A 72,089-nucleotide genomic window follows, 5' to 3' on the forward strand; every position below is an offset into this window, starting at 1 on the left:
TGATAGCATTGTGGATAGCACAATCGCTTCACAGCTCCAGGGTCCCAGGTTCGATTCCGGTTTGGGTCACTGTCTGTGTGGAGTCTGCACATCCTCCCCGTGTGTGCGTGGGTTTCCTCCGGGTGCTCCGGTTTCCTCCCACAGTCCAAAGATGTGCAGGTTAGGTGGATTGGCCATGATAAATTGCCCTTAGTGTCCAAAATTGCCCTTAGTGTTGGGTGGGGTTAGTGGATTATGGGGATAGGGTGGAGGTGTTAACCTTGGGTAGGGTGCTCTTTCCAGGAGCCGGTGCAGACTCGATGGGCCGAATGGCCTCCTACTGCACTGTAAATTCTATGATTCTATGATTGATGGATAAATATTCATCAGCACACTGGGGATAACCTCCCTGATCTTTTTCGATAGAGTGCCATGGGATCTTTTACATTTATCCGAGCAATCACATGGGGCCTCAGTTTAACATCTGAAAGACTGCACCATGGCAGTACAGCACTCCCTCAGTAATGAACTGGAGTGTTAGCCTTGACTTTTGCCTTTAAGTCCTGGCTTAGGACTTAAAGCCAGAACTGTGCGATTCAAAGATGAGTCAGAGCCACAGCATACACCTAACTTAAGGAGGTAGAAGCCAGTAAGAATCAGTGTTGGATAGGCTGGTTATTCATAATTTTCATGGCCATGCTATGTGTTTGGTTGCTGGCAGTGATTGTTCAGGTCTGAATAATACAGTGATTAAAGGGCTGAATTTGCCGATACAGACAGAAAGGGATTAGGCCATGTACGGATTTCAACATGAGAGAAAAGTGTTATGTTGAGGCTTTCGAGAAACACCAATATAAGTGAGTTAGAACACGAGTGATAGATGTTTAGAACGTGGTGTAGGATAGAATATAAACTCCAGAGGTGCAGTATAGCTGAGGTTTATGGAGGGGAGGTTAGGATAGTATTGGAATAGTCATGGTCTTGATGCTGACCCGGATATCAGAGGCTGAATGTCCTTGACTGCTGAAGTGTTCCCCAACTGGAAGGGAACAGTCCTGCCTGTTGATAGTCGCACGATGCCCGTTTATTCGTTGTCGCAGTGTCTGCATGGTCTCGCCAATGTACCACGCTTCGGGACATTTCCTGCAGCGTATGAGGTAGACTACATTGGTCGAGTCGCACGAGTATGCGCCGCGTACCTGGTGGGTGGTGTTTCCACGTGTAATGGTGGTGTCCATGTCGATGATCTGGCATGTCTTGCAGAGTTACCCTGGCAGGGTTTTGTGGTTGTGGTTGCTGTTCTGAAGGCTGGGTAATTTGCTGCAAACAATGGTTTGTTTGAGGTTGCGCGGTTGTTTGAAGGCCAGTAGTGGGGGTGGGGATGACCTTGGCAAGATGTCCATCCTCGCTGATGATGTGTTGGAGGCTGCGAAGAAGATGTCGTAGTTTCTCCGCCCCAGGAAAGTACTGGACGACGAAGGGTACTCTGTCAGTGGTGTCCCGTGTTTGTCTTCTGAGGAGGTCGGTGCGGTTTTTTGCTGTGGCGCGGTGGAACTGTCGATCAATGAGTCGAGCGCCATATCCCGTTCGTACGAGGGCATCTTTCAGCATCTGTAGGTGTCTGTTGCGCTCCTCCTTGTCTGAGCAGATCCTGTGTATACGGAGGGCTTGTCCATAGGGGATGGCTTCTTTAATGTTTCGGGTGAAAGCTGGAGAAGTGGAGCATCGTGAGATTATCTGTGGGCTTGCGGTAAAGCGAGGTGCTGAGGTGACCGTCCTTGATGGAGACGAGTGTGTCCAAGAATGGAACTGAATTTGGAGAATAGTCCATGGTGAGTTTGATGGTGGGATGGAACTTATTGATGTCATCGTGTAGTCGTTTCAGTGATGTCTCGCCGTGGGTCCAAAGGAAAAAAATGTCATCGATGTATCTGGTGTATAGCATCGGTTGAAAGTCCTGTGTGGTGAGGAAGTCCTGTTCAAACTTGTGCATGAAGATGTTGGCATATTGAGGTGCAAATTTGGTCCCCATGGCTGTTCCGTGCGTCTGGATGAAGAATTTGTTGTCGATGGTGAAGACGTTGTGGTCTAGAATGAAACGGATGAGTTGCAGAATTGCGTCTGGAGATTGGCAGTTGTCGGTGTTGAGGACTGAGGCTGTTGCAGCAATGCCGTCGTCATGGGGAATGCTGGTGTAGAGTGCCGAGACATCCATTGTGACGAGGAATGTTCCTGGTTCAACTGGTCCATGGGTGCTGAGTTTCTGTAGGAAGTCCGTGGTGTCGCGACAGAAGCTGGGTGTACCTTGTACGATGGGTTTCAAGATGCCCTCGATGTGGCCAGAGAGGTTCTCACACAGGGTCCCATTGCCTGAAACGATAGGACGGCCTGGTGTGTTGGCCTTGTGTATTTTCGGGAGGCAGTAGAGATCTCCAATGCGGGGATTACGTGGGATGAGAGCACGTAGGGTGTTCTGAAGGTCTGGATCTAAGGTCTTGATCAGTCTGCTGAGTTGGCGGATGTGTTCCTTGGTTGGATCTGCGGGTAACTGCCTGTAGTGTTCCTGGTTGTCGAGTTGTCGGTATACTTCTTTGCAGTAGTGTGTTCTGTTCAGTATGACGGTGGCCCCTCCTTTGTCTGCTGGTTTGATGACGATGTTGCGGTTGGTCTTGAGAGTGCGGATGGCGTTGCGTTGTGCTTGGGTGACGTTTGAGGCTGCCTTGTGATTGCGAGTGATGAATCTGGCATTGACACGACTTCTGACGGCTTGAGCATACATGTCGAGTCTAGGGCAGCGGCCTTCCGGAGGGGTCCAATTTGACTCTTTCCTTTTCGGTTGCTGCACTGCAGATCTCGCGGTCTGCTGTTCCGGTTCATTGGTCGTGTCCCTGGGTTCGCTGTCGGCCTCTTGGGGTCTGTGGAAGAATTCCCGGAGCCTCATTCGCCTGATGAATTCCTCCGTATCTGCCGCGAGACTGATGGGGTCCATTTTGGTGGTGGTGCAGAAATTGAGCCCTCTGCTGAGGACTTCGATTTCGTCTGGTTGAAGGGTGTAGTCTGACAAGTTGACAATGGATTTCCCTGTATTGTTTTCGACTGTTGTACCGGGAGAAGCTTGATTGCTGCTGGTGGTGATGCCAAGTTTCTCAAGCTTCCTGTTCTTGGTGTGCATGTAGGTGGCATAGTATTGCTGTCTCATCTGTTTGGCGGTGTTCCGCAGCTGGTCTGCTGTGTCCTGAGCGCAAGTTGAGAATATGGCCTCTCTCTTGGTTTCCAGGTTGCGTCGACTGCTGTAGAGTTGGTGTACGAGGTGTTTGAGGAGTGTGACAGAGGTGCGGTGGCAGAGTCTTTCAGCGTAGTCTGTGTTGTAAGTCGACTTGAGTGGGTTTTTGATCTGTAGTCCTTTCGGGATCTTGTCTGCTTTTTTGCATCTTTGTAGAAACTGAATGTCAGTGGACAGAGCTGTGGATGAGGGTTGTATTCGCGTCTGAGTTGAGGCAGAGCATGAAATCGAATACATTCAGATGAGTAAGCTTTAGTAAGGGGCAAGATGTTGCCACCCATCAATGAATTTTCAGTCAAAGCCAAGTTGTTGTTTTTTTAAATAAATTTAGATTACCCAATTATGTTTTCCAATTAAGGGGCAATTTAGCGTGGCCAATCCACCTACTCTGCACATTTTTGGGTTGTGGGGGCGAAACCCACGCAGACACAGGGAGAATGTGCAAACTCCACACGGACAGTGACCCAGAGCCGGGATCGAACCTGGGACCTCAGCGCCGTGAGGCAGCTGTGCTAACCACTAGGCCACAGTGCTGCCCTAAAAGCCAAGTTGTTGACGCAACAATCGACAATAAGGTCACAACAAGTGAAGGGACATACATGAGGGAAGTGTGAAATCAGAGGTGTTTGATGTACTGGCAAAATCAAGGTCCAATGGGAGGATGGGGCTGATGGCCAGTGAAATAAGTGGGATGGGGAAGGTGGTGAGCAAGTTATATCCCAACTGCTGAAAAGATTGGCAGGTGAGGAGAATAGGTCAACCAGGTTTATTGCTTCGAAAAAGAAAGCAAAGTACTTCTCAATAATCCCTTTTGAAGATTGCTGAACAAAGTGCAGCGTGTAACTTATGAGCATGGATTTAGACTGGAATAATGGCAGGAGACTGAAGGGTAGAGGAATAGTGATGCACTTGGACATGGGTGTTGGGGTTAGGTGAAATTGGTGGGAAGGGGGGTGGGGATCGGTTGCAGGTTGCAAACCACACAAATTGGAAGAAATAAAAGTGTCACTGGGTCACTGAAGGAAACAGAAGAGAAGATGCTGTTTAGTTTGGGTTCCACAAAGGTCACTCAGCTCCTGACCTCATTACAGCCTTGTTAAAACATGGACAAAAGAGCTGAATGCCTGAGATGAGGTGAGAGTGACTGCCCTTGACATCATTGTAGCATTTGACCAAGTATGACATCAAGGAGCCCTAGCTATACCTGGAATCAATGAGAATCAGGGAAAACTCTCTGCTGGTTTGGGTCAAACCTGGCACAAAGGAAGATGGTTGTGGTAGTTGGAGGTCAATCATCTCAGCTCCAGGACATCACTGCAGGAGTTCCTCAGGGTAGTGTCCTCGGCTCAACCAAGTTCAGCTGCTTCATCAATGACCGCCCTTCTATCATAAGGTCAGAAGTGTGGATGTTTGCGGATGACTGCACAATGTTCAGAACCAGTCGCAACTCCTCAAATAATGAAGCAGTCTATGTCCAAATGCAGCAAGATCTGAACAATATCCAGGCTTGGGCTGACAAGTGGCAAGTTACATTCGTGCCACACAGTGCCAGGCAATGACTATCTCCAACAAGATAGGATCTAACCACCGCCCATTGACATTCAATGGCATTACCATCGCTGAATCCCCCACAATTAACATCCTGTGGGTTACCATTGATCAGTAACTGAACTGGACTAGCCACACTAATACTGTGGCTAACAGGGCAGGTCAAAGGCTAGGAATCCTACGGTGAGTAACTCACCTCCTGACCACCCCAGAGCCTATCCACCATCTACAAGGCAGGAGTGCAATAGAATGCTCTCCACTGGCCTGGATGAGTGCAGTTCCAACAACACACATGAACTCGACACCATCCAGGACAAAGCAGCAGGCTTGATTGCTTCCCCTTCCACAAACATTCAAACCCTCCATCACCTACTTTTAAAAACTCACCACTATTCTTAGAATTCCCCCTATACAAAAAGGGCCAATATTCTAAATGGTGAACAGGGATTCTCACTCCCTGACTCCGATGCAGGCTTCGGTGGGTGCTATTCAGGTCAAACTATATTTTCAAGTTATCCCCCGGTATAACCCATACCTTCACCGAAGATTTTATCTACTTACCACTTAGTAGCATCGATGTTTTGGGTCCTGCATTGCTAAGTAAGTAATGTAGACTTTAGGAATAACCACTTTTTCAGGTTAAGTTATTTTATTATTATATTTTTTCTTTTAAAAGCTGCAAACACTTTCTTTACAGAAAGGTAAAAAGATCTTGCTTCTGGATCCTGCTGTTTGGTTGAAGGGACCTTCAGGCCCACCTTGACAATCAATCTTCTTTAAAGTCTGGTCTTCTTGGGATGTATTCGTTGGTTAGCTCTGTTGCTGTATCTTGTCGATCCATGTACTGAGCTATAAGAGCTGGCTCTGCTAGCTATCTCTCAGCTGACTCTGACTCCTGTTTAAATTCTAGTCTTCCTTAGATGTATAGCTGTTTAAGCTCGGCTGCTTGTCATGTCTTTCCCATGACCGAGCTGTGAGAGCTGAAATATGCTTCTCTCCTCTCTCTGAGTTCTCCTCCCCTCCTGCCCTGTTGCTGGTCTGCTTCTGCTCCCTGGGTTTATATTCTCTTTCTACCAATTATTAATTTTTTAGAGCCTTATTGTAAATTAACTTATTTCACTTTGATTGTTAAAAAAGTATATTTGATGTAAACATTCTAATATAACTAAGTATTCATTTTGGGCATGGCCTCAGCCCTCAGATCTGATTACATTGTCTTTGTGATGTTCAAAGATGCTTTGGTTTCAATAGAGGTGTTACTTTTAATTTCTGTCAGTTGAATATTCCAATTTTCCAATTGTCCCCAGCTCATAACTTTGCCTTTGATTTTGACTTTAAATTATGTCTCTCATAGACAGGCTGTCTCCAATTTTCTTTTAATTGACTTGATGTTAGTCGAATTTCACACTTAGAATTGACACCAAATTCGACTGAACATCATCCATCCTTTCCAGCTGTTTACTAAGAGAGTTAATTTCAATGAAGGTGTGAAACCTTTGCTTTTAACTGTTTGCTAAAATTTTACTTGGTTATGACTTGAAAGACCTGCCTGTTTTAAACATTCGTCACTTAATTCAATTGAAACTCTCATCCATGCTTTTCCAGATACTTCCAAAGATAGTTATATTCAATGAAGGTGTGAGCCATTCTATTAGCTTATTACAAGAATCCTATGTGTTTGCTAAACCTGCTTGTGAGAAAGAATTTGCATTTTATAATCCTGCTCTTTGCAGCTGCTATTAACCTTTTGTGGGATCTTTCCCTGTATCCTCTCAGACCAGATATTGCCAGACTTCCATGTTTCAAATGACACATTTTTCTGTATTTTCAATTACACACCGATGAACTCTGGCAGCCATGTGTACCATCTACAAGAGACACATGCGGTAACTCACCAAGGCTCTTCAGACAACACCTTCCAAACCCACGACCATTACCATCTAGATTCTAGAAGGACAAAAGTAGCAGATAACTGGGAATCCCATCCCCTGGAGGTTCCCTCCAAATCACGCACCACCCTGACTGACATATATCGCCGTTCCTTCACTATCGCTGGGTCAAAATTCCCTCCCTAAACCTCAAGGACAGCAGCGTTTCAAGAAGGCAACTCACCATCACCTTCTGAAGGACAACTAGGGATGGGCAATAAATAACCACATCCCATGAATTAATTTTTTTTTAAATGTCCTGGTCTCATGAAGATGGATCAGAAATAATCACACTTAGTATGACAATGTTACAGTGAAATGTCACAATATCTAATTAACCAACTTTCAGCAACACAGTACAAACGGTCAATGAATCAATACTCTCACGAAACACTGGAGCATCCAGAAAGCAAGACTCACAAATTTTACAGAAACTGTCTGCGGGATTCGCCATTGGTGGGATCCTCTGCTTCATCGACAGGGCACTCACGCACGCAGGTTTCCCGATGGCGTGGGGTGGCCACAATGGGAAATCCCATTGGTTGGCTGCGGGAACCAAGAATCCTGCTGCTGGCGGGAGGGGGGGGGGCATTGGAAAAGGGTGCAGGCGGGACGGAGAATCCCGCCTTCACCTTTCATTTAATAGGCTTTGGTTATTGCAGAGGGTAAAAGTACAAATATCTGGTCTGCCCTGATTGTTTGCTGGGCACATGCACTAATCTCTCCCCAATAGGGAAAAAGAGTTCAAACCAGCATTCTTATGTCCCCGTTTATACTGTTTTCACCTTCCCCCTGAGCCGAGTCCCCTATAGTTTACTGGGAAAGGCAGGTAATGCTGAACACATAGAAATCACTGCATAGGCTGCAGTTCAATATTGTGTCCAGTTTTTAGTTTATTTCAGGAAGGATGGCAAGGCCATGAAGAGAGATTCACTAAGATGATTCTAGGAATGAGAGGCTTTATTTACAGCAAGAGGTTTTGAATCGAGTAGTAAAAGGGGGTATGACTAGTGGTATTTATTAAGCATGTCGAAATCTTCCCGGAAGGGAAAGCTGGTGAGCTTTTAAATGTGAGCCTATGCTTCTGTTTTGAGTCTTTTAGTGATTGAGCTCATTTCTTTTCGGTCTCCAAACGTTTTCGACAATTGGAACAAAAAAAAATAATAATTTGGAAAACTAAAATGCATCTAACTGCACTCACTCAGCACTAAATGTTGCAATTAGGGTTGTGTGCCCTGGGTAGCATTTTTAATTCAGCCTCTTATCTGTTACCATTGAAAAGAATCTCACAGGGATCCCAAGCCTGCTGCTTATTTTCTAAGTTTCGCAAAGTTTACCAAATAGTAGGGCTCCCAGAATTCCACATCCCCTCAAAGTAAATTTTAAATTAAATAAAATTTTAAATTTTAAATTAAGTAATCCTCGCCTGCATTCGCAGATGTCACAAATCTGTGTTTGAATTAGAATGGTCACGCTGACGCCAGAGTCCAGATTTTCGCAGACACCTGGAGATTAAAGGCTGATGGACTTGAGGTTGTTTTCGTTAGAGAGAAGAAGGTTAAGAGGTGACTTAATAGAGGCATACAAAATGATCAGAGGGTTAGATAGGGTGGACAGCGAGAGCCTTCTCCCGCGGATGGGGGTGGCTAGCACGAGGGGACATAGCCTTAAATTGAGGGGTAATAGATATAGGACAGAGGTCAGAGGTGGGTTTTTTACGCAAAGAGTGGTGAGGCCGTGGAATGCCCTACCTGCAACAGTAGTGAACTCGCCAACATTGAGGGCATTTAAAAATTTATTGGATAAGCATATGGATGATAAGGGCATAGTGTAGGTTAGATGGCCTTTAGTTTTTTTTTTCCATGTCGGTGCAACATCGAGGGCCGAAGGGCCTGTACTGCGCTGTATCGTTCTATGTTCTATGTTCTATGTTCTATTCCGCAACTTATCCAAAATGGCGCTGGAACACCGGATCAAAAGTCCCATCCCCAATTCCAGCAAATCTTATTTTTGCCGGGTTGGGGGGGGGGGGGGGGGGGGGGGGGGGGGAGACGAGATGGGGGGCCAGTTGTGACTCACACATGGAGGAAACTTGAACCCAGAAGAATCGTTTGAACTCAGTGCAGGATTGAGGTCTCTTTCCCTTGTGAGTGACTCAATGATTTTAAGAGTAGACATGAATGTGTGTGAAGATAGATAATGGCCCACATTTTCGCTCGCAGGTCATGTGTGCAGAGAGGGGACAATTCCCAGCCCTACAAACTTTAAAATTGGCTGTCTGTCTCTGTGCTCTGGCACTTTATTGAATTAAATTGGATAATAAATTGAAACAAAAAGTAGCTGTCCATCCTTCATGCTCTCACATTCCCCATGCCCTAACATGGACATCTTGTGCCACCTCATGCCTCCCACATACTCCCATGGTCCCTCATACACCCATTCTGCCTGTGTCCCTATGACCATTTGTTACCCCTAAGCCCATTTAGTGCTAACTCACACCAACCCATGTCTCCACTCTTTGCCATTGAACCCTCCATCCCATCTCACATGGTATATTTTGACAGTTCTTTGCCAACTTAGACAGTTACTTGACAGTTCCAATGAGTTAATGCACTTTTTCCACATAATCATGTTTACCTTTAATAATCCTAAAGGGTGCCTTGCTCCTCGCAAAAAGTGCCTTACCTCTCATAAAAGTGTCCTGGGACCATATCCAAAGGACTGTGGTGGATATGATGGGTGGGAATTTCCTTTTTTTTGTAAATTCTAAGTGCTGGCTCATGAGAGAAAAATGGCATTTAGTTCATTGGCTGCACAGCTGGCTTTTCTTGTTATTTTGTCCAGCACTTCGAAAACAGCATCCTTGAGGCATGCCCCAAGCCATTAAGCTGGTGGACAGGGCGTGAGAAAGTTGGCAACATCAGGTTTGCTTAGGGCACTCCGATCTGCGATTTTAAAAAAAATCTATCACCTCCCACATGCAAGGAATAACCCCCCCCCCCCCCCTCCTTCTACTTGCAAATGGAGGCTGTCACGGGACTGACTCCAGCATGCACCTGCCCTCTCCGGAACAAAAGATTCGAGCCACAGGGAAAATGGGTGCAATACCCGCACAGGAACCCCCACATAATACATAGGGAACAGTCCCCTCCCCCACCCCCTCGCATCAGGGAGCCCCTGCATGAAATTGAGGAACCCCCTATGAAGGCCCCCTGAGAACCGCACCAGGCACTGCCCCCGACACCCTGGTGGGTGAGCCAGGGGGGAATGTTGTGAGCATTGTCAGGATGCCAGGGGTCAGTGCCAGGGTATTGCTGAGACAGTGCTAAGGGAAGTGCCAGGCTTCCAGGAGGCAGTACGAGAGCTGAGTGCCAGGATGACAGGAGACTGTGCTGGGGGATGTGCCCGGACAGGGCCAGAGCTACCTGTGCAGGGTGTGAGGGGCATTTTGTGTGCATGTGGGGGGGAAGAGGAGGGGGGGGTTGTAAGGGCTGGTTTTGCTCAGTGGGCTAGACAGCTAGTTTGTGATGCAGAACAAGGCCAGCAGTGCGGGTTCAATTCCCATACCAGCTTACCAGAACAGGTGCGGGAATGTGGCGACTAGGGGATTTTCACAGTGGCTTCATACGTGTGACAATAAAAGGTTATTATTATTATTATTATAATAGAGGGACATCATTGGTATGGTGAGTATAAGCAGCATTGGGGGGATAGATGGGGGCATAATTTGGTATGGATGACATGGGGAGTGGGTAGGAGAGTCAGGTCTAAAGGGCCTAACTACTTTTATTACAACTGAGACTGAGTCCCAGAACATTGAGGTGGCCATTTTAACCGGCCCATGTCTGCACTTGGCAGCCCCTCTCACAGCATCCAAGCTGTGTTTTTCGTGACGGGGGAGGGCAGGGGAGGGAGCGGGGGTGGGGAGTCACGGGCCTGACCCCAGAATGCACCTGCCCTCTCTGAAACAAAACTCTGACCATTTGGAGTTGTTCTTCATGTGGCAGGAGCATTAAGCCGGGAATTATCCCAACTCTGCACACCCGTGTCGGGGACCAATTTTCAGTCTGTCGATTCAGATACATTGTACACTCTGCAGATGTACCTGCAAACTGCATTCAGCACTTGCGTCGAGTCAATTAATTAAGGAGCTGTGCTCAAAAGGGTGACTAATTGTCATGCATTCCATGCTTTTGTAAATTGTACTAAATGCATGGGGTGAAGGAACCACATGTCAATGTAGATTTAGAAAAAAATGATCTCAGATGCCATTTGGAATCAGAACACCAGAAGCTAGTATCAACCCATCAGGTATTACTTCAAATGCAGTTACTGTAAAGAAAAGTTGGAAGAGAGTGAAAACATAGTGAGAATCCAGCAACGTGCATTTACTTCTACAATTATTTGAACTCCTGGAGAATTGTCATTTTTTGTTAACAACACATTAAAAGAAAATGCAGTATAACTGGGAAGCAAAATGCTTGAATGCATAGCGTGGCAAGTTCTAGGAAGAAAAATAAGACCACTTAGCAGTACTAGTCACACAACATGCTTCCTTTAATAATTGAGACCATCAGGTCCATAACTTCCTGGTTCCCCAGCATTGCATTTAGAAGGTACCCAATGATGCGGTGGGGAATCCCTCTAGGATGTTCCCATATAAAGTGTTGTGTTATGTACTCTGGGATACACAGGCTGCAACTGGATGCAGCTTTAACCAAAAGATACTCCAGATGTTGAAGTTAGTTCAATCTGATTTATTGAACCACTAGCACAGTTAGCTCTATCAGTCCGACTCTCTGCTAACCTAAGTGTGGTTACTCTGTCTGACTGAACCAGACTAGCTCTTAGCCACGTGCTGGAGGTGTGATACTGTACATACGCCCTGACTCACTCTGTAGATGTTCATCAGTGGAAAGAGGCGGAGTGTGAGTGCCTCGTGCCATTTATAGTGAGGGAGAGTATCAAATTGAAGGAAAAAGCATACAAAGTGGCAAAGATTAGTGGGAGATGAGAAGACTAGGAAATCTTTAGGGGGCAACAGAAAGCTACTAAAAAAGGTATAAAGAAGAGCAAGATCGATTATGACAGTAAACTTGCTCAAAATATAAAAACAGATAGTAAAAGTTTCTACAAATATATAAAACAAAAAAAGAGTGGCTAAAGTAAATATTAGTCCTTTAGACGATGAGAAGGGAGATTTAATAATGGAAGATGAGGAAATGGCTGAGGAACTGAACAGGTTTTTTGGGTCGGTCTTCACAGTGGAAGACACAAATAACATGCCAGTGACTGATAGAAATGAGGTTATGACAGGTGAAGACCTTGAGATGATTGCTGTCACTAAGGAGGTAGTGATGGGCAAGCTAATGGGGCTAAAGGTAGACAAGTCTCCTGGCCCTGATGGAATGCATCCCAGAGTGCTAAAAAAGATGGCTAGGGAAATTGCAAATGCACGAGTGATAATTTACCAAAATTCACTAGACTCTGGGGTGGTCCCGGCAGATTAGAAATTGGCAAACGTGACACCACTGTTTAAAAAAGGAGGTAGGCAGAAAGCGGGTAATTATAGGCCAGTGAGCTTCACCTCGGTAGTAGGGAAGATGCTGGAATCTATCATCAAGGAAGAAATAGCGAGGCATCTGAATGGAAATTGTCCCATTGGGCAGACGCAGCATGGGTTCATAAAGGGCAGGTTGTGTCAAACTAATTTAGTGCAATTTTTTGAGGACATTACCAGTGCAGGAGATAATGGGGAGCCAATGGATGTGGTATATCTGGATTTCCAGAAAGCCTTTGACAAAGTTTGACAACCACACAAAAAGTTGCTGTATCAGACAAAGATGCATGTAATTAAGGGTAAAGTAGTAGCATGGATAGAGGATTGGTTAATTAATAGAAAGCAAAGAGTGGGGATTAATGGGTGTTTCTCTGGTTGGCAATCAGTAACTAGTGGTATCCCTATGCTGCAATTGTATAAGGTGTTAGTGAGGCCACACCTGGAGTATGTTTTGAGTTTTGGTCTCCTTACCTGAGAAAGGCCGTACTGGCGCTGGAGGGAGTGCAGAGGAGATTCACTAGGTTAATCCCAGAGCTGAAGGAGTTGGATTATGAGAGGTTAAATAGATTGGGACCGTACTCATTGGAATTTAGAAGGATGAGGGGGAATCTTATAGAAACATATAAAATTATGATGGGAAGAGATAGGATAGATGCGGGCACTGGGGAATTAAAGCAGAACTCGGGGGCATAGCCTCAAAATAAGGGGAAGTAGATTTAGGACTGAGTTTAGGAGGAACTTCTTCATCCAAAAGGTTGTGAATCCATGGAACTCCTTGCGCATGAAGCAGTTGAGGCTCCTTCATTAAATGTTTTTAGGATAGAGCTAGATAGTTTTTTGAAGAATAAAGGGATTAAGGGTTATGGTGTTTGGGCTGGAAAGTGGAGCTAAGTCCACAAAAGATCAGCCATGATCTTTGAATTGCAGAGCAGTCTCGAGGGGCCAGATGGCCTACTCCTGCTCTTAGTTCTTATGTTCTTATACCACCCGAGTGTCCTGCCTGCTCATTGGTTATTTCCTGTTCTCTGTGTTCATTAGCTGCCTGGCTGTGCCTGTCTGTATATCGTTATATGCATGTCTGCATATCATCACACCAAGTAATTGCCCAGTGGCGTTAACTTCGTCTGGACAATTGCGTTGGGCTGGGAATCATTCGACAGAGCGAGTTAAATCGCTAACTTCAGATGGTTCTGCCAGTTTTACCCTGATAGTTACTGTGAAAGAGTTACAGGAAAAAGAAAATCACTTCTCACTCCAGAGTAACTATTTAAAAAAGCCAGACCCAGCTTCACACGGGACAGCCACACACACCCATCGGGGACCCACTAGACTGACCCTCCAACCGGCCTGATATACCGCTCCCTCCAACCCTACCCCGGACTGTTCCCTCCCATACTGATTCCCCCTCCCGGACTAAGCCCCATCCCAGATGGATCCTCGTCTCAAACTCACTCAGGCTGGGTGAGTCAGGAGTAGCCCCTGGCTGCATCATAGTGGGGTAGCTGGGTCACAAACAGATAAGTCACACCCCCTTTTTACAGCAGTTGCTGGCGTAAAGGGAAGATTTAAAGGGACAAGTAACAGGGAGCAGGTCAGTTTTAAAGTCGAGGGAATGGATGGTGTTGCGTCAGATCAGACCCGATGGGGAGAGGGAGGGGGGGGGGGGGGGGGGGAATTTGCTGAGGATCGGGTGGGGATACGTCCCTGAGGGCGGTGAGTCTGGGAGGAAGCGAGGTGAGTCCAGGAGGAAGGAAGGTCAGAAAAGAGGGAATGAAGTGGGTGTCAGTCCAGGTAGGTGGCAGTAAGGGAGCCAGGTCTGCCTGGGAGCGAGAATGGGGGGCACAGTCTGAGAAAGGAGTCCTATGCAAGAGGGGGCTCTGTCTCAGAGGAAGGGAGGGAAGAAGGGGGTTCAGTCTGGAAAGGAGGGAGGGAGGGAGGAGAGGGGTTAGTCCGGAAGGGAGAGACGGAGGGAGGGAGGGAGGGAAGGAGGAGGTTGAAGCTCTATCAATTACGACGAGACGAGAGTAGAGAGTAATCGAGGCTTTATTAAGCAGAGATGTGTAGCCTCCTGCAGCTGCTGCTGGAATGGCTGCAGCTCGGAGTGCCCACATATTTATACTCCGCCTACTGGGCGGAGCCAGCAGGCAGGGATCGACCCACGTACCTGTAGTACAGGAGCCTTACCGTATTACATCTCATGTATGTAATATATACAAACAGCGGTGACTACCATATTCAACCCGTTAAAAAATAGTGCAGTGGGGGTGGTGGAAAACTAGTTACATGTATGTGAGCATTTTAAAATGTACATTTTTGGGGAAAGTTCACAAATTGAGCCGGTCGGGTGCCTTGATCGCCTGTTGTGAGCGCCGCAGTCCTGGTGGCGATGCAGGCGTCGGCTCGGTCGCCGGTGACTCCAGGAGCGTGTAGACCTCATCTTCATCACCGGCTGGAACCAAGGGGAGTACAGAGCGTCCTGGAGTGAGGTCTGTGGTGAGGTGTGGGGGAGGATGGGTGTGGCCGGGACAGATGGGGGGGAAGAGGGGAACCAGCTGGTGCCCGATCCCTGAGGGAGACTGTGTCTTGGTGGCCGTCGGGGTACGCCACACGTACTGCGGGTTTGCATGGAGTAGCTGTACCCTCTCGACCAACGGGTCCACCTTGTGGAGCCGCATGTGCTTGTGGAGGAGGACGGTCCTGGAGCTGCCAGCTATGTTGGGAGTGAAACCCCGGTGGTGGACTTTCTGGGGAAGACGAAGAGACGTTCATGGTGGGTTTCGTTAGTCGCCGTGCAAAGTAGCGATCGGATGGAATGAGGGATGTCGGGGAGGACCTCCTGCCAGCGGGAGACCGGGAGAGTTTTAGACCACAGGTCCAGCTGTATGGCCTTCCAGACCGTCCCGTTCTCCCTCTCTACCTGTCCGTTTCCCCGGGGGTTGTAGCTGGTCGTCCTGCTCGAGGCAATGCCCTTGCTGAGCAGGAATTGACACAGCTCAAGGAGGATCCTGTGGTTGCTGTGGTGGCACTTGTATCTCGGGATAGGGCATCGGGGGGCTTGTTGAGCTTACCGGGACAATACAAAATCTCATCATTGTAGGTTGGGAGCCCAATCCTCCACCTCAAGATTTTATCATTTTTGATCTTGCCCCGCTGTGTGTTATTGAACATGAAGGCAACCGACCGTTGGTCAGTGAGGAGAGTGAATCTCCTGCCGGCCAGATAATGCCTCCAATGCCCCACAGCTTCTACGATGGCTTGTGCCTGGTTCTCCACGGAGGAGTGTCGAATTTCGGAGGCATGGAGGGTGCCGGAAAAGAATGCCATGGGTCTGCTGGCCTGGTTGAGGGTAGCAGCCAGAGTGACGTCTGATGCATCGCTCTCGACTTGAAAGGGGAGCATCTCATCGACCGCATGCATCGCGGCCTTGGCGATGTCGGCGTTGATACGGTTGAAGGCCTGGTAAGCCTCGGCCGTCAGGGGGAAAGCGGTGGAGTGAATGAGTGGGCGGGCCTTGTCCGGATAGTTAGTGACCCACTGGGTATAGTATGAGAAGAACCCCAGGCATTGTTTGAGGGCCTTGGGGCAGTGGGAGTTCCATGAGGGGGCGCATGCGATCGGGGTGGGGCCCGAGAACTCCATTTTGCACCACATAGCCAAGGATGGCTAAGCGGTTGGTGCTGAACACACACGTCTCCTTGTTATACGTAAGGTTCAGGAGTTTGGCGGTGTGGAGGAATTTGGAAAGGCTTGCGTCGTGGTCCTGCTGGTCGTGGCCGCAGATGGTGACGTTATCCAGGTAGGGGAAGGTGGCCTGCAGTCCATACCAGTCAACCATACGGTCCATCTCCTGTTGGAAGACCAAGATCCCATTAGTGACTCCGAAGGGAACCCTAAGGAAATCGTAAAGGCGGCCGTCTGCTTTGAGCGCAGTGTATGGGCGATCCGCCTTGCGGATGGGGAACTGGTGGTAGGCAGATTTCAGGTCCACTGTCGAGACGGCCCAGTACTGTGCAGTCTGATTGACCATATCAGATATGCGTGGGAGTGGGTACGCGTCGAGCTGCGTGTACCGATTGATGGTCTGACTGGAGTCAATGACCATCCTGTGTTTCTCCCCAGTCTTCACAACTACCACTTGGGCTCTCCAGGGGCTCGATGGTGCCTTCCCGCAGTAACCGCTGGACCTCAGACCTGCTGAAGGTCCTGTCTTGGGCACTGTACCGTTTCCTCCTGGTGGCGATGGGTTTGCAATCCGGGGTAAGGTTTGCAAACAGAGAAGGTGGGTCGACCTTAAGAGTCGTGAGGCCCCATACAGTGAGGGGTGGTAGGGGCCCGCCGAATTTCAGAGATGGACTTTGGAGGTTGCACTGGAAGTCCAGACCGAGTAGCAGGGCAGCGCAGAGGTTGGGGAGAACGTAGAGCCAGAAGTCGCTGAACTTTACGTCCTGGATGGTGAGGATGGCAGTGCAGTACCACAGAGTGGGATCCGGAGGCCAGGGAGATTCGTTGTGTAATGGGGTGTACCCTGAGGGAGCAGTGCCTTACCGTATCAGGGTGGATGAAGCTCTCTGTGCTCCCGGACTCAATAAGGCAGGATGCCTTGTGCCCATCGACCTTTATCGTCGTCGAATTGGTTGCGAGGTTGTGAGGCCGGGACTGGTCGATCGTGATGGAGGCAAGCTGTAGCTGGTGTTGATAGGCCCCGGACTGGTTGGCAGCGGTTGCGGGCGATGAGCAGCCCGATGAGGTGTCCGACGAGCAGGGGTCCTGAGGCGGGGAAGATGGCAGCGCCTGCGGGGCGCACGTGGCGGGCGGCATTAAAGATGGCGGCGCCCACGGGCTGCACGAGGTCTGATGGGGGGAAGATGGCAGCGCCCATGGGCCGCACGTGTCCAGGGGCGAGGAAGATGGCGGCACCATGGGACGCACGTGTTCTGAGGCAAGGATGATGGCGGCGCCCACAGGCCGCACGTGGGTTGCGGGGATGAAAATGGCGGGGCCGCACGTGGGAGGTGCAGGGACAATGGGCCTGGTTACAGCGGCGATCGACCGGGCTTGGCACACCGCAGCAAAATGTTATTTTTTCCGCGCAGGCCTTGCTGAGTGCACTCCGCACCTGGCAGCGCTGCCGGGGGTGATTTGTCTACCTACAGAAATAGCACTTGGGCCCCCCACCGGGATTGGCTGGCTGTCGCCCGGTGCAGGCTTGGGGTTGGCTGGGGCGGTCGCTGGTGGGGTCCATGATGCTGCGGTCGCTGGTGGGGTCCACGAAGGGGCAGTCGCTGGTGGGGTCCACGATGTCCAGGTGGGGGATTTATACTCTGCCTTTGGGCGGAGCCAGCAGGCAGGGACCTACACCCGTACCTGTAGTACAGGAGCCTTACTGTATTACATCTCATGTATGTGATATATACAAACAGTGGTGACTACCACAGGGATCAGTCCAGGAGGAGAACCAGATGAGGAGAGAGTGAGGGAGGGAGGGGATCAGACCAGGAGGGAGGTCAGTCTGGGAGGGAGAGAGGGGTATCAGATCAGGGATGGGTCTCAGTTTGGGTGGGGGGGGGGTCAGTCGGGGTGGGGGATTTGTCTGGCAGGGAGAGAGGGGGGTTTAGTCCGGGTTGGGGTTAAAGTCCGGGATGGGGCTCAGTCTGAGAAGGGGGTAGAGGGTCAGTACAGGAGGGCGGTCAGGTCGGGATGGAGAGAGGGAGGGAGAATCAGTCAGGGAGGGAGTGAGATCAGTCCAGGAGGGAGGTAGGGAGGCGGTTCAGTCCAGTAGGGGAGTCTGTGCTGAAAGGGACCCTGTTCGGGAGGCTGGGTCAGCCTGGGAGGGGAGGGGCTCAGTCTGGGAGGAGGGGGAGGCACTGGACCGGGTCACACTGGGAGGGGCATCGAGTCTGAGTTGGTTGGGGTCAGGCCGGGGGGTAATACAGGTAGGGGAGAGATTTGGGCGAGGAGGTTCTCATGCAGTGGGGTGATGGGGAGGGGGGAGGGTGGAGGGTGTGGGGGTGGGGTGGTGTGTCACCTGGGATGTCGTGTTTGTGCAGGGTGTCCTGTGCGGGGCCTGGTTTGGGTTTTTTAAATAGTTACTCTGGAGTTAGAAGGGATTATTTTCCTCCAATGCTTTTACAGTAACTGTCAGAGTAAACTGGCAGAACCATCCGAAGTTAGTGAATTAAATGACTTCTGACAGATGGCTCTCAGACCAGCACAACTGTCCAGAGGAAACCCTTACGTAGGAACCTCCAAGAGGGATTCCCAGCTCAAAAACTTGGACCCCTTAAATGCGACGCTGGGGAACCCGGAGGTTCTGATTATTGCATACTTACAATGGATAGTAAAACGGAAAATCGTCTGTGAAATTTTAAGTTTCAATGAAGAAAGTTGAAGCAGCTGCTTCTCAAAATTAACAATGATGTGGACCTTAATAAATACAACAGCTTGCATGTATAAAAGCTGCGAAATTCCACCCCATTCCATCTGGTCGATCATAACTATTCCAGGAGCGACCTGAATTTCCTGAACTGCACACCTTTTCGAAGAGGCTACATCTACCCCCAGAAACATGTCCATTTCTCATTTCAAGGAATTCAATGAGTCGTTGTCCACTGCATGAGCTGACTGCCTGCCTCAGAGGCCCATTGTCCTCTGGACAAAAAAGCATCTCTTGACTTCGTTGTATAAGACTTTGATTCGGCCACATTTGGAATTCTGCGTACAGTTCTGGTTGCCACATTACCAAAAGGATGTGGATGCTTTGGAGAAAGTGCAGAGGAGGTTCACCAGGGTGTTTCCTGGTATGGAAGGCGCTAGCTATGAAGAGAAGTTGAGTAGATTAGGATTATTTTCACTAGAAAGACGGAGGTTGAGGGGGGAACCTTATTAAGGTCTACAAAATCATGCGAGGTATAGACAGGGTGGATACCAAGAAACGTTTTCCCCAGAGTGGGGGACTCAATTACTCGGGGTCACGAGTTCAAGGTGAGAGGGGAAAAGTTTAAGGGAGATATGCGTGGAAAGTTCTTTACGCAGAGGGTGGTGGGTGACTGGAACGCATTACCGGAGGAGGTTGTAGAGGCGGGCACGATAGTGTCATTTAAGATGTATCTAGACAGATACATGAATGGGCAGAGAGCAGAAGGATGCAGATCCTTAGAAAATAGGCGACAGTTTTAGATAGAGGATCTTGATCGGCGCAGGCTTGGAGGGCTGAAGGACCTGTTCCTGTGCTGTAATTTGTCTTTGTTCTTTAACATCAAACCTAGACCTGACCTTATACAACTTTGAATTGTGATCCTCCTGGATCCTCCCTAGCTTATTTAATTGTAACAAACTGTCGACTAGAAATCCCTTCATATCTTATAAACCTTGATCAAATCATCCTAAATTTATGTTCCTCGAAGGCATAGAATCTAAATTCTTTTAACCTGCTCTTACACTGGGAACATAGAACATAGAACAGTACAGCACAGAACAGGCCCTTCGGCCCTCGATGTTGTGCCGAGCAATGATCACCCTACTTAACCACGTAACCCGCATACCTGTAACCCAACAATCCCCCCATTAACCTTACACTACGGGCAATTTAGCATAGCCAATCCACCTAACCCGCACATCTTTGGACTGTGGGAGGAAACCGGAGCACCCGGAGGAAACCCACGCACACACAGGGAGGACGTGCAGACTCCACACAGACAGTGACCCAGCCGGGAATCGAACCTGGGACCCTGGAGCTGTGAAGCATTGATGCTAACCACCATGCTACCGTGAGGCCCCAGAGGGAATTAGTGTAATGATCCTTCTCAGCAGCTTTTCAAAGCCTCAATATTACCCACTATGCGTGGAGACCAAAATGTAACACAACTTTCCCAAGTGAGGCATGAGCAAGGTCTTGAGCAAAGACAAAATAACACGCCTCTAAAGATCAACTGTCCTATGAAAGCACCCCAACTCTCTTTGCCCTCCAGCTATCACCTCACAGCAGTTTCATACGAAAAGAAATGCCACAAGTAGGCTTCAAATGAAGTTACTGTGAAAAGCCCCTAGTCGCCATATTCCGGCGCCTGTTCGGGGAGGCTGGTACGGGAATTGAACCGGCACTGCTGGCCTGCCTGGGTCTGTTGTAAAAGCCAGCTATTTAGCCCACTGTGCTAAATCAACCCCTTGTACCTTTAGAGATGTGTTATTCGGATTGCCCAATTTATCTTCATCGCCACCTTCTTTACACCCAACGTCTTAAGGTCAAAAAACGTTCCAAAGTGCTTAATGGTTGAATAAAAATAATGGATTCCACAGGCGTGATTATTCTCAGAGCGAGCTACTGTGCTCATTTTCACTTTTAAATGCTGTTCAGGATGTCTCAAGGATAAGTCAGGTAGACATTGTGCGAATTAATGGGCAGCACAGTGGTGCAGTGTGTTAGCCCTGTTGCCTCACGGCGCTGAGGTCCCAGGTTCGATCCCGGCTCTGGGTCACTGTCCGTGTGGAGTTTGCACATTCTCTGCGTGTTTGCGTGGGTTTCGCCCCCACAACCCAAAGATGTGCAAGCTAGGTAGATTGGCCACACTAAATTGCCCCTTAATTGGAAAAAAATGAGTTGGGTACACTAAATTTATTTTTTAAAAAGACATTGTGCGAATTAGATTTCTGATAATTCTAAAAAAGGTCTGTTAGACTAGAAAAGGCACATCATCACTTTTATTCTTTTGATTCAGTGGGCTGGAGAAAGCAATTTACTCCTTTTTATCAGTTGTATAGATTTCATAACTGTTCTCTCCACACATTTTAAACAGTATAGTCTTGACGGACTGCAATAGATATCAGAGTATATGTTCCAGTTACCTGCAAAATGATAAGATTGACTGTCGCTTTAACCAGAAAATGAGTTCAGAGGACATTAATGGTTACAGCTGTGGAATTTTCTCTCCTAACTGATAGATATTAAACATTTCTCCTTGGAAATTGCTGGTGTATTATGTACTATCACCATTTAAAAAGATACATTTTCATTATTCCAACGAAAGTACTGTGATAAATGTAAAAATACTTTACATTTTCCACCACAGCAAATTTTTAGACTACAGTTCATAAGATATTTTAATACAACTGTAATATTGCATCATTGTAGCAGGATAATTTTTCACAAATATTAAGAGGAATAATAGAAATCATTACACAGACTATGCTTAGAAAGTCATTTAAACATCTTTTATCCGAGAAAAGGATGATCAGGACAACTTGTATTAATACAATAAAATATTCCAAGGTGTATCACAGGAGCCAGAAAGACAAGTTCAAGACATCCTGGAGACATCCATGATCAAAGCACATGTTCGACTTTGTAATCATCCAATCCCAGACCAGAGGATGCCCTCATCACCAACGCGATGACCAGTGCTGATGACTAATGGACAGACCATTGGCTCATCTGCTCCTCTATATCCATCAAACTCCACCAGATGTAGCGGAAGATGAAGAAACAGCTCAGAAAAAATATTGAGCGGCTTCAAGAGCCAAGCATGCTAGTGAACTTCCAACGATATCATCTCCAAAATCACCAAAGTGTCCATTCTAACGGAGTGGAGGAAAAATGGAAAGAGCCATCCTCTCAAGCTTTGAAGAAACCATCGGCTGTCAGACCAGGAAACAGCAAGACTGGTTCAACAAGAACTGCCACACCATCCAAGACCTCATCAACAAGGAGATGAAAGTTCTCCATGCCTGGCAAAACAACATAACCAGCAAAGAAAAGAGAAGAGCTCATTGATTAGCCAAGATGGAAGTACAAAGAAGAACTAGGGAAAGCAAGAACCAATGGTGGAATGAGAAAGCTAAGAAGCTGCAACTCCTCGCTGACAAGCATAACACCCAGGGCTTCTTCAGTGTCACCAAGGCAATATATGGACCCAATGCCCGAGGCCTCTAACCAGTTCGAAGTAAGGATGGGACTATCTTGAGAGACGGAGAAAACTCAGGCCTTTGATAGAGCGAAGTCTTCAAAGAATTCGTAAACCGTGATGCAACCATAGATAAGGACTGTTGCTCGTTCTGGGTGAGTGTGCTTTACACTCAATTGGCTCTGTTTTATTCCTTAGCTCTAGAGTCACCAGGTATCCTTATGATACCGCCACAAGATTCAAGTTCAAGTTCAGATCAATGACTCAATATACCAGTTAGTAAGTTCAAACAAGACACGTTTATTATGACACAGTTATTTACTACTCATGCACATAATACTAAGACTAAACTGTTCCTACCACTACTAGTCCAATACTTATCTGGAATAAGGGAACTGCCGGATCAGGGAACAATGGCCTTTTGCTTTGTCCTGGATCCGGAGGCTTCCAGTTGGTGTGGACTAAAGGGGTCAGGAGTGTCTACTCTCGTAGCGTGCGTTGTGTCGATGTTACTTGTCGGTGTAGCAATTGCCCAGGCCTCTCCTTCTCACGTCCAAGTTCCTGGAGAGCTGCTGCAAAGGTGTTCTGCTGGGAGGGCCGGCTAAGAGCTAGGAGGGCTGGCTAAGAGAGCCTGGCTAAGAGAGAGAGCTGGGGTCGGGGTCTCTGCCTTATACTGTTTTGAGTTTCGCGCCCATCTGGGCGGACCCTCTATAAACTTGCAATCGATTGGGTCTCTCCCCAGTCGATTGATTTGAATTTCCCCAAAAGCGGGGCTGTTCCTCGATCACTGGGCGGTTCTTTCCACCTTGTTTGTGTCCTTTGTTTAAGACTCCACTGGCTCCGGGATGTCTGACCTGCTATAGAATGTTTCAATCTCTTCTAATTGTTGTGTCCATTGTGCCTGGGAATCACCGGGAATCGCTCAATTAATATGCGCAGCTTGTTAGTTTCTATGCTGCCTGAATCCACATTGCAGAATCCACAGGGAGGTTCTGCAACCTGCTTGCCTCTCTGTCATTGTCCAATTTTCCCTGTAACCTTTGCGTTCTTCCATTTTGTGTGAGGAAGTGGCCAACCCAGGTGGCTATAGGACATTTTTGAGGAAATCCCCCAACGCCCCATCAAAGATGATCTTGGACTCCCACCAAGTGTGGCAGAAGTCAAAGCCGCCACTAAACACGCAAATATAGAATGGAAAATCCTCAGGGGCGGATGGGATATCAGTGGAGATTTTCAAACTTGAAGCAGAAGAATTGATCCGCCAACTCCATCAGCTGTTGCTGAGAATAGAGAAGAAATTCCTGCCAATCTCAGGGAAGCCGTTATTGCCACCATCTTCAAGAAAGGAGAAAGAGTGGTCTGTGGAACTACTGAGGAATCTCCCTATTCTCCAGAACCAGGGAGATCATTGGCTGAATCCTTCAAGCTACCATTTCCCAGTCTTGGAACAAATCTTTCCAGAAAGCCAATGGAGCTTCCAATCAAACCGTGGAACATCGAACATGATTTTCACTGCTCAGCAAAATCAAGAGAAATGCCAGTAGCAACATCAACCATTCTACATTGCCGTTATCAATCTTACCAATGCTTTTGGCTCAGTCATTCGTGAAGTTCTGTGGAAGACCTGTCAAAGGCCAGCTGTCCAGAGAAATTCAGCAACATCCTCTGACTCCTCGATAACAAGATATCGGTGATAGTCCTCACCAAATGAAATAAGAAAGAAACCTTTGTGGTCAAGACTGTAGTCAACCAGGGATGTGTTATTGCCCCCACTCTTTTCCCTACCTACATCACTGCCACTGTCACCTTGTCAAGCAAGCTTCCCAGTGGAGTTGACATTGTCTGCAGGATGGGTAGAAAACTTTTCAATCTCAACTGGTTGAAATCCAAGGAAACAACATTGACATCGCTTGTGGAACTTCAATATGCTTTATCATCTCCATTCTCTCAGAGAGCACCCCCAAGACCTGCTCGACATCTTTGCGGAAGCACACCAAAGAATTGGTCTCAGCCTCAATCTCAAGAAGACTCAAGTTCTTTACCAAACTGCCCAGGGCAGGATTCGGTCTTTCCCTCCAACAAGATCAACAGAGAAACCCTACCAAATGTGGAACATTTCCCATACCTGAGGAGCCACTTCTCATCTAAGGCTGACATCGATGTGGAGGTACAACATGGTATTCACTCCACGAGTGCCTCCTTGCATCTCCGAAGGAGGAAATTCTGTGACACATGTGATATCCGTGTACAAGATGGTCGACTTACCAACTCTTCTATATGTCTCAGAAACGTGGACAACATACAGATGCCACCTCAAGGCCCTGGAGAGGTACCTTAAACTCTGAGATAGTTCTCCACATCAGCTGGGAGTATAGGCGTACTCATATTAGTGTCCTTGAAGGAACCAAGAGCACCGGCATCAAGACCATAATCATCCAAAAACAACTCTGCTAGGCCGACCATGTGCTTAGAGTCTCGACTTCCAAAGCGAATCCTTTTTGCCCAATACAAGGAAGGCTTCCGAATAAGAGGAGGACAATAGAGACACTTCAAAGACACCCTGAAAGCTTACCTAAAGAAATTTAACATAGACGCCAATGCTGGGAGATCCTTGCTCAGAAACCTACTTGGAGGAACTTCCTGATTAAAGGGACACAATTCTTCGAGGACACCTGACGGCAAGAGGAGTCCCAGCGAAGGAGCCTGAGAAAAGAATACCCGTGATTTAGACCAAGAACTGAGCCCACCTCCCGGAAACACCTGCCAAGTGTGTGGTCAAATATGCGGTTCTAGGATGGGACTCATCAGCCATGCAAGAACCCAAAGGACCCATTACCAGTAACACAGAGTTTCTTAGATGGACACTCGTACCCGTTAGCAAGTAATCACCGAAAAAGATTACTCTATAGTATTGGCCACTTCTGGCATTGTCAAGTGGTTTCAGACTTTGCTAAGGGACAAAGGGAACAATTAATGAAGAGAAACTTGGTGCATGAGGTTTTCAGCACTAGGCTTCCTTGGAGCAACAGCTCCCACCCTTACATGCTCTCAGATATATTGTGCCTGAGAGAGAACTCCACCTCTGAGGTGATCTCTCATTCTTGGTTCCCATTGGTCCCTCAAGTCAGGTGACCCTCTTCTGCTGTCCTGTCTTAAAGACACAGGCACCATAAACTTTGGCACCACTTCACATCTTGGCCAAGCAGGTAGGTATTAAGCAGCATCTTGAAGGAGGGAAGTGAGATCATGAGGCAGAGAGGCTTAGACGCGGAATTCCAGAACTTAGGACTTACGCAGCTGAAGGCATGGTGACCAATGGTGCAGCAATGAAAATTGGGGTTACTCAAGAGACCATCATTCGAGGAGCACAGATATTTGAGAGATCTACGAGGCTGGAGATTACAAGGATTGGGGGGTAGGAGTAGAAATTACATACACATCTGGATTTTTTTTTTGCACTCCAAACTAAAAAATTGTCTTTTATTCCATAGTTTGTGCAAATCAACTCTAATCTCCTTACAGAGAAAATTGGTTGCTATATTGGAAATTGAAGACAGTTGGAAATTAGATTCAAAAAGATCACTAAGATTTGAATAATTTTTCATAAAGCAAATTTTAATCTTTGCCTCTGCTGTTTTATGATTGAATGTACGAGTGTAACAATCTGAATTCATTGCAGCTGCATTAGGCACTGACAGCAACAATCAGCAAAAGGTTCCTTCCAGCCCAGATTTAATGGATCAGGAAAGTCAATTCAGTGTGGAAATAAGGAAAGGAAGGAAATAACTAATATTGATATTCAGATGATGTCAAAATACTGATGTCGGCATTGTTCAGCTTCTGCACAAGAAAGAAAGGTTCCATTGTAACATAAATTAAAAAAGGGAGGTAGAGAGAAAACAGGGAACTCTCGACCAGTCAGCCTGATATTGGTAGTGTGGAAAATGATAAAGTCCATTCGAGAAGATTTAACAGCAGAGAACGTGGAAAACAATGGCTGGATCGGATAGACTCAGCATGGATTTACGAAAGGGAAATCATGCTTGACCAATCTATTGGAATTGTTTGAGGATGTAGCCAGTAGAGTTGATGTAAGGGGGAGCCATTAGATGTGATTTATTTGGACTTTCAGAAGGCTCTCGACAAGTCCCACATTAGGGATTAGCGTATAAAATTAAAGCGCATGGAATTGGGGGTGACTTATTGAGGACAGAAATTGGTTGGCAGATCGGAAACAAGTAGGAATAAACAGGTCTTTTTTCAAATGGTAGGCAGTGAATGGGGGTCCCACAGGGATCAGTGCTAGGACCCCAACTACTCACAATATATAATTAGATATTTAGATGAGGGCACTAAATGTTATATATCCAAATTTGCAGATGACACAAAGCTGGCTGGTAGGGTGAGCTGTGAGGATGAAGCAGAGTTACTTCAGTGTGATTTAGACAAGTTGACTGAGTAGCCAAATGCTTGGCAGATTCAGTATGATGTTGATAAATGTGAGGTTATCCACTTTAGGAACAAAAACAAGAAGGCAGGTTAAGCACACAGTTGCAGCAGGTGATAAGAAAGGCAAATGGTATGTTGGCCTTCAAAGGATTCGAGTACAGGAGTAGGTATGTCTTGCTGAAATTATATGCGGTCTTCGTGAGACCACATCTGGAATATTATCTGCAGCTTGGTCTCCTTATCGGAGGAAGAATGGGTTGCATTCTCCGATCATCAATCCGAAATCAAGTTAGGCAGTAGGCCAGAAAATCCCCATTTTGGCCGGAATCGGGGGCGGCGCCGTTTATCCGATGCTCCTCCTCTCAAAAACGGCATATTCAGGGAGTACGCACACTGTGTGGGTGGCCTTAGGATGTCACCTGAGGCCCCCCGATACTCCACCCCCGATGGGCGGAGTTCCTAACAACAGCGCAGTACACGTGTGCTCGCACCGTTCAGGGACCTCGCGCGGCAGCTGCAGACCGAGTCCAGCACCGCCACAGTCGGGGGGGAGGGTGGGGCGCGGTTTCACTGGCAGGGGGGCCTTCAGGGGCTGGGGGGACTGATGGGGGATGGTCTGGGGGTAGCAAGGCTGGTCATACGGGGGGCAGACTTTGACAGGCTGTGTCCGCGTGCTGCTGACGATACGTTACACGGCATGGCTGCCACCGTGCGCATGCGCGGCCACGGACCCGGACATTCTCCGGCCCTATCCGCAGGTAACCCTGGGGGCTTTACGCTGCGTAGCTGCTAGCCCCTCACCAGACAGAGGATCGTGTTGTGGCAGTGCCGACTATCTGGTCGTGAAACCAACGGATCCTGCGGACATAGCCACATGATCAGAGAATCCAGCCCAATGTTCTTGCTGATGTAGGTATGCCATAGCGGGTTACCAGACTGATTCTTGGGATGGCAGGACTGATATATGAGGAAAGATTTAATTAGTTAGAATTTTATTTGCAGGATTTTGAAACAACAAGGAGGAATCTCATTGAAACAGGATGAGATAGGTGTAGGACCCCCGGGGCTAGTGCACGGTCAAGTCCACCCTCACTTGACCCAGAGTCATACAAATGTATTAACCCATAATTCTTAGAAAAATGCCCGATGTCTTTGGCCCTTGGATGCCCAATAATTACAGTCACTTGCCCACTGCATGTCATTGGAGTATTGGCTGTTCCAAGAATCTTCAAAATTTCCTTGGTGTGTGTTGGAAAGTTGGCTGCATTACTCTTCAAGCTTAAAGACTGCATTTCAGCACAAAGATATTGGAAATTCTGCTCACCCACTGTGGTCAACAAAGCCCTGGTACCGTAGTTCACCACTTACACTTAAGGAAATTTCAATCAGAACCATCTTATTCAATTGGGCTGCATTCAACTGATATATTGCATGCCCATCTTCAGAGGTTTTTTGATTTAACCAATTTTATTACCTGGTCAAACGTGTTTGAGTCAGGTGCTTCCAGGGACATGAGGTTCCAAATAAAAGTATATGTTTGGAGCCCACAAACTATCAGAAGTGAGAGAGTTTCCTGGTCAGCCATTCTGCAGAAGGCAAGCCACTCCAGTACTTTGCCAAGCATAATCTTGGACCAATCTAATTGGAGTCGCTGGTTGGCAATGGGCAGGGTGCCTGAAGGAGGGGGGAGCAGTAGGAAAATATCCCAAACCAAGATGCACATACACAGCCATTTAACATGGAAAATATAGGGCAGCACGGTGGCGCAGTGGGCTAGCCCTGATGCCACATGGCGCCCAGGTCCCAGGTTCGATCCTGACTCTGGGTCACTGACCGTGTGGAGTTTGCACATTCTCCCCGTGTCTGCGTGGGTTTCGCTCCCACAACCCAAAGATGGGTAGGTGAATTGGCCAGGCTAAATTGCCCCTTAATTGGAAATAAAAATTAATTGGGTACTGGAATTGGAAAATATGAGAGGAGTGGACTATTCAGCCCTGTGAGCCTGCTCTTCCAATCATTACGATCATAGCAGATCATTCAACTCAGTAACCTGTTCGTGCTTTACTCCCATAGCCTTTGATCCCTTTAGGTCCAAGAGTATATCTAATTCCTTCTTGAAAACATGCAGGGTGCGATTCTCCGCCCCCCACGCCAGGTGGGAGAATAGCGTGAGGGTGTGAAAAATGTCGGGAGGCCCTCCCGCTATTCCCCCCCCACCCCACGCCCGACCCATGCCACGAATCGCCGCTCACCATTTTTTACGGCGAGCGGCAATTCTCCGAGGCCGATGGGCCAAGCGGCCGGGCCTTCCTGCCAGTTTCAACACGGCAGCAAACACACCTGCTCGCTAGCCCGTTTGGGGCATCTGGGGGCCCGATTGGCACAGCAGTACCACGGCCGTGCCAAGGGGGGCATAGACCCGCGATCAGTGCCCACCGATCCCGGGCCCTGCGTCCGTAACGGACGCACTCTTTTCCCTCCGCCGCCCCGCAAGATCAAGCCGCCACGTCTTGCGGGGCGGCTGAGGGAAAAGACGGCAACTGCGCATGCTCGGGTTGGCGTTGTCCAACCTGCGCATGCTCAGCCAACATCATCTGCCGCGTCAGCCGGCGTGATGCTTGACGTGCGGCCTTGACGACCGTCATCAAGGCCGCGCCGCCGTGACGCACGGGGCCGCACTCCTAGCCCTGCCCGGGGGGAGAATCGGCCCCGGAAGTGGGAGTGAAGGCTGCCGTGGGTCGCAGCCTGTCCCATGGCAGCCTTTACGATTCTCCGCATTTGCGGACAATCCCGCCTGCAATGTTTGGCTTCAATTTCTTTCTGTGGTTGCGAATTCAAAAGGTTCACCACTCTCTGGGTGAAGAAATTTCTCCTCATCTCGGTGCTGAATGGCAAGGCAGATGAAGGTTTTGGTGTGGAATAACGTCTGGTGGTCAGGCATAGATAATGCCATTAAAGAACAAGTGGTTAGCACTGTTGCTGCACAGCTCCAGGGTCCCAGGTTCACTGTCTGTGTGGAGTCCGCACGTTCTCCTCATGTCTGCTTGGCTTTCCTCCGGATGCTCCAGTTTCCTCCCACAGTCCAAAGATGTACAGGTCAGGTGGATTGGCCATGCTAAATTGCCCTTTGTGTCCAAAGGGGTTGGGTGGGGTTGCTGGGTTACGGGGATGGGGTGGAGGTGTGGGCTTAAGTGGGGTGCTCTTTCCAAGGGGCAGTGCAGACTTGATGGCCTGAATCGCCTCCTTTGCATTGTAACTTCTATGTCTATATCTAGTGCAACAGGGTGGCACTATAGCACAGTGGTTAGCACTGCTGCCTCATTGCGCTGAGGACCTGGGTTTGATCCCAACCCTGGATCACTGTCCATGTGGAGTTTGCACATTCTCCCCGTGTCTGTTTGGGTCTCACCCCCATATCCCAAAAGGTGTGCATGGCAGGTGAATTGGCCATGCTAAATCACCCCTTAATTGAAAAAATATATAATTGGGTACTCTAAATTTATTCAATTTTTTTTTTTAAATTTAGAATACCCAATTATATTTTTCCAATTAAGGGGCAAATTAGCATGGCCAATCCACCTACCTGCACATCTTTGGGTTGTGGGGGAAAAAACACGCAAACACAGGGAGAATGTGCAAACTCCGCATGGTCAGTGACCCAGAGTCGGGATCGAACCTGGGACCTCGGCGCCGTGAGGAAGCAATACTAACCACTGTGCTAAGGTACTACCCCCCCAATTTTCTTTTAGGAAAGTAGTGCTACCCTTGCCAAATGCAACAATCTTTGTCATCTCCCACCACCAGAGCACACCTCGACAATGTGGCATGCAGGAGTTAGGTATTTCCTGAAAAGGTCTGTGCCCACCTTTGGAGTTTGAGGTAGAGGCAGCCAGTGACTCTGGGTCAAGATAGCTGTGGGTGGGGGCGACCATCTTTCTGGTGGGTATCTGGGGTCAGTGTCATTGAGGAGGTCCATCTTCTCGCCACAGAGTCGGCCTGGATATCCATCTTCTTTCTTCAGCAGTGGGTCAGTGATGTTGGGCGCCTTTTAAATATGGCACCTTGATATACCACCACAGAAGAAAGCACAAAACTCCTTAATGATTAATTATGGAACATATAGCGTGGTTTCCCATTGCCCTCCGAAGCAAGAAACATTCCATGTTCCTGCTCCTGCCATGGGACTTAGTCCTAGATTGGAGAATTCCACCCATTAAGTGGATAATCCTTTTCCGGAGCAGTGAGCTTCTGGAATACATGGTTGGCTGGTACTGATTTGCTAGTTTGCTGGTAGTGAGTGCTGATATCCTGTACACATTCAGAAAAGAGTTGGACTGGTTCTTGATTGTGGCACAGATCACGTACTAAATAGGCTAGGTACCTTTGCAGAAAATGGATGGTGCATATGATCTAATGATATTGGTCTCCTGATTGGGCAGATGGACTTATCCAGAGTATTTGTTTCTCGTTATTAACCCCTATGTTTTGCGTCTCCCATGGCTGCTGAAGGGAGCAATGGATTGATGTATGTGGTGGGTGGAGAAGAGTACCTTGTCATAATACTCTAGATACCTTGAATATGGGGAGGTTTAATGGACAACTGATCCTTTCTTTGATGAGCAGTTCCAGCCTATAGAGCAAAGCTTTAATTAAATGCAATGGGATTGAAAAACATTTACCTCTAAGTCTGCACGCCCGATCTTCTTTCTGAAGCTCCATCAAAATGATATATTCTAAAAAAGATGGTGAATGTTGCTAAATCAAGTGTTAAATTTACAAATAGACAGGAAGAGTGGTTCCATCTACACTGAAAGATAACAAAAAGAAACTCCACCGTAGCTTTCAATAAGTATACACAGCAGTTTACACAAAATGATTCCGTTCAAATGAACCTGCAGGCTTGTAATGTATTATGCTAATTACTAAATGGAGAGCCTGTGATTTGATAAATTGGATGAGTAAAAGTGTTACGTAAAAATAAGAGAGTATATTTTCTTCTCTAAGAGAAAACAAACTTATTTGTCAGATTGAATCGGAATATCTTTCTGTACATTATGTGGTCCTATGCTAATAGTAATTTATGTGCAGATTAAAGCAAAGGGAAGTATGTGCGTGAGAGAGTGAATGCTACGGTTTAACTGTAAAGTATTATAAAATGAATATCATGCTATGTGACACCATTTATTTTCTGATATTGGCTGGATTGCAACTAGACCCTGGCCATTCAGTTGGGTTAGTGAGTGAATTTATTTCAGCTTTGTGTCGCACATTTATATTTCATATCCATTACAACAAATAAAGCTGTGAGTGAAGAAATTCTGTTAAAATAATGCCAGTGCAGCAACTTTCCCCTCACTCTAAGAAATATAGCAACTGTAATTTTTCTGGACAGGTCACATCTGATATTTATGGGCTGTGTCAGGCCACCAATTTTGAACAAAGATTTAGATCATGTATTGAATATAAAAAGCAGATAGATTTCCAACTGGGAATATATAATACTTGTGGAAAAGTTAGCAATTGCCAAGCCTGCACCTTGATTGGCCCATTAAACACTGAACATAGAAATTAGTAACAGCTAAATACTTGGCCTTTCTTAAAACAATCATCTAACTCTTGCATGCTCAAACAGATTTTGACTTGTTCAGTGCAAGTGATGAGACCGTAGCAATTAAACTGCAAATTGTTTTGTTGCAAAAAATAGTCAATTCAATATTCGAATAACATTGTTGTCAATATATGCCAATGACTGGCTCTGGAACTGTGCAGTTGCAATTTGATTTGAGTAAATTGACAACTTATTTGTCTGTGTTCAGAAAGAGCACGTTCCTTACTGAAAGCCTCTGACTAAATTGATACAAAATCTTTTGAGACATTTATCAGGGCCAACTGATCAAGATAAAACAAGGGCCAACTAACCGCTTCGTTTGTAGGTCAATGTTGAAAGAAGTTTCAATTTACAACACTGAAAAGCTTGGAAGATATTTTGTGAATCATTTAAAAAAATTATTTTCTATGTCATGATCATGTCACATATAACCGTGAAACCTATTTGGAAGATGGACGCTTAACTTTTAAATGCCAGCTGGAAGTGTAAACGATTACCTTCACAAAATTGATTCAAGAGAGTCAGGTGACTTTTGTTGTCGTTTCTATAAAAATTAACTTCCCAGGTGTTCATGACTACTCTCTCCTTTTATTGGAAGCGAATTATAGGAACATTACCTGTTGGACCTGTTGACCTCATAAAGATGGAATTGTCATTATTTTAGGTTATCCAGTGTGAACTGGTCACAAGAACCTTTGACTTTTATTTTTCTTCAGTGTATCAAGTGAGACTCCTTCAGGCCTGCAACGTTTCAACTATCATTTTTATTTATTTATTCATAGGATGTGGGAGTTGCTGTCCAGGCCGGCATTTATTTGCCAGTCTTAATTGCCCTTGTGAGGATGATGCAGAGCTGCCTTCTTGAACTGCTACAATCCATGTGTTGTGGAAAACCGACAGTGCTGAGGACTGATTAGAGCGGACATTTTCTGACTGTTTAAGTTAACTAAGTGCACGCTACATTTGTAGAAATCACCATTTCTTCTGTGCGTGTATTTGGTACGAGGCCATAGTAGTCTGGGAGAATTAAATGCCGCCCACCAGCGAAACGGCATAGTCCCCTTGAATAACGTTTTAATAATGTTTGAAGCACACAATATGGTGTATAAATATGCCATTGCGACCAGCAGGTTAAATGTCATTTATGATGTCTGCTCACGGACTTTGAGCATTTCAAGGAAAATCCTGGCCATTTTTTTTGAAACTCTGAGTTTCCTTCGCTGACAACAAAGACTTCTAAAAAACAATATTTTATTCACTAGCTGAACAGCTATCTTATGCTTGTGTTCTGCCTGCATTTCCTGGGAGAACTCCCGCATTCTCATCCTGTGACCCTTTTTATAGCTGCGCCATCATTAGACCACTCAGCCGACATTTTCCTTGTTTAAGTTGGGACAGCCAATGGCCATGAGATGTAACAGTGGATGTGAACAGTAACTGTGTATGAACCCTTATTAATGAGATTGAAGTCTAATGCAGAGGCCACCTGGGTATTACCCGATACGCCAGCGGGCTGGGCCTCGTCAGGGGGCTGTGTCGTTCCAACTCGGGGTCGCCACTGGGCCAGGAGGGGGGCATGGGGTGAAGGGCTTTGCATCTGTAGGGTCTTCACGCCATCTTTAAATATTGTAGAGACCGTAACAGAGGTAACCACAAATTCTGTCTGTCTACCCTACCAAACTCTCCCAGGACAGAGCCCTGCTGCAGCTTCTCTCCTGAAAGTCACTTTCACCCCCTTTGATGGTGAGCGGCCTCAGACTTCACAGCTGAAGGCTATTTCAAATGAGGAATTAGCCTTGTTAGCTGTGAAAGCGCTTCACGCTCCTCAACTCCCAAGCGCCTTCTCAAGGACACATATCCCATGCCTCAAAGATGATTAGTGCATTGAGTGCAAAGGCTAATGATGAGCCATTCTGGATGCAGACTGGGCCAAGTCTGTGCTGTGGGGCATCTGCTGATATAAGTATGTGTGCTCGAATGTCAAAGTATTGTAACATCAGTGGGGCTGAGTGCCTGTTTGAGTCTGTTGAAGATGGCTGTGGGGTGCTGTCAGCCTTCCTGAGGCAGCGGGAGGTGTAGACAGAATCAATGAGAGGGTGGCAAGCTTGTGTGATGCGTTGGGCTGAGTTTTTTTGTTATAAATTTAGAGTACCCCATTAATTTTTTCCAATTAAGGGCCAATACAGTTACCCTGCACATCTTTGGGTTGTAGGGGTGAAACCTACACAAAGATGGGGAGAATGTGCAAACTCCACACGGATCGTGACCCAGAGCGATCGAACCTGGGACCTCGGCGCCGTGAGGCAGCAATGCTAACCACTGCACCATCATGCTGCCCGTGTTGGGCTGAGTTAACCACACACTGCAGTTTCTTGTGGTCTTGGGCCGAGCAGATGCCATACCAAGCTGTGATGCAGCTGGATAAGATGCTCTCTGTGGCACATCTGTCGAAGTTTGTGAGAGTCGAAGTAGACATGCCGAATTTCTTTAGCTTCCGTGGGAAGTCGAGATGTTGTTGGGCTTTCTGGACTGGTGCATCAACGTGAATGGACCAGGACGGACTGTTGGTGATGGTGACCCCCAGGAATTTAAAGCTGACGACCATCTTCACTTCGGAGCCATTGATGTAGATGGGGATCTGTGTCGTACTATGCTCCCTGAAGTCGACGATCAGTTCCTTGGTTTTGCTGACATTTAGAGAGAGGTTGTTTCTGGTACACCCTGCAACCAAGTGATCTATCTCCCTTCTGTAGTCTGATTCGTCGTTGTTTGCGATACGGCCTACCACAGTCGTATCATCCTATTCGACGTCCTGGTGGAGGAGTGATGAAGAGTTCCAGTGCCTTCACTGTAACAAGGAATTAACTGAAGAAAGATCATTTATCATACCATGGAGGCGTTGTAAAGCCCGCTTGTCCATGGCGATGGCCATCTGTCATAAAGGCGTTGTTTTGTCTAGAACGGGCTTCACACCATTGGCTGAGTAAATGACCCACATAGGGAACCTGGTTGACCTTAGGTCTACGTTTTGCAGGGTTAAGCTGTACATTACTGATTCTGTCGAGGATGAGACAAAGACGTGCATCATGTTCTTGCATAGTCTGACCCAAAACCAGGATGATTTTGCAACTCAAAGAGTTGCTCCCCGCACTGCTGGAAGACCTCGCTGCCAGTGGAGAATCCAAAGACTGTGCAAAGAAACAGATATCTGCCTACCAGAGACATTAATGTGGCAAATTTCGGAGAATCTGTCAGAACCCACAATTCACACCAGGATGTTGAAAACCTTAGCAATTGGGTTGCCGGCTCTCACCTATTCCACTGTCTTCATAGGGTGATATGATTGAATTTATAGTGCAGAAGGAGGCCATTCGGCCCATTGAGTCTGCACTGGCTCTTGGAAAGAGCTCCCTACCCAAGGTCAACACCTTCACCCTATCCCCATAACCCAGTAACCCCACCCAACACTAAGGGCGATTTAGCATGGCCAATCCACCTAACCTGCACATCTTTGGACTGTGGGAGGAAACCGGAGCACCCGGAGGAAACCCACGCACACACAGGGAGGATGTGCAGACTCCACACAGACAGTGACCCAAGCCGGAATCGAACCTGGGACCCTGGAGCTGTGAAGCAATTGTGGTAGCTATCCACAATGCTACCGTGCTGCCTGAGCAGTGCTTTGTTTAAGTGCACTGGTCAATACATATCCTGCCATCTTTCTTTACTGCAGCCACCGTTGCTGAAACCCATTATGTGGCTTTGGCTACGGGAGTTATGACATCTAGTGCTGTCACCCCCATGCAGCTCATTGACTATGTTCTGCTTCTTGTCTACTGATACTCTTCATGGAGAACAAACTGTTGGTGGTACAAAGCCATCTAGTCTCATGTGGTAAATTACTGGGAGCTTACCAAAAACACCACAGTTGAAGAGGTCTTTGTAATCTATTAATTTCTGGGGCCCAGTGTTGTAAAGCATGCGCCTGCGAAGCAAGTTGGATGAGCCCCAGTGTAATGCGGTCTCGAACACAGCAGTAGCCTTATTCTAGTCAACTATATGAAAGTTGAAACTGCCCTGTATGCAATAGAGAATGGCCACACCTTTAGTGCAATGGTTTGTCCGCCATAAACCACGAGGTCCATCTGGGTGTTAAGGTCCGGTGCTGCATATGCGTCTAGCTCTCATAGCATTTGACTGGGCAATATGTTATGCCTTACTCCAGTGTCAATCTTCACCTTCAGTCTTGTTTGCTGCAAATCATGTTTTTTTTTTAAATGTTGTTCATTGGGTTTTTCGCACATAGTATATTCACAGATGCATATTCACAGGTGTGCACAAAGATGAAAAAAAGAGATAATAAAAACAAAAACACTATAATTAGAAAAATCACGTAAATTAAAAAAAAAGGGTGGGAAAGTAAAAACTGGGCAAGTGTATGTACATTGAGGCACAGAAGTGATAATTACATTATACATGACTTTGTGGGGAGGGGGGTGGGAAGTGACCCTCTTTCATATCTTCCGTGTATTTTTTAAACAAAGAGTACAGACAACACCAATAATATAAAATAGATCTGGGTGGGGATGCGCCTGGGCGGCGCCCCTCATGTTGCTTGCTTCTCCCAGTCAATTTTTATTGTTGTTGTGTATTTGCCCGCTCCGGCCAAGCGTCATTCCTTCCTCCTTTACTTTCTTCTCTCTCCATTGCCCTACTGTGTTCATCGTGGTTGTTGTCATTTGCCATGCTTTCCTTCCAGTTTGTGTTCCCTCATCTTTAACCCCCCCCCCCTCTCTGGCTCCCCTCTATTGCTCTTTGCCCTCTGTCCTTCCTTCCTCCTCCCCTCCCATCCTGCTCCCCTTCCCCCCTTCCCTGAAGCTCCCTTTCTTTTCTGTTGTGTTTGCCCCCCCACCGTCTTTCGTCTTTCCCTCATTCCTTCTCTTTTCTCTGTTTTGACTGCTTTCCCCTGACTCCTTGATTATTTATCTGCTTGTTCGTTGGCCACAAACAGGTCCCGGAACAGTTCGGTGAATGGCTCCCATGTTCTGAAGAAGCCATCTTCTGACCCCGGATGGCGAATTTGATTTTCTCCATTTGGAGAAATTCCGATAGGTCGGACAACCAGTCTACAGCTTTGGGTGGTGCTGCTGGCCGCCAGCCGAGCAGGATTCTGCGGCAGGCGATCAGGGGGCGCAAAGGCAAGGGCATCCACCCTCCTTCCCATGAAGAGGTCTGGCTGGTCTGATACCCCGAAGACCGCCTCGGGTCTGGCTCCACCCTCACCACTCTAGACATTGCCTTGAAGAAGGCTGTCCAGTACCCAGCAAGTCTGGGGCAAGGCCAGAACATGTGGGCATGGTTGGCTGGGCCTCCTTGGCCCATCTATCCTCCACCTCCAGGAAGAACCTACACATTCGGGTTCTTGTTAAGTGCGCTCTATGTACCACCTTTAGTTGCATTAAGTTAAGTCTTGCGCACATGTAGGTGGAGTTGACCCTATACAGTGCTTCACTCCAGAGTCCACACCCTATTTTGAGCCACAAGTCTTCCTCCCACTTCTTTCTTGTTCGGTCCAGTATAGTGTCGGCCCTCTCTACCAGTCGTTTGTACATGTCGCTCCAATTTTATTTACCTAAAGTGTTTGCGTCTAGTAACACTTCCAGCAGTGTCTGTCATGGTGATCGTGGATATGTCCTTGTCTCCTTCGGTCGAAAGTTTTTAAGTTGCAGGTACTGGAGTTTGTTGCCCTTAGTGTTATGACCCTGCCATCGGTGTATAGGTCCCTGACTGTCAGTGTTCCCCCCGTCCCGTCTCCATCTTTTAAATGTGGCGTTTGTGAGCGCTGCTACAAACGTATGGTTGTTTCAGAGGGGGGCTTTGTCGGACATTTCGGTCAGGCTGAATTTTTGCCGTAATTGGTTCCAGGTCTGGAGGGTGGTGACCTCCACTGGAGTGTTTTTTGGGTGGGGATGGAGTGCCGCCATGACAGGGGCCCAAAGCAAGATCCCTCTGCAGGACGCCTCCTCCAATGCGCACCCACTCGGCTTCTGGCTCCTTAATCCATCCCGTTACTCGTTCTGCTGTTGCTGCCCGGTGGTAGTATTGTAGGTTTGGGAGAGCTAGCCCTCCCCGGATTTTGTTTTTTGTAGGACCTTCTTTGGGATCCTAGCATTCTTCCCCCCCACTCCAGACAAATGCCATGATTAATTTGTCCAGTGAGTTGAAAAAGAACTTGGGGACGTAGATCGGGATAGATCTAAGTAGGAAGAGGTACCTGGGCAGAACGTTCAATTTGATTGTCTGCACTCTCCTCATGAGGGAGAGTGGGAGTGTGTTCCATCCTGCATGTCCTTTTTGACTTCCTCTGTCGGATTGGTTAGGTTCCACTAGTGAACCCCCGCCCAGCCATGAGAAATTTGGATCCCCAGATAGCGGAATTTGTGTCGGGCCTATTTAAACGGCAGTCCCCTCAGCACTGCCCCTCCCCCTTGCAGGTTCACCGGAAAGATCTCGCTTTTACTTGTATTGAGTTTGTAGCCCGAGAAGGCACCGAACACTTTCAGGAGCGCAGTGATTCCTTCCATGCTGATTTATGGCTCCGAGATGTAGAGGTGCAGGTCATCTGCATAGAGCGAGACTCTGTGCTCCCTGCCTCCCCTTTGGATTCCCCTCCAGTTTTTGCTGTTGAGAGCGATCGCTAGTGGTTCAATCACTAGGGCGAACAGCAGTGAAGACAGCGGGTATCTCTGCCCCTGTGCACCTGGAAATACTGGGAGCTGGTGTTGTTTGTCCATATGCTCGCCATGGGAGCGTTGTACAGGAGCTTCACCCAGGAGGTGAACCCTGATCCGAGCCTGAACCACTCCAATACCTCTATGAGGTATTGTCACTGAACTATGTCGAAGGCCTTTTCTGCATCCAGGGAGACGGTCACCTCTGGTATTCTCTCCCCGGATGGCATCATTATCATGCTCAGCAGGCACCTGATGTTCGATAGCTACCTTTGACAAAGCCCGTCTGGTCCTTTGCGACAACCTCTGAAACGCAGTCCTCCACCCTTTTAGCGAGGATTTTGAACAGTATTTTGGCGTCTACATTTAGTAGTAAGATGTGTCTGTATGACCTGCATTCCATTGGGTCTTTGTCTTCCTTAGATGTTCGCGAGATTGAGGCCTATGCTGGTGTAGGTGGCAGTGCGCCTCCATCCAGCGAATCTGTGAACAGGTGCGAGGCCAGTGCTGTTGCAGTGTTTTTTCAGAAGTCCACCGGGAACCCGCCCGGTCCCGGCGTCTTCCCCACCTGCATGGAGCTAATATTCTCCATGATCTCTCCCAGTTCCAGTGGTGCTTCCAAGCCCCATTTTCTGACCTCCCCCACAACTGGCATGTCCAGTCTGTTGAGAAACCGTTTCATCACAGATTCCCCTGCTGGGGGCTCCAAGGAGTACAGCCCTCGGTAAAAGGCCTCAAAGGATTTGTTGACCTTATCTGGGTCTGTTCCTAATGTGCCTCCATGGTCTTTGATTTGCGCGATCTTTCTCGTGGTTGCCTGCTTTCTCATCTGGTCTGCCAGTAGGCAGCTGGCATTATCTCTGTGTTCATATAGAGCCCCAGTGCCTGGCAGAGTTGGTGCACTGCCTTCCTCCTGGAGAGCGGATCAAAGTCCATTTGTAGCTTTTTCCTCTCCGCCAGGAGCTATATGGTCAGGGCCTCGGAGTATTTACGGTCTACCTCCAGTGTGGAGTCAACCAACTGCTGCCTAGCTTTCCTTTCCTCCCTGTATCTTCACGCTTTAAAAGTGATAATTTCCCCTCTAATCATGGCCTGTAGCACCTTCCAGAAAGTGGAGGGTGAGACCTCTCAGTTTTGGTTGTTCTCCGTGTAGTACGCTTTCGCTGAAATCCTTGTGGGCTAGTAGGGTATTTGGAGCCACGCCAACCGGCCTCGGGCCTGGCCGAAAGGCCTTCGCCGGTCGGCGTGAGTCCGCGCATGCGCCGGAGCGTCAGCGACTGCTGACGTCACCACCGGCGCATGCGCGATGGAGGGGATCTCTTCCGCCTCTGCCATGGTGGAGGCTGTGGCAGCGGCGGAAAAAAAAATTTTTTTTTACCAGAAGATAAATTTTCTCAGGTTTTTAAAAATTATTTTGGTTCCTCTTTCCCCTTCTCCAATTGGAAATCAAATGACAAACTTCTTGATAGCCTCAAGGGCCCACTAAGTCCAGTAAGGTGCAAGCTTGTACCTTTTGTAATTTGTCAGATAATGTAACATCGCAGTAAATGCACTGTTGTGTTCTGTGTTATGACCGTGATAATGATGTGCATAGAACATCTAGTTTATTAACAATCAAGTGGAAAGATAACTAAATTAATTCAGTGAATTCTCCTGGAGCTACTCTTAAATGCAACTATTCTCTTGTATGACTTACTACCAACAGGCGGGTGTCTCAAGTCATATGGCGGACCTCTATCTCCACCTGCTGGTCAGAGGTCATACCCATAACTATATACATTGATAAATAACTATATACATTTATGCGTACATGCATATCACCTCACACACCACTCCTTCTCAAACATTTCCCAACTGTTCACAGTGTTTTCTTTGAACACAAGCGGGTCGATGCAGCAAAGCCCTTGCGCCATTCTGCCAACTTTTTACAACATGTAGAGAATTCCCATGCTCCGGTCACATGACTTTTTGTGTAGTCATCACGTGACCGCTCGGTCTGCTTAAAACATTTCAAAACGCATCCATTAGCCTGTTCAATTGCTTCGTTTGTCCAATATTAGATTAATATTGGTTTGTCCAATATTAGATTAACTGGCGTAAAACATCACAGAATACTCAGCACAAATTGTGTTCAGCATGACTCAACATTCTTCAATCATTGGTGCTCATTTTAAAAACACTGTGCAAGAGGCAGGACACACCCACCAAATTGGCCATGGCCCTCAGGGTAATCACCACAGGCAGTTTCCACTGATTGCACACATTTGCAGGCCTTCCAGGAAGCTTGAAAATTAAGCTGGACATTTTCAGTGTAAGAAAACTAATGGGAATATTTGAAAGGCTTTTTTAAAAAATGCACTGAGCGCTGATTACTGTATCCCATCTAACGAGAAAATAGTTTTGTTTATTTCTGAAATGTCATTTTAATAAATTGAAAATTGGTTATTAATACTGAAAACATTGATTTAAAACGCTTTTTTGTAACAAAACTACTTACAGCTGTCTGAATCAAACTACACCAAGTTATCACTCTTAAGAAATATTTTTCCAAGTAAATTTTTAACAGAAGTAAATTAGGATACAAAAGGCTGCCTTTTGTTGCTGGTTTATGGCAGGTTCTCTGTTCATTAATATGCCAGTGTGTTTGAGCGGAAACTAGGGAAGGGAAAACACTTTACAAAATGCAATTTATGCTGAAATCGCCAGTCGTGCCAAAGCAGAAATTGTACCCTTGTGCGTAGAACTGTGTGTTGGGCAGTCATATAAAACTGATAGCATTGTAGCTCCACTTGTTTTACTCTGAGATTCAATTGTATTGACTGAGTTGGAGCTGAATATAAAGTGAGGATTATAATAGCTAGCCCTTGTGAGACTGCCCATTTAGTGTTATACTGCCCAAAATGAATCTCTATCTCATTAACTGTGGGTAGGGTGGGAGATCAGAACAATGGATCCGCATAGTTGCAGGTCGGGCTCGATCCCTGGCACAAACAATGTGGCACCCAGGCACCCTGGTAGTGCCCGTTAGCCTGGGTGGCACTGTCAGGGTGCCCAGGTGGTAGTGCCATAGTTGAAAATAGGAAAAGACCAAGCACTCGGAATTGGAATAGATCATTGGCTCTTCAAATCCGCTTTGTCTTTCATTGCTTTTACCTTCTGCCTCAATTTCACTTCTTTGTACTTTCACTATGGGCACAATTTAACAGGAAAAACACCTGCAGCGCCAAGAACGACACCGCTTTTTTTCGCCTCGGTGAGGAACACTCCGCCAAGGCCGCGCTTATCTTCATTTCCTGCACTGACAAGCTCAGCTCACCATTGCAGGAAGAGATCAAGAGCCATTCTTAAAATGCCACGCCAATCTCCCAACCGCAGTCACCGGACGCCTCATTTCCCCGGCTTACCTATTTGGGGTCCGAGAGCCCTTCTTCACACCACCTTATGAGGGCAGGGCAACCCCGGGCTCAATCCCTGGCACAGACAATGTGACACCCTGGTAGTGCCTGTTAGCCTGGGTGGCACTGCCACGGTGCCCAGGTGATAGTGTCAAGGTGCCAGGCTGGCAGTCCCAAGGTTCTCGGGTTCCAGCATGCCACCTTACCCAGAGCCCGACCACTGGGGGACCTCCAATGGCCTGGGAGATCCCCCCAGGTACCTTTATGCCTGGTCCACGTTTGTGTGGGCCAATACTAATTGGCGAGGTCTTCATGGCACGTTCGTTCATACATACATAGATACATAGAAGATTGAAGCAAGAGGACGTCTGATCATCCAACTCAATAGCCTAATCCTGCTTTCTCTATTCGCCTCAAGTGCTATATCTAGCTGCCTCTTGATTATTCAAAGTTTTAGCGTCAACTATTTCCTGTGGCAATGAATTCCACAGACTCACCACTCTTTGGGTGAAGAAACGTCTCATCTTTGTCCAAAACGGTTTACCCTGAATCCTCAGACTCTGAACCCTGGTTCTGGACCCACCCACCATCGGGAACATCTTCCCTGCATCTACCCTGTCTAGTCCTGTTAGAATTTTATAAATCTCTATGAGATCCCCTCCCCCATTCTTCTGAACTCCAGCGAGAACAGTCCTAACCCAGTCAATCTCTCCTCAAATGACAGTCCTGCCATCCCTGGAATCAGTCTGGTAAACCGTCGCTGCATTCCCTCAAGAACATCCTTCCTCAGAAAAGGAGACCAAAACTGCTCACAATATTCTAGGTGTGGCCTCACCAAGGCCCTGTATAATTGCAACAACACATCCCTGCTCCTGTACTCAAAACATGTCGGAATGAAGACCAACATACCACTAGCCTTCTTTACCGCCTGCTGCACCTGCATGCTTACCTTCAACGACTGCTGCACAAGGACACCCAGGTCCCACTGCGCACTCCCCTCTCCCAACTTACAACTGATCAGGTAGTAATTTGCCGTTCTGTTTTTGCTTCCAAAGTGAATAACCTCACACTTATCCAAATTATACTGCATCTGCCATTGATTTGTCCATTCGCCCAACCTGACCAGATCATGCTGAAGAATCTCTGAATCCTCCTCACAGTTCACCCTCCCACCCAACTTGGTATCATCTGCAAACTTTGAGATGTTACATTTTGTTCCCTCATCCAAATCATTAATATATAATGTGAATAGCTGGGTCCCAGCACCGATCCCTGTGGCATCCCACTAGTTACTGCCTGCCAATTTGAAAATGACCCATTAATCCTTATCTTTGTTTCCTCTCTTTCAACCAGTTTTCTATCCCCCTCAATACACTTCCTCCAATCCCATGAGCTTTAATCTTGCACAATAATCTCTTATGCTGGACTTCGTCAAACACCTTCTAAAAGTCCAAATATACTTCATCGACTCGCTCCTCCTTGTCAACTGTACTAGTTACATCTTGGAAAGTATTCCAACAGATTTGTCAAGCATGATTTTCCCATCATAAATCTATACTGACTCTAACTGATCCTGCCACTGCTTTCTAAATGTTCCGTTATGAAGTCCTTGGTAATGGATTCAAGAATTTTCCCCACTACCAATGTTAGGCTTAGATCCCGGGCCTCAGGATCATCGGGTGCAGGCATACTTAAGTGAGGCTAGCTGCCCACTTAAATATGTAAATCTGGATACAAACCACTGAGGGCAAGATCTAGATCGTGACGTCTCATGAGATCTCGTTAGATTTCACAGGGTGTTCTGAGCGTCGCAAATCCCACAAGAGGCCTCTCTGAGTTGAGCGCAACAAGGCCGTTCGATCTCGCTCTCCATGCTTTGATTTCCTTAGGATCCAAAAATCCATCAATCTCTGTATACATGCGTGTTTGTTTTTTTTTATAAATTTAGATTACCCAATTATTTTTTCCAATTAAGGGGCAATTTAGCATGGCCAATCCACCTACTCTGCACATTTTTGGGTTGTGGGGGCGAAACCCACGCAGACACGGGGAGAACGTGCAAACTCCACACGGACAGTGACCCAGAGCCGGGATCGAACCTGGGACCTCAGCGCCGTGAGGCGGTTGTGCTAACCACTAGGCCACCGTGCTGCCCTTACATGCGTGTTTGTTAACAGCTACAGTTTGATGGTCGCTCATTCATAGAATAGAAATTACAGCAGTTGAGGGGTTTTGGGCTGCATATCATTGCTCCAGTACAATGACTACTGTGGAAAATAGGGAGTTAGCAAATAGCCAGGCAAATGCTATAACCTGTAGCAATTTTGATTGGTAGACTTATTAGGTTATTTTAATTTGTTCCCTCACACAATATTGGCAGATAGAAAGGCAATAAATGCATTAAAGGACTGGGATTGCATCATAAACCTTGCAATGTGTTACAGTATTGCTTTTGAACGCATTGAAGATTTTCCTTTTCTTTGTTGTGATAAATATAAATAAACTGACACCTTACCACTTTTCTTTGATTTCTTTTGGGTTGTCGTTGGGGTGTCGTGGCTGATAGACTGAATGGCCAAGATCCACGCAAGATATGATTATTGGCAAGATGTGATATGAAAGCGTGATTTGTCCAGAAGTGATTTGGGAATTTATTGCAGAGGTTAGTGCAGGGAAATGTCCAACTGCCTATTTTATCTTTTATGTACAATTATGGATCTCTTCCATCTTGTCATTGTGCTGAACTCTTACGGGCTAACTTCCTTTTCAATCGCATGCAGAACATTAATGAAATGGAACAGACATTCGGAGCATTGATCTGTCTTGCCTGATATATGTTGAAAGAAAAAAAGGAAGCCACTTTCATATGTATAGCCTTAGGTCATTCCAAGTGCTTCATAGAAATGAATTATTGTAAAAATCTGGCTCGTGTTGTATTGGAAAATATGACAGCCAATTGGAGCATCGCAAAGTTCAATAAATCAGGTAAATAACCCATTAATCTGTCTTGATGGCAATGATTGAGAGATGAACTTTGGCTAAAACACCAGTTATTGTTAAATAGTGTGGTGGGATATTTTGTGCCAATTTGAACAGGAAGAGAAGTGTTTACTTTAACTTTTTTTTTCGCTTGTGCATGAAGCTTGCAAAAATCATTATTTTTATAGAACTTTTGCAATAACAAAGTTTTAGTTGAGCAATGATTCAAAACACTTTCTTTTGCAACAGTACTAGGACAATGGGATGATGAAGAAATGAATATACATTATCAGACAAGAATTGTTTGAGTGCCTTTCCCCCCTTTTTCCACAGATGTTATGAATGGTATAAAACAGTAGATGTACGGAATTTTGCAGCTGATGTCATGCATTTTGTTTTATCCATTCACAGGATGTGGGCATCATTGCAAGTACAGCATTTATTGCCCATCCTTCACTGCCCTTGAGAAGGTTAGTGCCCTTGTATAACATTAATTAATTATCAACGATGGCCAGAATCTAATCAATCATTGCAGATCAAGTCAAAAGTTCAGTCTTGTAAAATTTATTGTATAAGTGGCAGAGCGATGATTATACAACTACTTTTAGTTCTGTTCATGGAGGAAGACACAACTTCGCAGAAATTCCTCGGGAACCAAAAGTCTAGTGAGGAGGGAGAGTTGAAGGGAATTAGTATTACTAAACAAGGAAATTCTGGATAAATTAATGGAACTGACAGCGAATAAAACCCTTGGGCCTGATAATCTACATCTCAGGATATTAAAGGAGATGGCCATGGAAATAGTGGGTGTGTAGTTGTCATCCTCCAACATTTGTGTAGGTTCTGGAACAGTCCTGGCAGTTTGAAGTGTGCTAAATATAACCCCACTATTTAAAAAAGGAGGGAGGGATAAAACTGATTACAGACCGGTTCGCCTACTATCAGTAGTAGGAAAAATTCTCACATTTATTAGAAAGGATGCAATAACAGGACACTCAGAAAATATCAACGTGGATTTGTGAATGGGAAATTATATTTGATGAACCTGCTGGAGTTTTTTGAGGATGTAACTAGTGAAATAGATAAGGGTACACCAGTGGATCTGGTGTATTTAGATGTTCAGAAAGCTTTTGATAAAATCCCATACAAGAGGTTAGTGTGCAAAATGAAAGCATATGGGATTGGGGGTAACATATTAGCATGGATTGAGAATTGGTTAGCAGACAAGAAACAGAGAGTAGGAATAAACGTTTTTTTTGAAGTGGCAACTAGTGGGGTCTTGCAGGGATCAGTACTTGGGCTCCAGATATTCAGTATATACATGAATTATTTGGATGAGGAAGCCAAATGCAATATTTCCAAGTTTTTTGATGATACAAAACTTGGTAGGATTGCGAGTGGTGAGGAGGATGTTGGAAGATTTCAAGGTGATTTAGAGAAACTGATGTCTTGGATTACTCCAAGGGTTCTTTGTGATTCGGACACAATGGCCGGGATTCTCCCCTACCCGGCGGGGCGGGGGGTCCCGGCGTTATGGAGTGGCGTGAACCACTCCGGCGCCACGCCGCCCCAAAGGTGCGGATGTCTCCGCACCTTTAGCAGCCAGGCCCTCACCTTGAGGGGCTAGGCCCGTGCCGAAGTGGTTGGCGCTCCGCCGGCTGGCGTGGATGGCCTTTGGCGCCACGCCAGTTGGGGCCGAAGGGACTTCGCCGGCCGGCATAAGTCCGCGCATGCGCCGGAGCGTCAGTGGCTGCTGACGTCAACCCCGCGCATGCGCAGGGGAGGGGGTCACTTCCGCCTCCGCCATGGTGAAGACCATGGCGAAGGCGGAAGGAAACGAGTGCCCCCATGGCAGAGGCCCGCCCGCCGATCGGTGGGCCCTGATCGCGGACCAGGCCACCGTGGGTGCACCCCCCGGGGCCAGATCGCCCCACGCCCCCCCCCCCCCAGGACCCCAGAGCCCACCCGCGCCACCTGCTCCCGCTGGTAAGGTAGGTGGTTTGATCCCCGCCAGCGGGAAAGGCTTGACAGTGGCGGGATGTCGGCCCATCGCGGGCTGGAGAGTCACCGGGGGGGGCCGCCGACCGGCGTGGCGCGATTCCCGTCCCCGCCAAATCTCTGGTGGCAGAGAATTGGGGACACGGCAGGGGCGGGATTGACGCCAGCCCCCGGCGATTCTCCGACCCGGTGGGGGGGCTCCCGCCCAATGTAATTAAGATAATGGCAAAACTTTGTCTACTCTACTTTATTGATCATAATAGTATATAAGAATATACTCTAAGAATAATATAAGATAAGAATACAACACAAGAATCTCTCGCCCATCAGCTTGTTGGGGACCCCAGTTTCGATCGCGGTGTCGAGATTCAGCTCTTGGCATCTGATTCGACTCAGGTCTGAGGTGAAGTCTAGTGAACAAGCAGAAGCGCCTTTCAGTTATACAGTGGAATAAACAAGTCTAGAAGAGATAAGCACTGGGAAAGTCAGCAAGATGTTATAAATAGTTGGATAACAAACATAACTTGGCGTGAGATTGCCAGAGTTTTAACTCGTGGCGTTTTATGTACCAGTCAACATCCTGGCCCTGGAAGACTGCCAAGTATTCTCACAGTGGACAGAATTAACCCATCATTTACAGTTGGCTGAATAAATTTGAAGAACAGAATGGCAGGGTGTTACTTAAATGGTGATAGCTTGGAAAATGTTGGCATGCAAAGATATCTAGATGTTGTTGTATACCAGTCACTGAAAGCTAGAATGCAGGTACAACAAGCAGTTAGGAAGGCAAATGATATGTTGCTCTTTATTGCAACATGACATGAGTAGAGGAGCAAAGGTGTCTTACTGCAACTGTCCAAGGCCTTGGTGAGATTCTACGACCCCCCCCTTCCGGGCCGGAGAAACGCCGGGGGGGCGGCGTGATTTCCGTCCCCACTGGCTGCTGAATTCTCCAGCGCCGGAGATTTGGCTGGGGTGGAAATCGCACCGGGCCGGTTGGCAGCTGCTAGCAGTGGCCCCCCTGGCGATTCTCCGGCCCGCGATGGGCCATGTGGTCGCCCGTTTTTTTGCCGGTCTCCTTACTGGGCCAACTGGTGCGTGCGGTCTCCGGGGTTCTCGGGGGTACACGGGGGGGATATGGCCTCGGGAGTTACCTCCACGGTGGCCTGGTCAGCGATTGGGGCCCACCGATCCGCGGGCGGTCCTGTGCCGTGGGGACACTCTATTCCTCTCCGGGGCTGGTGTGGCCTACACAGAAATGATCCCCCCAGCACATGCGCTGGGATGACGCCAACACACGCTGGCACTCCCGTGCATTCGCCAACTCACGCCGGCTGACAGAGGCCCTTCAGCGCCAGTTGGCATGGCACTAAGCCCCTTCCCCGCCGACTGGCGCAGAGCAAACCACTCCAGCGCAGGCCTAGCCCCTGCAGGTGCGGAGGATTCCGCACCTTTGGGGCGACCCGACGCCAGAGTGGATCACACCACTCCTCAGCGCCGGGACCCCCCGCCGGGTAGGGGAGAATCCCGCCCCACATCTGGAGTATTATGTTCAGTTTTGGTCACCTTATCTCAGAAAGAATATATTTGTTAGAGAGGAAATGTAGTGAAGGTTCACCAGATTGATTCCTGGAGTGACAGGGCTGTCAATTGGATAGAGATTGGGTTGACTATCCCGGTATTCACCCATTTGCCCAGTCATTTACTCATAGTTAATACATTTTGGAATTAGTTGGGAGATGGTATGAAATAATGCATTATATCAGGAATTCTGAGCATTATTATTCATTCAGTGATGCTGACATATTCTATTATTCATTAATTCAGTAATATATATGTACTTTATTATTTATTAAGCCCGTAATACACAGACATTTTATTATCTAACAATACACACATATTATCCATTATAGCATTGCCTTGGTGAATAAGCTAATCTGAAAAATGTTCTGAGCATTAGTGTTCAATCAAATATATTTGAATATTTTCCTTACAAAGTAATCCAAAGCTTAAATTAGTTGTACAATTCTTCCACAGGGAAACATATCTTTTAACCTTGAACTGCTACACATCAAAATTCCTAGCTCTGTTATTGACTCTGCACTACAGTGAGGAGCTGTCAAGGTCTGTAAAAGCTCTTTAAATGGAAGTGGGATTACTTTGGCCATGCAATCTATATTCAAGCCTTTTCTGACATTGGGAATCTGAGCTTTCTTTCCTCCTGTTAGGAAATGACCCATGTTGTTAAGCAGCCCTTCACTCCTTAAAACAGATTTGAGTTACTCTGGATGGTGACCTCAATAACTCACCAGGCTACTGAGAACACCTTCGTTCATTTACACATAACAGATCAGATCAAAACCGTGCATTCATTCTTTTTTTAATTTTATATATTTCAACTAGGTGACTCCAACACAATCCGAGTCACATCTGAGCTAAAGCTATGGGAAGGTAAGTAGCCAAAGACGAACAATAGAAGTGGAATCTTCAAAGAGCTGCTTCGAACTCTTGTGGAAACACATTTTGATTATGATGAAGCCTGAGAATGCAGAATATGGCGGTATTATGTAGTTTGAGGCACTAAAAACCGAGTAGAAGGAATTGAAGGAAAATTCAATGTATCATTAAATCATTAAACAATAACAATTAAAGCTGCATCATGTACTTATTCATATACACTGTTCCAACGAATGATAATGGGACGAGATTTAACTAAATGGGAATAAAGTCACAAAGCGAGAGCGTGTTTCCTGGAGCTCGCAGCACGGAGAACTCCTCAGTGTAATGGCATCCCGATCTCTGGAGCTCCTGACACGGCCCCTGACACTCCCCCAACACACAACGCACGAAGAAGGGGTCTGTGGGTCCCTTGAAAACACCTAGCAATGCCAGAGTGCCACCCTGCCTTTGATCCACTGGGAGACTCCCACGAGTGCCGTTTCATCTGTACTCCTTTTGTGGAGACCAGTACTGAACGGTACACGCCCAAGCTCTCCGAGGCGAAGGGAACAGATCCCAACACCTTGGGTGTCTCTTTGAGTGAGACTAGCTGTCTCACTCTAATACGCAGATTTGCCAAAAAGTGATCCCGCCCACAATTGGCAGGATTTACATCGCAGTGTCTCGCGAGATCGCATTAGATCTCCCGAGGCGTTAAGAGCCGGGTCGATCTCCCTGCTTCTATCCGCCAGAAGCAGGGCTCTCCCTGCTTCTATCCGCTACATTGTGCCATGGCGTGGTACTTTTCGGGCGCAGCTTTTCGATTGTGCCCGGTTTTCTAATCATTCATTATTCCTTTAATACAAATGAATGCAGCAGATGCTGAAGAACAATGGCATTACACAGTTTTCTTGCAATGCTTTTCAAAATAAATGTGATGGGAAAGGTGTTAATATTAAAGAAGTGGCAACATTTTCAGGAAGCACACATTATAAACAAGACTATTAATACACAACTAGGAGTATGATAATGGTATCAAACCTCAGAGCATCACCAGTGAATTAAATTTATCTATTGCTTGATTTCTAGAGATTGGGCATAAATGTTTAAATTAAATGTCTACTTTCATAATCCTAAATCTAACTGCACCTTCCAATAACTAATAATCCCGAGATGTCTGCATTTCTGGATTGCCAGGTTTGTGGAATATTCATGAATACTGCTGGTATTTCTTTGAGCAACCCAATTCCATTTGTACTATAGATATTACCATAATCATTAAAAGGGGCATTTTCCTGTCTAATATATTTGTTAAACAAAATTCCAAAAGATTTGCTTTTATGTTGTGGAAACCTTTAAAGTTTGGTGTATAATCCTATTAGATATGAAGCAAACAGTTTGGTTCTTCTAAGAGTCTTTCATTTATGGCTTTACAAAATGATTGGTAGTCATGGAAGCATTTGGCTAGCACATTTTTTCAATGTAGTTTTGAAATCAATACACCATTATTATATTTTGTTACAGTGTTATTCATTATACTTAGTGGCCTGATACAGAAATGTCTCCAGTTTGTAACAAATCAATACAGAAACAATGAGACTCTTTTAAAGGAAAATATGTTTGAAGCTATAGAAATGTTGGTGAACGTACATTACAGAGGTGACGCTGTAACTGCAGCACTATATTATTTCATTAAACAGATCATTTCCATTAGATATCAATCTCCTCTTTAGAAAGCTTATCCCTTTCTGTCAGTCACAATTGCGGGCAATTCAAATGAATTTCAATAAGATAAATGAGAGGCATTACCTTTTAACAAGAAAAATAAGGAGGTTGCATATTACCTAGACAATCAGAATCGAATTGGGACAAATATTGCGGGACTCAAATATACAAATCACAAAATTAGCAATACAGATTAAAACACCATTAAAAGAAAATGCAAACAATCACAAGGGTTTATTTCAAGAGGGATAGAATTGAAAAGTAAATAAGTTATGTGAAACGTTTATCGAGGCTTGGTTAGACCAGTGTTTTTCAAACTTCTTTTCCCAGGACCCACGTTTACTAACTGGTTGAACTTTAGGATCCACCCCAGCCGACCTTTGCGACTTACGTCGGCTGACCATCGCAACATTCCATTTTCTCTTACATTTAATGCAACAGGTGAGCCTGCTTAGTCCTCACTATTTCACTTGTTTTGTCATTCAATGTTACATTTCTGCTAAGGACTTCAGCTGATGATTCAAGTTCTCGCTGCATCCTTTGAAAAAAATCAAGAGGCTTGCCCTCAAACTCGCCATACTTAGTCTTCAAATGCCTTTGAAGTTTTGAGGGTTTTAAACTTTCATTTGCCAGTACCTCCCTGCATATAACACACATGGGCTTTGCATACTGATTTGTACTGGCACAATTAATAAACCCATACCCCAAGAAATCATCTTTATACCGCTTTGTTCCTGATTTCAGAATCTTCTCATTGGGTTGTTTACCAGAGGCGCTGGAGCTCACACCAGCACTGCTTTGTCCTGCTGTGGATTTTCCTGAGCAGCTCTCTCCAACAGATTTAGTTATGAGATCCTGGCCTTTTTGTGTCTTGAGCCCTCCCTTTTTACAAAAGAGTCCATTTTAAATTCTTCAGTCCTGTTGCTTTTTGCTGTTCACAAAATGGAGGAATCTCTCTTCAGTGATTTTGCACCTAAAGCAGGTGACATCAATGTATGGGGCATGTGACCTACTTTCTGCTGCCGCTTCTGGTGGGAAGACTCCATTGATTTATAAAAAAATCTGCTCCTGGGGCAGTGCGCTGACATCCGGAGGGGGCGGGGGGGGGGGGGGGGGACTGTCCAACTGAGCTCCAGGCCTGGCCACTGCTACATCCGGCTGGGGGGTGGGGGGAGGGGGGGCACTGTAGCTTCACAGCGCCAGGGTCCCAGGTTCGATTCCCGGCTTCATCACTGTTGGTGCGGAATCTGTATGTTCTCCCCGTGTCTGCTCCAGATTCCTCTCACAAATCCCAAATGATGTGCTTGTTAGGTGACTTGGACATTCTGAATTCTTCCTCAGTGGCGACCTGAACAGGAGCCGGAGTGTGGTGACTAGGGGATTTTTACAGTAACTTCATTGTAGTGTTAATGTAAGCCTACTTGTGACATTAATAAAGATTATTATAATTATTGAAAGCCAGCAGCGGCCCTCATTTTTAAAAGCCGGTCGCAGCCATTGGGCACTTCCCATAATCGGGAATAGCGGGCCTGATTGCTCCATGGCCCTCCCCACACCTGCCCATGACCCATCTGTGTGTCGTGACCTTGAGTTTGAAAAAATGACTGGATTAGACCACACCTTCATGTCTACACACAATTCTGGTCATCCTGATGGGTTTTTTTTGAAGGGGGCATGTTTGGTGCTGTCATTGGGAGGGATGGGGCCTAACCCAGACTAAACGTCTGGCTTCACAGCGATTGGTTGCCATTTTAAAAGAGCTCCACAAACTTAAAATTAAATGAAAGAATTCCCTCTCAGCCATCGGAGAGATCGGGATCCACCCCCCCCCCCCACCCACCAACCTCCAATTATGGCATTGGGGCACTCCCAATAGGACGCCCTTCGTGTCCCACCCGTTCTTGCCCCGCCCGCTTCACTTCCTGCCACTTGAGAAGCAGCCCCTTGGCACTTCCCCCGGCACTTCGCCATTGCCTGTCATACTGACAGGTGAAGATATAGCACATTCCTGAAAGATTCGGCGTTAAGCCAACTTTGCATTTTAAATCTATTTAAATGAATGTTAATCAGGTTCATGCCCTTGCTGGGTGTGAACATGAGTATGTCATCCAGGAGGGTGCTGGAACATTGTGAACTGTTTGGGGCCCAGTGAAAATCTTGTTTCAAGGCTCTCCCAGTATTTTCCTGACACAACGAGATTTGCGCTGGGCGCAATGGGGCTGAAACACTGCCCCCATTCAGTCAGGTTATCAAATGCTGGCACAAAGAATTAGATTTTAAAGCATATTTTGAAGCAGGAGTTAATTGAGGAGAGGTTGAGGGAAGACATTCCAAAGTTAAAAGACAGTTGAAAGTGTGGTGATCACAAGTTAACCAGATGCAACACAACTGAGCGACCACTAGAGGGAGCACGGGAGAGCCATATAAATAGATCAGGACAGGAAGTGAGGACACACTCTTCACAGCAGGCGGGCTGGTAAGCAGGACACACAGCAAGCAAAGCTGGTAGTTAGCACTGGAAGGTAGTTCTAGGTCGAGCTCTGGAAACTGAACGAACTCACAATAAAGCATCTTCTCCACACTTGAGACTACGAGCTTTATTAAGACACGAGGAACAACACATGGTACCAGCAGTGATTTCAGGACGCTTACGACAGGACAACTCAGCTGCAGATACAGAAAGCACAAAATGGCATGGAAATCTCCCACTGGACATTTGACTGGGGAAGACATCGCTAATTCGAGGATGTGGCATGGATACCCACCTCAGCTGGACACGACTGGTAATGTAAGAAATGTCTGGAAAAGGTTTAAACAAATGTTCGATTTTTATCTCATAGCTAATGATGTAGCAGCAGCCTCAGACAAAATTAAAATAGCAATTCTCATCGAAGGGCCTGTCAATAGGAAAGTGTATAATGGATTTAAACACTCAAAAGGTGAAGACAGGAACAGCTTACAAACGTTACTAAACAAATTTGAAGAGTACTGTGAGAAATTTGAACAGCAAGGCATGCTCACAGTCCAACCTGCACAGAGACTGAGTGATGCAAGACTTAAAAAATCACAAAAAGATCAGGAAATCGCGAATGCACAGTACAGATCAAAAAGAAGAAATAACAGGAATTTTTCACAAAGCCAAAACGCTGAAATCCAGTCCAGATCGGAAAGAAAAGGTAACTTACAACTTTTAGAAAGAAAAAACGCTGAAATCCGCGATAAAATGGCGTCGGAGCACATTTTGCAGTCTCTGGTAAGCAAAGAACTACAAATCGCGTCTGCGCATGCGCCGGAACCGGAAGTCGCGCATGCGCAGTTTACAAAAGATCGCGGCGCCGATCGTTATGCGCATGCGCAAGCCGCGCATGCGCAGTCAAAAAAAGTCTTCGTCGCGGACCGTCATGCGCATGCGCAGGCCGCGCATGCGCAATGGACACCGAACCGCACAAGGAAAGAAAGCCGATTTGCGCATGTGCAAGTCGTTCCTACGCGTGACGTCATGACGTCTGAGAATCCTGACCACGCCCACTTAAAAGGGAAATGCCCGAAAATTGAAAACAAGACACTTAAAGTGGTAAAACCAAATTTTCTTGCCTCAGAACACAGAAAAACGCCTGAACTTAAACCAACAGTGAAAAACAACTTGCACAAAACCTTGGAAAAAGCTGCCTTCACCACACACAGTGAAGCGAACAAAAAGAATTCCGAAACAACAAAAGATGATTTGTTTTTCGACGATTACCTCTCAGACCTGACTGGGTCAGTCGGATATGCTTATCACAGCATCAGCGACACGGTCGCAAAGTACAACACGAACCAACTCGTGGTAGATGAATCCAACCAAAATGCTTTGGTTTTCGAAGAATACTACTCAGACATAGCTGAGTCAGTCGGATATGCTTATCACAGCATCAGCGACACGGTCGCAAAGCACAACACGAACCAACTCGTGGTAGATGAATCCAACCAAGATGATTTGGTTTTCAAAGAATACTACTCAGACATGGCTGAGTCAGTCGGATATGCTTATCACAGCATCAGCGACACGGTCGCAAAGTTCAACACGAATCAACTCGTGGTAGAAGAATCCAACCAGGATGATTTGGTTTTCGGAGAATACTACTCAGACACAGCTGAGTCAGTCGGATATGCTTATCACAGCATCAGCGACACGGTCGCAAAGTTCAACACGAATCAACTCGTGGTAGAAGAAGCCAACGAAGATGAAATGGGTTTCAAAGAATACTACTCAGACATGGAGGAGTTATTTGGACATGCTGATCACAGCATCAGCGACACCGTTGCAAAGCTCAACACGACTCTACTCATGGTGGATGAATCCAACACCATGGTGCCATGGCAGCTCGTCGATACATTGGATGACAGCAATACCCAAGACGAAGACGACGCCACACAGAGAGCACAGGAAGACTCCACGGAGCGAGCGATGACAGGCTCCACAGTGCGAGTGATGAAAGACGCCAACAGGGATGCAAGCAAACACTCCCGGGCGGACACCAAGCATGAACAAGACCATGAAGGTAAACCCGCTGTACCTGAGCAACCGCAAGCAGACTATGAAAGTCTACCAAGCTCACAGGAACAAGAAGAAAGAGCGGACTATGAAAGTCAAACACGCTCACAGGAACAAGAAGAAAAAGCGGACTATGAAAGTCCAACACGCTCACAGGAACAAGAAGAAGACAATGCACCTCTGCCCACTGCATGCGAAGACAGTGACAATGTGATCACACTCAACGTACAGGATCACAGTGAGACTGACAGTTCTCAGCTTGTCTGTACCGAAGCACAGAGCGAAAACAGTGACAAGGAGCTCGCACTCGACGTACAGGATCACAGTGAGACTGACAGTTCTCAGCTTGTCTGTACCGAAGCACAGAGCGAAAACAGTGACAAGGTGCTCGCACTCGACGTACAGGATCACAGTGAGACTGACAGTTCTCAGCTTGTCTGTACAGAAGCACAGAGTCGGGCCACCCAACAGTCCAGAGAGACGATGCCGAAAGAAAACATGCAGATTTTGACTCCAGAAGAGGAGCACCTGGAGCCCAGAGAGACAACGCCAAAAGAAAACATGCAGATTTTGACTCCAGAAGAGGAGCACCTGGAGTCCACAGAGACAATGCCGAAAGAAACCATGCAGATTCTGACTCCAGAAGAGGAGCACCTGGAGTCCAGAGACATCAAACAAAAAGAAACCATGCAGATTTTGACTCCAGAAGAGGAGCACCTGGAGTCCAGTGAGATAACATCAACAGAAATCATGACGATTTTAACTCCAGAAGCGGAGCACCAAGAGTCTAGAGAAACCACGTCAACTGAAATCATGCAGATTTGGACTCCAGAAGAGGAGCGCCGAGAGTCCACAGACACCGCGTCAAATGTAATCAAGAAGACTTTGACTCCGGAAGACGAGCACCAAGAAAGCAAAGATGCGGAATCCAATTCTCCACAATTGATTGATGTCACCTGCACCGATGCAACATCAGATCATTCGCACCACTCGCGAGACGGAATGCTCAATGACTCAAATTATCCACTCGGGACACTCATAGAGTATAACAAGAAAAACAAAAGTCAAAAGAAACACAGCAAGAACAAAAACAACATGAAGCGCGACAAGACCAACAACAATAGCAAGAAGCACAGCAGAAACGAGAACGACAACAGCAAGAAGAAAAGCAACATGAAGCGCGACAAGACAAACAACAATAGCAAGAAGCACAGCAGAAACGAGAATGACAACAGCAAGAATAAAAGCAACATGAAGCGCAACAAGACAAACAACAACGTCAGGCACAAAGATAGCGACAACGACAGAGGCAGAAACAACAAGAATGGCAACAAACACAACAAAGTCAGGAGCAAAGATAGCGACAACAACAAAGACGGAAACGACAAAAACAGCGACAAGTACGGCAACGGAAACAACAAAAACAGGAACGACAGAAACAACAGCAATGAAACAACGACTTGTACACAATGGCACTACTTGGCACATGATGGACGATGCCACAGCACACTGCAAAACGATAACAAGACTACAAACATGTCATGGGATGACAACGAATCGCACAAACTCACGTCTGCTCCAGAACAAGCAAGCACACCAGCATCCAAGGCGGATGAGACAATAAATCAACACCACAAGCACAAAAAAAAGTCCATGCCAGTCAACATCAGTGATGTGACCATGCAAACACCTCGGGATGACGCATTGGGTACTTAAGATAACAAGGAACACCAACAACATTCACAGCGGACTTGCAATATCAATATCACCACGTCATCAACAACAAAAAAGAAAAAAAAAAAGCTCTGAACAAATTCATCAAGTTTGGACTCATAAATGTGTTTATTAAGTTTGGACATATAAATACATTGGCTTTGTTAACTAAGGCAATAGCATCATCACCTGTATAGATACGCATATCATAAGTTACTGTTTTGTATAATTTTCCTTAATGATGTACAGAAACTATGTAATGAGAAAGAGGGGGATGTGGTGATCGTAGATTGACCAGATACAAAAACAACAGAGCAAACACGAGCGGGAGAGCTATAAACACACTGGGACAGGATGTACAATTTTCTTTAACGATGTTCAGAAAATATGTTAAGAGAAAAAGGGGGATGTGGTGATCACAAGTTAACCAGATGCAACACAACTGAGCGACCACTAGAGGGAGCACGGGAGAGCCATATAAATAGATCAGGACAGGAAGTGAGGACACACTCTTCACAGCAGGCGGGCTGGTAAGCAGGACACACAGCAAGCAAAGCTGGTAGTTAGCACTGGAAGGTAGTTCTAGGTCGAGCTCTGGAAACTGAACGAACTCACAATAAAGCATCTTCTCCACACTTGAGACTACGAGCTTTATTAAGACACGAGGAACAACACAGAAAGTACTGCGACCAATGGTAGAGCAGTGAAAATTGGAGATGCACAGGAGTCAAGATAAGGAAAATGAGGATCTTTGGGTTAGTAAGGGTTAAGTGAATAGGATCACCCACATTGTGACATAGACAGTCACATGATGGTGGAGCTGAGAGACGTTGGCATGAAAATAGAACCAAGACAGGGCTATCCCTTGGTGATATGCATAAAGCTGTGTGTTAACAGTAAACAGTTTGGGCGCAATTTAACCAGAAAAAAAAACTAAGTCCAGTTTTGGGTGTGTTTAGTGGGGTATTTCTCAACTGCAGCCGCGCCAAGAAATATCTCGCTATTTAACACCTTTGCCATTTCTTTTAGCCAAGGGGAGTTTCTCTCCGTTGAGGCTGCACTTAGAATAATTTCCTGCTACCGAGCTCAGCATGAAAGGCTCCTCGCAGATCGGAATGCTATTTTGTCTGAACCCCCCTCCTTTCAAGCACGCCCTCCGCACCTCGAGGGGCCAAGCCCTCACCTTTAGGGGCTAGGCCCACGCTGGAGTGGTTGGCACCAGCAGGAAAGGCCTTTGGTGCCATGCCAGCCAGGGCAGAAGGGACTCCGCCGGCGGCGGACGTCCGCGCATGCACAGGAGCGTCAGCGGCTGCTGACGTCATCCCCGCGCATGCGCAGGGGGGTCACCTCCACGTCGGCCATCGCGGAGGTTGATGCCCGACGCAGAAGGAAAAGAATGCCCCCACAGCACAGGCCCGCCCACGGATCGGTGGGCCCCGATTGCGGGCCAGGCCACGGTGGGGGCACCTCCCGGGGCCAGACCGCCCCGTGCCCCCCCCCCCCCCCCCAGGACCCTGGAGCCCGCCCACGCCGCCTGGTTCCACCGGTAAATACCTTGTTTAATTTACGCCGGCGGGACCGGCATAACAGAAGTGGGACTTTGGCCCATTGCGGGCTGGAGAATCGCCGTGGGGCCCCGCCGAAAGGCGTGGTGCGATTCCTGCCCCCGCCAAATATCCAGTGCCGGAAAATGTGGTGGTCGGTGGGGGCGAGATTCACGCCGGCCCCATCCTATGTGCCACAGTCAGTCCCTGTGCACCTCATTGTTCATCCAGGGGCAGGTGCCAAAGTTGGTTCCCTCTTTACACCATGGATTGTCCAGGACAGGATATTGGGGGCACCAATAAGAACAATTTACTGAGTTGACTATGTTATTTGCTGACCACACAATCCTGTTTGTCTCAAAAACATGGGCCAATTGGCGAGCTTAAATCCTATCATGCATTGTGGGCACTGCTTGAAGCAAGAGTTTAAATGCTTATTACTGCCCGTCCTAAAAATACAGGTTTAATGGTTAATAATGATTAGTTGGTGTAGTTTCTATGATTAATCTCAATCCTTAATAAACTAACTGATGTAGAACTATTCCAGTGTTGTTCTAGCTATTCAGTTTAAGGGGTCTCCTCTCTGGACACCCCCTTCAAATGATTGCGAGTCGAAAAACGTTGACTGACAAAATGGGCCAAGTTTGAACCCCTACCATGTGATGGAGACAAGGAAGTTAAAATCAAGAGTAATAACTTCACACCTCTGAACCCACAACCTTCCCATAGGGTCCTGGTATTTTCTTGTTCTGAAGTGGTGAGCAGGTCACCCACAGAAGACATTGTGCATGATGCACATGTCATGCTCCACAGTTGAGTGGTCTGCAACAAGCATTGGAATCTTATCAGCTTAAAATATTCTTGACTGCCATTATGCCTTGTTTGTAGAAATGTTTTAAGAAAGGAACAGATAGTTTAATTGTTTTTCAGGATCTCTCGAAGGCCAGAGTGAGCTGGAAAATGCCTCCAGGTCCCTTTGGTGCTCCTGGTACTCCTTTTGTCCTGAGCTACCCCTCGCTTTGCCGATTATAATCAACCCGCTGCTCACTCCAGACTTATGTTTGTTCTGGGGACTCTCCACGCCAACTGAATACTCACTCATGAGGTTCAATTTGTGGACCTGATAGGATGAGGGTGGGAGTCCGACTAAATCATTGAAGATGAGGCCCTGCTGTAAACCGTTGACCAGGCTTTGATGTTTCCACGTTTTCCGTGTCGCATTCCCACCCCCTCCAGCCTTACAAACCCAGTCCAATTGTATCATTCTCTCACCAATTCTCTCCGCAACTATATATTTTTTTACTTTTATAGTGTTCAACTTAAAAACTGACATCAATCATTTGCTGTAGCACATGATTTCCCAGATGGCTTACACCACTGAACCTGCCAGAAAGCTGTCTGGAATTAAATGAATATCTGTTCCATAACAACACCAACAACTTGTATTTATCTAACCCCGCTAAGGCAGTAAGATGTCCCATGGTGTTCCACAGGGGCATTATCAAACAAAATTTGACACCAAGGCAAATAACGGTAAATAAGGACAGGTGACCAAAAACATAGTTAAGTCAGTAGATTTTAAATAGATTTAAATGTAGAGAAAAAGGTAGAAAGCCATTAGAGGTTTGGGAAGGGATTGTCAGACCTTAGGTCATAGGGGCTTTGACAAAGAGTCATCCAGTCTCGAAACAGCTCCCTTCTCTCTCCACAAATGCTGTCAGACCTGCTGAGATGCTTTCTGTTTTTGTTACTTTGTGTAGAATTTGAAATAAAAATCCTTTTGATGAATTTCAGCCGTTAGTGGAAGATTCTTCTGGTAAAATTGCATCTGTTGCATTGTTTGTGGATATAGATCACACTGCAACATTTGTTTGAATCACATATCATGCTGCAGAATTGAGTGGTCCGCGACATATGTTGGAATTTGATTATCTTAAAATATTCTTGACTGCTACTATGCTTTGGTTGTAGAAGCATTATGAGTTAAGAATGGAACACAGACAGCTTGTAGACTGACAGACGCAGTGGGAGATGGGTGCAACATTTTTCTTCGGAAAGGGAAAACTTATTTTGTCTATGAATGAATAATTTAGACGCTGTTAAGGCTTGAGAGTTAACTTATTAAAATTCCAGTCTTCCTCGAGGCTGAAAAGTAACCAGAGGAGGAGAATAACTGGAGCTTGGAGGTAGGTATATTAGACAAGAATTATTACTGGGGTTAGGGTCTGTGACAAACACTGTGTGAATCACAGTATATTTTTCAAATATTCAATACATACATTTAAATTTGAGATTTATAATTGATGGCCTCTTAATTAAAAAATAGCCAGTGGCTATTCTTGCTCATTTTTAGAGTCCCTTGCCCACTGATATGCACTGTGATGTACAGAATGTTTTAAAATATGTGAAGTGTCTATTAATCTATTTTAAAATCGTGGTAGGTTGAGAATTTTTGTTGGCTTTACCAGATGGAGGGAAAAGACTTTAAAGGTTTGAATAATTTTTTATAAAATCGTGAAGTAAAAAAACAGTGGGATACATTTGAATTGCAGACAACTGATTGTTACTTTAAATAAAATAACCTGGATTTTCCTGGCATTCTACTCTTTATTGAGTCACTTATGTGGCAAGTTCTGCAGACCATTTTTTCACAAACGTTTTCTGTATCTTGAACCTCCGAAGAACATCTAACTGTTAACTATTTTGAGATTCTAAAAACCTAGCAAACTTAAACAAGAATGACAGTTTACATGGATTTAGCAGAACTCTGATCAACGACCATCAATCTGAATTACAAATCAACTGGTCCTCTCTCAACTGATGCTGCCTGACCTTCTGGGTATTTCCAGCATCTCAAGTATTTTAGCTTTGCATGAGTCAATATAGTCAGTTGAGTGCAGATTTCACAGGTAATGTCTGTTATAAAACATCTACTAACAATTAAACATTTTGTAGACTGCATGATTGAAAGCAAACACGAATAGTTATCTATACAGCCTTTGACAGAGAGCTCACTGCCCCATGGATCAGACATTCATTCATATCCTCTTTAATCACTTTTCACAGCTCTTCAATTCCCTGATCTTATAGTGTTCAATTCACTCGCCTCGGAGGTGATGGTGGGTATCTTCAGGGATTGAGAGTGTCTCACCTCTGTGAAAGAAATGACACTTTTTAAATCAGTTGTATGCTACCGCAGCATGCTGTCTGTCAGCTTGTCTCTCAATCGGATTGGTGTTAAAGTTCCTGCAAATTTGCTGACCTTTGCTTCCTTGGTTGGAGAAGACTCCATGAAGCGATGATTCAGTGAAAATAAATAACATTGCACTGAGAGATAGTTGCTATGTTAATGATGTTGTTTCATGTTTTGAGAAAAATAATGGCATTGAAGTGTTTGTTTAAATTTTGCTACTGCTACCACCACCACCACCCTCTAAAAGACAATGGGCGGGATTCTTTGCCCACGCCAGGTCGTAGAATCGTCGGGTTGGGCGCGAATCGCGCGATGCCGCCCGTCCGCCGATTCTCCGGTGAGCAGAGAATCGGCGCCATTGGTGCTGGCGCGGTTGATGGCCACTCTACGCGGTCCCTCCAGCGATTCGCCACCTGGGATGGGCCGAGTGGCGGCCCAAAGAAGCCTGAGTCCCACCAGCGCTGTTCACATCTGGTCTTACCTGGCAGGACCTCGGCATCCATCCTGTCTGGGGCAGCCTGGGCGGGGGGAGGGGAGGGAAGGGGGGGTAGGGGAGGGAAGGAGAGTAGGGAGGGAGGTAGGGGGGTGGGGGGGGGGGAGGGAGGGGGGGAGGTGGTCTGACCCAGGGGAAGGGCCTCCACCGTGGCCTGGCCAGCGATCGGGGCCCACCAATCGGTAAGTGTGAAGAGTAACGTGACACAGTTAACTTGACAAGGCAGAATGAGGGCGGTCGAGTGTTGAGCAGACCAAGATATAACTGAATGTACAGCTGCACTGGTTAGGTTACTTAAAAGCTTCCTTCATAGAATCCATGAGCCTGGCACTATCTTCCTGCTGCTGATCTCCTTGGTAACTTTAGTTATGGCCTCTAAGTGTTTGCAGCGAATTTCTTCTTCTCATTGCTCCCCCCCCCAGCTCCTTCTTGAACCCGGAAGCTGTCGGTGATCTGCGATACAGCCTTTGCCTGATTGGAGTTCAATAGTCACGCCTTGCCTTGACTTGTTCAGAATTCCAATTTTTCAAATCCTACCTTTGCATTGGCCCTTTAAGCAGTGGAATTGTGATCATATAATTCAAGCCCTCACTGCACCTGCACCTCACTACACTGCTGATTGGATGGCAAATTAGGAAATAAAATGCTAATCAGCTGGATGATCTCAAAAGTCACTGACAAGCCCACCTGAACATACTTCTGGGTTTCCCAAGTGAGACAAAATCTTCCTTATTCCCAAATCTCCAAGTTATTAATATCTGGATCATGACCTCTGTTCAGCATGAATGATCATGCTGAACATTCTGACATGTATTTTATAAACTGACACAGTTAATTATGTGTTTTGCAGGTGCTATGGCTTTCAACTTGCATATTGTTCGGTTAACATGGCTTGTTTGATGAAATTAAAGCTCTGTATTTTGCACATGTACAATTGTTTATATGATAAAGGGCTCTTTATGTAATGTATTAAACCATAAAGTCGCCATAGTCCCAGGTGACCATCGGCTGCTTTTCCCCTTTGAGGGGGGAGAGCTGACTGGTAGTGGTTTATCCTGGGGATCACCACACCTCAGGCGAGGGGCAAGGATGGGAAGGCAGAGTCTTCTTGAATAACTGTCAGGTATTATGTACCTTGTGGGCAGCACAGCAGCACAGTGATTAGCACTGTGGCGTCACAGCGCCAGAGTCCCAGGTTCGATTCCCCACTGGGTCACAGTATATGCGGAGTCTGCACATTCTCCTCGTGTCTGCATGGGTTTCCTCCGGGTGCTCTGATTTCCTCCCACATTCCAAAGATGTGCAGGTTAGATGGATTGGCCATGATAAATTGCCCATAGTGATCAAAAAGGTTAGGAGGGGTTATTGGGTTACGGGGATGGGGTGGGAGTGAGGACTTAAGTGGGTTGGTGCAGACTCGATGGACCGAATGGCCTCCTTCTGCACTGTATGTTTATGTTCTATGTTGTGTATGTACAATTCTGGGATAGATGTATTGTCTACAAATGATTGGAAGTGTGATGAAATATTCAAGCACCCTTCCCTTTTTTTGTTCTGAATATGGGTGTCCATTCTACCAGAGTAGTGGTGAAAGTTCCTGCAAGTTTTAAGGCCCCAGCTGATGTAACTACAAACGGTCAGCTCTATAACCATGTTAAACTATTTTAACAACCCGTTGGGTAGGATTTCATTCTTCCATTCATCCCTATGAAACCCACTCTCTTATGAGAGAATGAATTCTGTATTTATGACATTTATATCAATGACATACAAGTAACAGATATTATGGATCATGTTGTCATAGTTAGTTTTGTCATTTTGCTGCTGCAATCTATTAAGTTGAATATTTTGCATTATTCTATCAAATACATTTCCAAAATGGAAACCTTAACGTGATATTAACAGGTTGCCAATAACAGCAACATTTTACATCAAAATCTAATGAGATCTGGGGTAATATTCAAATACAGTTATTCAAAAATGACAACAGATCTCTCAACCATACCCCTAATTTAAACCTGTCAAATTGTAATCTGCCTTTCCATATCATCCACAGTTTTAAAGATTTTTTGCATTCGATGCCAAAATCTAAATTCCCCCTTCCTTTGAGGAACAGCAAGGTGACTGTGTCTGCCATATTCATGAGTCTTTTTTAAAGTTCTGATTTACAATATAGATCCCATTGCTCAATGCATTGTATTAAATATTTAAAAGTTACGACTTGTCACCAAGCGTGGAACCAATAATGAACTCAGAAATCAGTCAGAATTTCCACATCTGATTTTTCTGTATCTCAAACTCCACTCATTCTACATCATATTCTATTCTGAAAATGCATGAAGTTAAAGCAAGGATACATTCCATTCAATCATTAGGGGACTTTCAATCCTTATGCGGGGCAAAAGTTCCCTTTTGGGAGTGCCAATTTATCATAATTTCTTGCAGAAACCAGTCCTATAAATATAAATGGTAATTACAGAGGGAAAACCGGTCCTAGCTCAAGTTGGATTTGCCGTTTTTGAAATATGTCATCCATAAATGCAGGGTATTTGTGGGCCAGCAGTGGAAATAAGCCAACCAGAACTGCCATTTATATTGCAAAACACATTCTCAGGTGATAATGTATAAATAAATTATTAATATCTGCTTGGCCCAAATTGTGCTTTTGCTGTTCCAATGAAGATTTCCACATGACTTATTCTGGCACAGTGAAGCACACCAAAGAAAAATTTACATACTATTTCCAAGTGAATCACTGATGAAGAATGATCATTATCTGCAACGTTAGAAACTGGTTGACACAAAGCCAAAAAAAACAACCACAGTGATCACCTGACAAGAGTTTCATGAAACATATGGATTGACGTCTGGCATCCACTGTGAAGGCCTGAGATCCTACAAATATTCAACACTCCTCATTCCCCGTTCCCAAATGTTAGACAAAAAGAAGCCTGAGAAATTGCTCAAAATGATGACAAAAGCATTCAAGTATTAAATAAAAATATTTTGCCAGAACATATAATTGCCACAGTTTCAATTAAGCTCATCCATTTGTATTGTACATGTTACCTGGATGATTTCAGTGCCATTTATCTGAGCCAAGATTCCAAATAAGCGAATGACTTTCTTTTCACTCCAAATGTGCATCATGTGATCTAAGCATAGCATTTAAAGCCCTTACCCCTACATTACTAAGTCTATTTAAATGCATGACCAGAATGCAACATCAGTTTCTCAGTTATTAATCCATTGTATTCTTACCTTACATCAGAAATCCAATTTTTTGCCTTTTGTTCCAAGTAATATATTTCTCTCAGTACAATGACAGTGGCATCGAATAAATGCACATTGCAGGGACCTAAGGGTTTTATTTCTTATCATTTCAACAAAACTATTTCAGGTCACATTTGATCTAAACAGTACTTTCTCTCAGTTTTGCTCGATCTTGCAGAGATCTCTTTACTTCGTAATAGTAATCTCTCCATTTGCTGTCAGTGAAGTGCACAATCTATAGAAACCAAACAACATTAAGTTTGAATTGATGACGTACAAAATAAATTCATGGAAACCCATCTTCAACCATTTGAATCTGACTGCAATTTGCAATAAAATCCTTTTATGATTAACAATTATCAGAAGTTTTAATTGACCATTTTTCCTTGAAATAATTAGTAAATACATTTTGTAACAATCAATCGTCTTTGGTTTAGCTTAGAAAGGAGAGCTAAATACTTTGAAATATCCTGCTGCTACATGTTTAATTGCTTCAAGTTGGCTGCAGAATGAAAACTATGCAACAATGAACCATCCATGTTGACAACTGGTTAGTCTATAGGAAGCACCTTATACAACCTGATTACAACTGTTAAAGTTTCTTGGCAAACAGCTGTATGTTAATCAGCATGTATTTGTAGTCTGCTGGTATATTTTTTATCAGCATCATATCATTTGGATGTCAAGTGGACCCCAACAAGCTAGATCTCATCTTCAGAAACTACAAGATTTATTTTGAATAAACCCATATATGTACCTGTTGATATTGAGCTACGAAAACAAAACATGAAACATTGGAATGTTTTAATTGACTTGATACAATACTGCGTCTGATCAGTTTATACTTTAATAACTTCTTTCAGTTGCATTGACTCATTCAAGGCCATCATATTTTTACATGAGTGTTATCAACAAGATTTTGGTGATTTTTGACAGTCTTACCAAGTGTTCAGTTTTTGTGGGTGTATCTGTATTTCACCATTAAAACTCTCCATGACTGCAGGAATTTCACTAGCCAATTCTCTGGCCATTGCTGCTCATTATTCCAACAATGCTGACTTCAGCAGGTGAATAGCCAGTTTTGAGATTCCAGTGTTCTGTGGTTTGGCTGAGTTGTCACTATTGGATGCCTTTTTCCTTTTGATTGAAGGTATTCAAAAGTTGAGTCTGCTGTAGATATCTCCTCTAGTTCAAGGATGTTAGTCATTCCTTTAAACAGTCTGAGCATCTTGCTTCCCTGGGAGCAGATTCTCACTGCTTTATATCTACTTGTATGAAAGCAGAGCCTTGGGAGGTAACACAGTTATTCCCTTCTGATTCGGACCAGGGGCGGAATTCTCCGCGGACCGACGTGACGCCCATTTCCGGCGGGCAAAAGCGGTGCGGATGACTCCGGCGTCGGGGCCTTCTTTTAAGCCGTTAATCTCCGTTCCCGAAAGGGCCAGCAGCGGACTGACGCGATACGCGTCAGTTTCACCCGCTGCGGAAGTGGCGAGTCCCGGCGTTTGTGAGGTGGGGGGTGGGGGGGGGGGGAGAGAGAGAGAGTCCCGGCGTTTGGGGGGGGGGAGAGAGAGAGAGTCCCGGCGTTTGGGGGGGAGAGAGAGAGTCCCGGCGTTTGTGGGGTGGGGGTGGGGGGGAAGAGAGAGAGAGTCCCGGCGTTTGGGGGGGGGGGAGAGAGAGAGAGTCCCGGCGTTTGTGGGGTGGGGGGGTGGGGGAGAGTCCTGGTGTTTGGGGGGGGTGGGGGGTGGGGGGTGAGGGGGAGAGAGTCCTGGCGTTTGTGTGGGGGGGAGAGAGTCCCGGCGTTTGTGTGGGGGGGTGGGGGGGGGGAGAGAGAGTCCCGACATTTGGGGGGGGAGAGAGAGTCCCGGCGTTTGGGGGGGAGAGAGAGAGTCCCGGTGTTTGTGGGGTGGGGGAGTGGGGGAGGGGGTGTGGGGGTGTGTGGGGTGGGTAGGGGTGGGGGGTGTGGGGGGGTGTGGGGTGGGTAGGGGTGGGGGGGTGGGTAGGGGTGGGGGGTAGGGGTGGGGGGGTAGGGGTAGGGGGTTGGGGTGGGGTGGGTAGGGGTGGGGGGTGTGGGGTGGGTAGGGGTGGGGTGGGGGCGTAGGGGTGGGGGGGTAGGGGTAGGGGGTTGGGGTAGGGGGCAGCGGCGTGCAGAGGGGGGGGCGACGGTGCGTTGGCCCCGGGCATCCATTGGATGGGGGCATCAGCAGATCTTCCTCAAGGCTCCCCTTCCTCCCAGCTGCCTTGTCTTTGTTTGAGAGAGAGAGAGAGAGAGAGGGAGATTGTGGGGACAGACAGAGAGAGAGAGACAGAGAGAGGGAGTCCCGTCCGTCCTCTGGCTGAGAGCAGGGCTTTAGTGAGTATATTGCAATCTGCCTAAACCCAGGAATATTGTCTGGTTAGAATGCAGAGGGAAATGCTGGAATCCCGGGGTGGGAGATGTGTCTGGGTTTGTCTATTTCAGCTTCATCCTCTGCGATTTCGGGTCAGTTTCACAACAACAGGAAAAACGCGCGGAGAGAGAGGGAAAAACTTTTGGCAACGTTTCTGGGTTCTGCCTTTATAATTCACAGCGCAGAAAGGGTTCTGCGCTGTGAATTATCAAGGCACCTTTTCTAATCCTGGGGAGAAACAACCTTTTGAAGAGTCTGAGGAAATAAGCAGGAATTTGGATTAATTCTGCCTCCCCACCCCCTGGGCCTCTTTCTCCTCCTTTCTCCTCCCTCCCCCTTTCTCCTCCTTTCTTCTCCCTCCCCCTTTCTCCCCCTTTGTCCTCCTTTCTCCTCCCTCCCCCTTTCTCCTCCCTCCCCCTTTCTCCTCCCTCCCCCTTTCTCCAGTGGTTCATTTGCAAGGCTGCACTTGCTATTTCTGCATAATTAGGGACTAGAAATTTAAAATAAAAATGTGTCAGCAATGCCCTCTTCATACATCCACAATTTCCAATGTCCATCAAAGGTTTTTAAATGACATGAAAATCCTCATTTGTGCTATGTATTGCATTCTGTACTTTCACCTCTTTAACTGATCGATTTGAAGTGTCCTCCTCCTGATGACTGTGTGAAAATAGATTTGATGGTTTCACTCCATTCCCTATGGGAATATGTCCAGAGTATAAAACTGTCCATAATTGGCAAACTCGCTTAGAGAAACCATAAGGTCACGTGGAGTGGAAAATGGAAATGTCACACTGAAAGAGCAGAGTTTTAGCTTGCATCTAAACCATAATCTAGCTATTCGAGATGTTAACGGGGGCGAGAAATAAAAAAAGGGCGGGATTCTTTGGCTTCGGGCCGCCTGCCGGCAGCCAGAATTTCCCGACGGAGGTCAATGGACCTTTACATGGTCTGCTTCCTGTCCATGACGATCATAGGGAGTGGCCTAAGAACCCAGCCCTAAGTGTCTCTCACGTATCAAGAAGCCTCTGTCTCACATTTAACTCACTCTTTTACCACATCAAATTCAAATAGATCACACCGTACCTATATTGCAGAGACTAAAAGTAGTTTAAGACAAAAGGGTGGCAATTGTTTTTGACTTTGATCGAAAATGGATAGACTGCCTGAAATGCAATGGCATAACTGAGTGACTTGCTTATTCACTTCAGAGGCAATTAAGAGTCAACCAGATTGTGTGGGTTTGAAGCCATCTATTGACATGCGGATGGTAGATCCATTTCCCTGATTAGAATTGAGCCAGTAGAGTTAATTTTTTTTAAAAAATAAATTTAGTGTACCCAATCATTTTTCCAATTAAGGGGCAATTTAGCGTGGCCAATCCACCTAGCTTGCACGTTTTTGGGTTGTGGGGGCGAAACCCACGCAGACACGGGTTACACCAAATTGTTATGACCCAGGTAAGGATCGAGGGATGAAATGGCTTCCTTTTTTATTCAAACCCCTCGATTGGCCGCAACAAGATTAATTTAAAAAAGGATCCTCTCCCTTGCAACCTTTTCTCAGCCAATACTTTAGTGTTTACTTTTAGGGGCAGCAGGGTAGCATGGTGGTTAGCATAAATGCTTCACAGCTCCAGGGTCCCAGGTTCGATTCCCGGCTGGGTCACTGTCTGTGTGGAGTCTGCACGTCCTCCCCCTGTGTGCGTGGGTTTCCTCCGGGTGCTCCAGTTTCCTCCCACAGTCCAAAGATGTGCGGGTTAGGTGGATTGGCCATGCTAAATTGCCCGTAGTGTCCTAATAAAAGTAAGGTTAAGGGTTAAGGTTAAGGTTGTTGGGTTACGGGTATAGGGTGGATACGTGGGTTTGAGTAGGGTGATCATGGCTCGGCACAACATTGAGGGCCGAAGGGCCTGTTCTGTGCTGTACTGTTCTATGTTCTATGTTTCAAAAGGAGCCAATTTAACCAGGCTTTGATGAGTTAAAGAATGAAATGAAAATTGAAAATCGCTTATTGTCACGAGTAAGCTTCAATGAAGCTACTGTGAAAAGCCCCTAGTCGCCACATTCCGGCGCCTGTCCGGGGAGGCTGGTACGGGAATCAAACCGTGCTGCTGGCCTGCTTGGTCTGCTTTAAAAGCCAGCGATTTAGCACACACTTTCAGACAGATCAGAAGTGAGGATGCAGTCCAAAAATAAACAAGTAAAAAATATGCAAATCAGTCTTTGACTTGTCCAATGAGGAGTAGATGGAGGAATTCTCTGCCCATTGCTGCTCATTATTCCAGCAGTGCCGACTTCAACAGGTGAATAGCCAGTTTTGTGATTCCAGTGTTCCAGGTTTGGCTGAGAAGTTGTCATGTTTCCTTTTCCAGCTGTCACTTTATGGACGCGGCTTCCTTCAGAGAGACAGTTACCTGCAAAAACTTTTGTAGGGGTCCACTGCTACTGTTTTTCCAAATGTGCCACATGCTGACACACCCAGCACTAGTTGACAGGACCAGATTTTGCAGTTAGCTTTATCCCAGTCTTTGTGTATCCTGGAAGGGGACATTCCACAAACCAGTCTGGGACATTTCTCACAGGACATCATTCCTGCTGTGATGATAATCAGCTCCCGTTATCTCCACAGGAGATGACAGTTTGTTTTTGTACGACCTCCATGCTCAGGATGTATATTTCTGTCTACAAAAGATGTGATTCTATTGTTGATGCACTATCAATTACGAGAAGATGAGAGTAGAATGTAATCGAGGCTTTATTACACTGAGATGTGTGGCCTCCTACAGCAGCTGACGAAATGGCTGCTGTACGGGGAGCACACATATTTATACTCCGCCTACTGGGCAGAGACAGCAGGCAGGATCTACCCCCGTACCTGTAGTACAGGGGCCTTACTGTAAAACACCTATATATACAGTGTATACATCAGTGGTGACTACTACATTCACCCCCTCTTAAAAAATGAGTCCAGCGGGGGTGGCGGAGAATTATATACAGAAATTGGTGTTTAAAATTACAGATAATATTACAAATAGAGGCGGTCCGGTGCCTTGATCTGCCGTCAAGAGCACTGCAGTGCTGGTGGCGACTCAGGCGCCGGCTTGGTAATCGGTGACTCCGGGAGCATGTCAAAATCCTCTTCATCCCCTATGGGAACAAGTGGAAGGCGGAGTGTCCCGGAGCGGGGGCTGTGGTGGGGTGCGCCGGGGGAAGGGAGGGAGGCGCTGGGTCAGAGGGGGGAGGGTGTGGGGAACCAGCTGGTGCCAGGTCCCTGAGGGAGACTATGTCTTGGCGGCCGTCAGGGTAAACATACTGCGGGTTTGCATGGAATAGCTGTACCCTTTCAACCAACGGATCCACCTTGTGGAGTCACACGTGTCTACAGAGGAGAATGGGTCCTGGAGCTGCCAGCCATGTTGGGAGCGAAAC

This window comes from Scyliorhinus canicula, chromosome 17 (genome assembly GCF_902713615.1).
Source record: "Scyliorhinus canicula chromosome 17, sScyCan1.1, whole genome shotgun sequence".
Classification (NCBI taxonomy): domain Eukaryota; kingdom Metazoa; phylum Chordata; class Chondrichthyes; order Carcharhiniformes; family Scyliorhinidae; genus Scyliorhinus; species Scyliorhinus canicula.